At 45.4% G+C, this 72,089-nt stretch overlaps 6 protein-coding genes and 1 pseudogene across 6 annotated transcripts; 1 reads left to right on the forward strand and 6 right to left on the reverse strand.

Annotated features, from left to right (window-relative positions):
* Nucleotides 1-6,877: 6,877 nt before the first annotated feature.
* LOC142698043 (uncharacterized) lies at nt 6,878-35,942 on the reverse strand (annotated as a pseudogene).
* A 7,515-nt stretch (nt 35,943-43,457) lies between these two features.
* LOC142698049 (histone H4) lies at nt 43,458-43,829 on the forward strand. Its single transcript, XM_075847777.1, has one exon. It carries the CDS (start codon nt 43,458-43,460, stop codon nt 43,767-43,769), a length of 312 nt encoding a protein of 103 aa, XP_075703892.1. The 3' UTR covers nt 43,770-43,829.
* Nucleotides 43,830-45,311: 1,482 nt separating this feature from the next.
* On the reverse strand, nt 45,312-45,704 carry LOC142698047 (histone H2A type 1). Its single transcript, XM_075847775.1, has one exon. The coding sequence runs from the start codon at nt 45,702-45,704 to the stop codon at nt 45,312-45,314; it is 393 nt and encodes a 130-aa protein (XP_075703890.1).
* Nucleotides 45,705-47,304: 1,600 nt separating this feature from the next.
* LOC142698048 (histone H2B 1.1-like) lies at nt 47,305-47,685 on the reverse strand. Its single transcript, XM_075847776.1, has one exon. The coding sequence runs from the start codon at nt 47,683-47,685 to the stop codon at nt 47,305-47,307; it is 381 nt and encodes a 126-aa protein (XP_075703891.1).
* Nucleotides 47,686-66,919: 19,234 nt separating this feature from the next.
* Nucleotides 66,920-67,231, reverse strand: LOC142698050 (histone H4). Its single transcript, XM_075847778.1, has one exon. It carries the CDS (start codon nt 67,229-67,231, stop codon nt 66,920-66,922), a length of 312 nt encoding a protein of 103 aa, XP_075703893.1.
* Nucleotides 67,232-68,270: 1,039 nt separating this feature from the next.
* LOC142698046 (histone H3) lies at nt 68,271-68,681 on the reverse strand. Its single transcript, XM_075847774.1, has one exon. It carries the CDS (start codon nt 68,679-68,681, stop codon nt 68,271-68,273), a length of 411 nt encoding a protein of 136 aa, XP_075703889.1.
* Nucleotides 68,682-69,589: 908 nt separating this feature from the next.
* Nucleotides 69,590-70,327, reverse strand: LOC142698044 (histone H1.01-like). Its single transcript, XM_075847773.1, has one exon. It carries the CDS (start codon nt 70,325-70,327, stop codon nt 69,590-69,592), a length of 738 nt encoding a protein of 245 aa, XP_075703888.1.
* Nucleotides 70,328-72,089: the final 1,762 nt, after the last annotated feature.

Here is a 72,089-nt window from a genome sequence, read left to right on the forward strand (position 1 = left end):
CTGGAGAGCACAGCTCACCCCATCCCGATATACACCGATCACAAGAATCTCACCTGTCTCCAGTCGGCTCAATAGCTAAACCCCCGTCAAGCCAGGTGGTCGCTGTTCTTCACCTGTTTCCAATTTGTGTTGCACTACGTCACACTGACAAAAATGTGAGGGCCGTTGCCCTATCCATGTCGTTTGAAACGGGGGACACTGTGGCGCCATCTCAATATATCATAGACCCAGCCTGCTTTGTCACTGTCAATCCTTTGCAAGTTAGAGATATCCCTCCGGAGTTGTCCTTTCCCACTGAATTTGTTTTTATGGCTGTGCTGCTGTTTTCCTGAATGTGTGTAAAAAAAAAAAAAAGCCCCGTTAAAAGAAGTGTGTGAGACGTTTTTCATAGTTCTAAGTAGAAAAACGGCTCCAAAAACGTCCGTAAAAAACTCTTGATGCTTTAAAGACGGATGAAAACCAGGGGCTGTCTTCCCTTGAAAACAGCTTCGTATTTTACAGCCGTTTTTAGTTTGCCTTGTGAACATAGCCTTAGTCCTAAAACGATCCTCTGCTGGGTCCCCTCCCCGGACTACAAACTGTCCAAACATTGTTTAGTCACCTGGCTGGTACAAGCAGCTAAACTGCTTACTTCCCTACACTGGGGGCACATAGAAACGATATAACTAATAGAACCTCCTTACATCCAACATTGGCGGGAAAAGGTCCAAGAACTTTTTTGGGGGAATCTGGTAATAGACTAAAGATCTTCCGCACATTGGACAGGTAGATTAAGTATAAAATGTACAGGATGGGACTTCTCAAACTCCTTCTCTCGCTATCTAGACTGATTGTTTTATAACCTGTGTGCTGTCCTTCCCACCTACTCATATAGCGACATATGATGATATCTCTTTGGCCTAAAGGCTTGGGTAATCTAATTCTATGGTTATTGCTGCTACATATTTACCTTCCTGCTACTTCTAATAATCTTCCAAGACAGACAACACTTTGATTGGAGGTCACCCTCTGTCTTTTTGTTTTGTTTCCATTTCTTTCCATTATGTTTTATTAAGCGGTCTGGTCTCGTGCACATTTTGTCCTCCGTACTATATAAAATATATGTCTATAATATATGTACATAAGATTTCTTAGCTACACAGGCTTTTGAGATATCATGTGTTTTTTAAGCCGCCCTGCGGGGTCAGCAAATGACTTTGTGCTCGATTGTTTGTCTATTTATCTGTAATAAAAAAACGTTTTAATAAAAATAGAATTGAAAAAAAACAAAACTTGGTGTATGTAAACGTCTGAGCCAATGGGAATGCGATGAAAGAAATAAAGGTTGAAATAAATCATTATCTCTAGTAGTATTCTGACATTTCACATTCTTAGAATATAGTAGAGATTCTAACTGATCTAAGACAGGGACATGTGCAAACATTGCAGCGTTCCTGGCCTAAGCACTTAAACCCTAAGCCCCCCAGCCACAGCCCGCAGCCCACTTGTTCCCTGATTCGGTCTAAAGTGAGTTCTGTTGAATGTCAGGTTACTGCGCTTTTCTATGAGATGAATAATATGTTCTGGTGGAGCCACTGAGCAGCGAGCTCACAGCTTTTGTGCTCATAATTCAACTTTCCCCCTTTCCCATAGAGCACCATCTATGGGGTCATGAAATGTGACACTTGTTTCAGTGATGAGGATATTGCTGAAATCTGCAATAATGTAGTAGAAAAGTAAGATGGTTCAGCAGCATAAGTACCTTTCTTATGCAGTAACCTACTCATTATTCTGCCTCCACACAGTAAGGTATCCTTTCAGACAAGGCTACACATCAGGAATTGAACCAGGAATCTGCATAGAAGACTCTCACTGTTTAAGTACCACCCCACCAGCTCAGGTTATTCTCTAGAGCTTCTTATTGTTCCCATTAGACCAAATGTAATCATCACATCCAGCAGGAATAAGAACGTCACCTTTGGAAGAATATGTGACTGGCTCTTGACAGCAGAGGAAGCGCACTGGTAAAGTTCCCTGCCAATGAATTAGAGGAGTCAGGAGTGTATGTGTTCTATCCCCAGGATCTCTGCCTTGTGTCTCCAGCCTTAAAAGCGCTAATGAGATGTAGAGTTTCTCTTGTTGAAAGTCTGATTACCCATGATTTTTAAAGAGTTGATAAATGTGGTATTGTGTATCTGCAGTCCAGCTGGCTCACAGCTTGTGTGATCTGAGTTGAGTGCAGGGATCACTGCTAAACAATGTGGGTTCTAATCCCCATGTTGTCGTCCTGGTGGCCTTGGGGTGCTTCCCCCTTCCCAAGGTGCTGCCTATGGAGTAAGGGTTATGATACTGGTTTGAGTGATGAGTAGATTGTTGAAAATTTTCGCTAAGTACAGCCGTCTAGAAAAAGAGACTGTTGTGTCGGTAACATTCTTCATATAAGTAACTTTCTTAAGCACTGACAATCATGTTGTGCTGCATCCAGACCACTATAAACACCAACCAGTAAGGCATCTTTTTGGACAAGGCCACACACCCCAGGACTTGAACCAGAGATCACACAGAAGACACTCACTGGTTAGACACTGCTCATGCACCATGCCACCAGCTCTGATTGATCTCTGAACTTTCTTATTGTCCCCATAAGACCAAATGTAATTGTCACTTCCAGCAGGAATAAGAACATGTCATCATTGGAAGAATTTGCAGCCAGCTCTCAGCAGCAGAGGTAGCGCACTGGTAAAGTTATTTGCTGATAAATTAGAGGAGTCGGGAACATGTGGGTTCTATCCCCAGAATCTCCTCCTTGTATATCCAGCCTTGAAAGCACTTAAGCCCCAAGCCACTGTGCTGTCATGCCCCAATGTGGTCTAAAGTTTCTCTTCATGAAAGTGTAATTCCGCCTCAGGATAAGCACACTCTAAACTGACTCATCCAACTGCCTACTTTCAGACTCTTTTAAGGCAGGTTTTAGATGTTAAGGGCTGCTTTGAGCTGCAAGTACACAGGATTAAGGTGATTGGGCAGCCACCCCACTCAGGAGCCAAGATCTGCCCCATTACCTCGCTTTTTATGAGGTGACAGGGTAAAGAATTGTGACACTTGTTTGAGTGATGAGTATATAGCTGAAATCTGCAATAATATACTGTAGAAGTAAGTAACTTCCTAATGCAGGAACCTTCTCATTATACCAACTCCACGGTATTCTTTCTAACAAGGTCACACACACACATCAGGATTTGAACCAGGGCCTGCACATAAAACACTCACTGGTTAGACACTACTTAAGTACCAGACCACCAGCTCAGGTTGATTGCTGTGCTTTCTTATTGTCCCCATAAGACCAAATGTAATTGTCACTTCCAGCAGGAATAAGAACATGTCATCTTTGGAACTGTCTCTTGATATCAGAGGTAGCGCACTGGTAAAGTTTTCTGCTGATAAATTAGAGGAATCAGGCACATATGGATTCTATCCCCAGGATCTCCACCTTGTGTCCTCAGCCTTAAAAGCACTAATGAGATGTAGAGTTTTTCTTGCATGATTACCCGTTTTTTAAAGGGGTGATACATGTGTTCCGGTGCAGCTGCGGTGATCTGAGTTGAGTGCAGGGATCACTTCTGTACAGCATAGGTTCTAATCCCCACGTTGTCTCCTGGTGACATTGGGCAGCTCCCCCCTTTCCCAAAGTACCACATGTGGAGTGATGAATTATGATACCTGTTTGAGTGATGAGTATATTGCTGAAATCGGCAATAATCTACTCTATAAATACAGCTGTCTAGAAAAAAGAAGACAGCTGTATAAGTAACTTTCTTATGCTACAAAAAAAACTTGTTGCACTGCCCCCACACCACTAAGCAACTTACCTTTTTTTGGACAAGACCACACATCAGGATTTGAACCAGGGTCTGCATAGAAGACATTTGCTGTTTAGAAACTGCTTACGCACCAGACCACCAGCTCAGGGTGATCTCTGTGCTTTCTTATTGTCTCCTTAAAACCAAATGTAATTGTCACTTCCAGCAGGAATAAGAACATGTCATCTTTGGAGCTGTCTCTTGGCAGCAGAGGTAGCGCACAGGTAAAGTTCTCTGCTGATAAATTAGGAACATACAAGTTCTATCCCCTGGTTCTACTCCTTGTGTCTCCAGTCTTGAAAGCACTTAAAGCTGCTGTGCTGTTGTACCCCAATGTGATCTAATGGTTCTTTTGTTGAAAATCCGATTACCCCTATTTTTAAAGAGGTGATAAATTGACTTTATGTAGCTGCGGTGCAGCTGGCGTGGTCTGAATTAAGCGCAGGGATCACTTCTATACAACATGGGTTCTAATCCCCATGTTGTTCTCCTGGTCACCTTCCCCAAAGTGTCACCTATGGATTATGATGCCTGTTTGAGTGATGAGTATATTGCTGAAATCTGCAATAATCTACTATATGAATACAGCTAGAAAAAGAAACAGCTGCACAAGTAACTTTCATCATATAAGTAACTTTCTTATGCAGCAACATATTTATTGCACTGCCTCCACACCACTATAAACACCATCCAGCAAAGTATATTTTTTGGATTAGGCCACACATCAGAAATTGAACCAGGGCCTGCATAGAAGACAATCTCTGCTTAGACACTGCTTAAACACCATACCACCACTAGCTCAGGTTGATCTCTGGGCTTTTTCATTGTCTCCCATAAAACCAAATGTAAATTTTTTACTTCGAGCAGGAATAAGAACATGTCATCTTTGGAAGAATTTGCAGACAGCTCCTGACAGCAGATGTAGCGTGCTGGTAAAGTTCTCTGCTGATAAATTAGAGGAATCAGGCACATATGGGTTCTATCCCCAGGATCTCCTTTTTGTGTCTCCAGCTTTTCACCAGCTTTTCACCAGTTTAGGTTCACAAGCCGAGGGATTCTTTTAAAGGAGAAATTCTTTGCCTGTTGAGCGTAAGCTGCTTGACAAAATTGTTGGAAAAACATTGTCACCGTTAAGCACAGGCAGCAAGCGTGTATAAGTAAGGAGAATGCCACCTACCACACAAGCTCCATGCAACAAGATATGAACCCTGGCACATGGGCTAACTCCATAACTGGTCTAGGCACTTAATCCCAAAGCCACCATGCTATCATGCACCCTATGTGATCTAAAGTTTGAAATGTTGAAAGTCCGATTACCCCTGTTTTTTAAGAAGTGAACAGACGTGTTTTTGAGAAGCTGCAGCGCAGCTTGCGTGATCTGAGCTAAGTGCAGGGATCGCTTGTGTCAACGAGGGTTCTAATCCCCACATTGACCAAAGTGCCACCCATGGAGTATGATACCTGTTTGAGTGATTTGTATATTGTTATAATCTTCTATATAAATACAGCTGTATAAGTAACATTATTCATGTAAGTGACTTTCTTATGCAGCAACATACTCACTGTGCTGCCTCCACACCACTATAAACACCACCCAGCAAGGTATCTTTTGGACAAGACCACACATCAGGATTTGAACCAGAGACCACACAGAAGACACTCACTGGCTAGACACTGATCATGCACCATGCCACCAGCTCAGGTTGATATTTGGGCTTTCTTATTGTCCCCATAAGACCAAATGTAAACATTACTTTCAGCAGGAATAAGAACATGTCATCTTTGGAATAATTTGCAGCTGGCTCTCGACAGTAGAGGTAGCGCACTGGTAAAGTTCTCTGCTAACAGAAGAGTCAGGAACATGCAGGTTCTATCCCCAGAAAACTTGTATAAGGCCTCATGCACACGACCGTAAAAACTCCCGTTATTACGGGTCGTAATTACGACCCGTAATAACGGGCTCATAGACTTCTATTGGCGACGGGTGCCTTCCCGTTTTCTCACGGGAAGGTGCCCGTGCCGTTGAAAAAGATAGAACATGTCCTATTTCAGGCCGTAATAACGGCACGGACAGTCCATAGAAGTCTATGGAGCCCCCCTGTAATGACGGGTGGCTACATGTGTGCACCCGTCATTACGGCAGCGTTGCTAGGCGACGTCAGTAAATAGTCACTGTCCAGGGAGCTGAAAGAGTTAACTGATCGGCAGTAACTCTTTCAGCACCCTGGACAGTGACTACCGATCAGCATAAACCTGTAAAAAATAAAAATAAAAGACGTTCATACTTACCGAGAACTTCCTGCTTCCTCCAGTCTGGTCTCCCGCCCGTTGCCTTGGTGACGCGTCCCTCTCGACATCCGGCCCGACGTCCTGGATGACGTTTCAGGCCATGTGACCGCTGCAGCCAATCACAGGTCAATCACAGGCTGCAGCGGTCACATGGACTGCCGCGTCATCCAGGGATGTCGGGCTGGATGTGAAGAGAGGGACGCGTCACCAAGACAACGGCCGGGTAAGTATGAATTTCTTTAACTTTTATTACAGAAAGGGCTGTCCCTTCTCTCTATCCTGCACTGATAGAGAGAAGGGGCTGCCGATTAGTGCAGTGCTATTTTGCCGCCAAAAACTTGCCCGTAAATACGGGTGGAATACGGGTGACACCGGACCCATATTTACGGGCACGGGTTCGTAAATACTGGTGCAAAACGGGTCGAATACGTGTGACACCGGACCCGTATTTACGCCAGTATTTACGGGTGGGAAAAAATACGGTCGTGTGCATGAGGCCTAAGTAAGGAGAATGCCATCTACAACACAAGCGGCACGCAGCAAGCTTCAAACCTAGGTGCATGGGCTGGCACTGTAGTGTTACTGAACTCAGCACTTAACTGCTTCTTTATAGGGTGCAGGAGTCAATATAAATCAAGTAGAAAAATAAATGAGACCATTAAATTACAAAGATGTGATATTATTTTTCTTTTTAAAGACAACTTTGACGCAGCGATTATCAAACAAGAACATTTTTATTATTTTGACATGGAAAGAAAGCCAAAAAACAGGAGGCAAGATAATAATTTTAGGCACAACTCCAAGCAGTAAAGCTCATATAAAGTGCCTATAGTTCCCCTCCCCCATCACTTATTAATTGTTCTTCTTCACACACTGTACAGTCGTTTATATTTCCTATTCTTACTAAAGATATTTCACAAATATTATCCAAGAAAATGGTGTCAGTAACATCTAGAGAAGCCGAGTAATTCATTAATGGAAAACTTCTAAACCAACTTCCTGTAACACTTGTTGGAGCCGGGTCGCTATAAATGACACAGTTTCGAGACTGACACAAATTTTGGTTTTCCCAAAGTTTGCTGCTTTAGTGTTTATCGATCGTTTAGGCCCCATGCACACAACCGTAAAAATCATCCGTACTTGCGGACAGTAATTACGGTCCGCAATTACAGACCTATTCACTTCTATTGACCACGGACAACTTCCCATATAAGTGGCTTCTTTGCTGCCCTTCTTGACACCAGGCCAATCTCCAAAATCCTTCACCTGCCTGTGCGTGCAGATGCACTGACGCCTGCCTGCTGCCATTCCTGAGCAAGCTCTGCACTGCTGTTAAAACTGATCCCATAGCTGAATCCTCTTTAGGAGACGGTCCTGGCACTTGCTGGACTTTCTTGAGTGCCCTTAAGCCTTCTTCACAGCAATCGAACCTCTCTCCTTGAAGTTCTTCTTGATCCGATAAATGGTTGATTTAGGGGCAATCTTACACGCAGCAATGTCCTTACCTGTAAAGCCCTTTTGATGCAAAGCAATGATGACTGTACGCGTTTCCATGGAGGTAACCATGGCTAACAGAAGAAGACTGATTTCAAGCACCTTTCCATTTTAAAGCAACCAGTCCACTCTTATAATTCTATCAGCTGCCTTGTCCTCATTAACACTTTCTCCTGAGCGAACGTGAAATGATGGTAGGAGGTCATTTTATGGCAGGGCTGAAATGAGGTGGAAATGTTTTTTTTGTGATTAAGATAATTTTCATGGCAAGGAATGACTATACTATTAATTGCAATTCATCTGATCACTCTTCATATCAATCTAGAGTTAATGCAAATAGCACTATGAAAACTGAAGAAGCAAACTGTGAAAACCAAAATTTGTTTCAAAACTTTTGGCCAGGACTGCACACATAGAACACAAGCCGCATACACGCCACTGAAAGCCAGGACATTATCTTACAATGTGGTGAATCGGGCCAGAGCGTGGTGCAACATATAGCATTGTTTTTCCCGTCAAATCTGACGGAAACTGCCATAGACGCAGATGAGAACAGACCTTAACTTCTCGGCAGCTACTTGGGGTGTTGGTTTACTGTAGACAGTAATGGAGTCGCACTGCTGAGCAGCTACTGTATTCCAGGTCCAGTGGCTGCTTAACCCCTTAGTGACCAGCCCATTTTAGGCCCTAATGACCAAGCTATTTTTTTCGTTTTTCTATAGTCACATTCAAAGAGCTATAACTTTTTTATTTATACCTTTTTTTCCGCTTTGGCAATTCTTAGAAACACAGTGTCCCAGATGGAGTGAGACAGGTCCCAATTGTCTCCACAGTGCCGGAATCCCAGGATACCACGCTTCTTGGTAACCTAATCAAGAGTCATCAATACATACCGGCTGGTCAAGGAGTTCAGCTCTGTTTGCAGACATTGTGGCCGGCTTAGAAACAGAATTCGATGGCAAAAAAGAACCTACAGGTCTGCCCTTTTTGTGTGTATTTTGTTATACATATATTCATCAATATCTTTTTTTGGGGGGGTTCTTGTATTTTATTTTAAATATATATATCCGTTTTTTCATTCTTAATATGTTTGACAATAGCCACACGTCTGTCATAGGCACTACATAGTTATAAAGGCATCTGAAAAAGTGTCATCTTGAACATTTATGTAGAGCACACATCCCAACGTCTATCTCTGTCCCCCCCCCCCCCCCATATATGAAAGCAGGGAGGCATAACTAGGATTCAAATATATGTACTTACAAGTCTTTAAGCTTGAGTTTCAGTTACACATAATACAGGTTATTGGGACACCAGAGACAAAACATCTCCCCACCTCATAGGGTCATCGGGACGGGACCACTATTTTTCTGATGGACCACCATGGAAGGGTCATTTGATCTCTGTGTCATCAGCTGAGGAAATGCTTGCCTACTTGTCCCCAAAGTGTGTGGTTACCAGAAAGTAAAGGTCACCCATGGGATCACCAATAAGTGGGAATTAATGGGAACTTTAAATACTCCATGACTGTTGAGCCTTCCCCAAATCTGACATTTCCTTAAAAAGAAAGAATAACAATTTTTAAAAGTCTAAATGTTTTGACATCCAAATTCTTCTGAAAAGTTCACAACAAGTTTACGACTAGTGCAAGTACTTGCAATGATCACAGTCTGGGTCACAAATTGGGATTTGGTCTATGAACCCTCTGGTGTTTAAGAAGATGTGACTTCTGTGTGAAACATTTCCCACAATCCGAACATAGAAAAGGTCTCTCTCCCGTGTGAATTCTCTGATGTTTAACAAGATCGGACTTCTGTCCAAAGGACTTCCCGCACTCGGAACATGGAAAAGGTCTCTCCCCGGTGTGGACTCTCTGATGTTTCAGCAGATCAGATTTATCCGCACTCAGAACACGGGAATGGTTTCTCTCCAGTGGGTTCGCTGATGAGTAACGAGAAATGTTTTACGAGAGAAACATCTGCCACATTCAGAACATGAAAACATCTTTTCATCTAAATGAATTGCTTGGTGGTTAATAAGTTCATACTTCTCAATAAAAGGTTTGCCGCAGTCAACGCACATGTAACACTGCTCGCCTCGGTGAGTCCTTTGATGTATCTTCAAGTCCGAGTCAAGATTAAATCGTTCTCCGCACTCGGCACAAGGAAACGGCTTAATTCGCCTGTGGAGTCTCTGATGGGAAAGGAGATTTTGATTCCGGGTGAATCGTTTCCCACACTCAAAACAGACAAATGGTTTCTCCCCCGTGTGCATTCTCAGGTGCCTAGTAAGGATTGCATTCTGTATAAAGCATTTCCCACATTCAGGGCAGGAAAAAGTTTTGCGATGTTGACTTGGATTGTGTCGAACAATATTGGACTTATCACAGGAAAGTTTCATGTGGCATAGATCTGATATACGAAGGACTGGGATTGGGGTAATGGAGTTCTCTCCAGGTGAGTCCTGGATGTAATCCTCTATGGAGTTAGCGTCCATTTCAAATTTCGGAGATAAAACAAGATGCCCATTTGACGTGTTCTGGCATTCATCTGCTAAGAAAATAAATATCTGTAAACATATAAGTTTACATTACAACAATATTAGAATAGAATACTAGGATATATCCATTTGTTTTCTTTACGGAGATAGGTGATAAACACTAGACTGACATCCTGGCTGCTCCACGGCAATAGTCATTCATGTGCTCACGTAGCAAGCAGTTAGTGGGGTAGATGTGGAGAAATGGGTCAGGAGGACCAGACGAGTAGCTGGGTTAATGTAGTTAGGGGGAGTAGAAATGATTCAGAGAAAAGGAAGATCACTCCTGTCTATGTGATTCCAAGAAAAATTTACCAGTTGGGCGATGATCCGAGGGTGTCGGTCTCAGAAATGGCAGCCCTACTGGATACTGCTCTCCCCGACAGCCCAGCTGGTAGCCGGGGGGATGGTAATGAAGTTAGGGCAAGATAAGAAGTGGTTCTAGGGGATTCAGCCATCAAGAGGCGTCAGACTATATTGGTGGGTGAAGTATTAGGTCACAGGATAATGAGATCCGTGCGTTACAAACCAACATTGAAGACACATGTGCCTAAAAATGTCAATCACATTCCTGAAACTGAACATGAAAAATTGGACGGCAACCTATAGTGTATGTTCACAAATGGCAGAAGTCTAGGAAGCAAAACTGGGGGCGCTTGAGGCCTTGGTACTGGAGGAACATATCGATATAGGTGGCTTCGCAGAAACATAGCCGGGCCCTTCACACAATTGGGCTGTCAATCTTCAGTGTTTTACACTCGTTCGGAAAGACAGGACAAATAGGAAAGGTGGGGGAGTATGTCTGCATGTTAAACGTCATACGAAGGGAAGTGTAAAAGAAGCAATACTGGAGGAAGATTGTCAGGAGGTGGAAACCTTGTGGGTGGAATTACAAAGGAACACAGACATTATTATTTTTGGGTGTAATCTAGACCCCCCCCCCCACGTCACTCAGGAGACGGATGGTCAGATATAGAAACAGATAGAGTGGGCTGCCCAGGCTGGCACTGCAGTGATAATGGGAGAATAGGAACCGTTCTGCTCCAACTGCAAAGGGAATAACATGTTTGTGGCAAATTGTGGAGAACCAAACAAAATGTGATGCTCAGTTAAAATCTGGTAATGTCTAACAATGCAGAGCTGGTTGGGAATGTCACGGTGTGTGGAAACTTTGGTAACAATGATCACAATATCATTTGATTATATAAACGGTAAAAAAATAAACACGGGCTAGGTGGTCAAAAACACAGGGTTTTTTATTTTTATTTTTAAAAAAAGGCAAATTTCTGCAGGTAAAATGGTAATTGAACTTTCAAAAAAACTTCTGGCGTGTCATAGTGAGATGTCTGAAGTTTTGATGACTGGGTGTCCGAGCACGGAGACCCCCACAGATCGCTAAAACGAAGCAGGAGAAGTGCTCAGGTGAGCGCTCAGCCGCTTAGTTTCTGATCGGCTTTTCTCGGAAAGCCGAGCATTTGGTGTACGGGCTCGTATATTATACAGAAGTTGCTGTAGGTGAGGCCGGTGCTTTAAGCCTCTTGTAGCACCAGGACGTAACTGTACCTTATGGCGCGAGGAGAGGAGCATGGAGCGGGCTCACTTACGTGGTGTTGATGGTTGTCATGGCAGTCTGGGGGCCTAATAAAAAGGACCCCAGGTCTGCCATCTTTGTGCTCCTATTAAGCCCTTTAATAGGAGGCTGTAAATAGCACAATACACAGCAATACGGAAGTCCTTAGGGGGATGGAAAAAATGTTTACAAAAAAAAAAGGGAGTAAGGCCGGGTTCTCGCGTAGCGTAAATGCTGCGGAATTTCCACAACTGAACTCTGTGCGGATATTCCACAGCATTCACAGTAGCAGCAAAGTGAATAAGAGAATCTCATGCCCGCGCTGCGGAAAACAAAACCGCAGAAAAGTCACGCGAAAGTGTTCTGCGGTGCGTTTCTCATGCTGCGTGTTGTGCAGAGATCCTGCGTGTTTGGCCCATAGACTTCAATAGGGAGCAGAAATTCTGCAACAGATTTATGTTGTTGCGGTTTTTACAGCGTTTGCGGAAACACGCAGGTGCACATATACTTTGCTATAACCAATGTTTAAAACGAAATCCGCAGGTAAAACACAGCATTACCGCAGCAAAATGAGCCGAAGAAACACGTTATTTGGTGGGGATTTCTGTCACACATTGACCAGCGTTTTTATTGAGATTCTGCTGCAGATTTTCTGTTTCAGAAAATCTGCAGCGTATCCGGTGTGTGGGAACATACCCTTAAAGTTTTTAGTAATACACCAAAAAAAAAAAAAGACCCTCATCCTCTAAAGTGATATAAAAAAAATAAAATCAACATAATTGATGGACTTGTCCGTATAAGTCTGATCTAAAATAACGTTATTTAACCTGCAGGGTAAATGCCATATTTAAAAAAGAACGAGAAAAAAACAAAACACCAGAATTGCTGGTTTTTGGGTACCTTAAATCCTTAAAAAAATGTAATAAAAAGTGATCAAAAAGTACCCAAAATGGTGCTAATAACAAACTAGGTTTTTTTCTATACAATCCTATTGTAATGTCGGGGTAGGGAGAAGACAGGTGAGCCCTAATCTACCCGCCACTCAGTCCCTGCCTACTTGCACGGTCCGTCCTAGGCGACGGGGTACAACTGGGCGACGGTCCCTACGCTCAATATGTGCACAACAGACAAACAGACAAGGGTACACAGAAGCTAAGGGAAATGGGGCAGTTGCCCACGGCAACACCGTGAGCAACAAGAGTAGTGAACGAGACGAGTCAAACCAGGAGTGTACGAGGTACCAAACGCAGAGCAGGAGAATGGTCAGTCAAGCCAGGGTCATATGAAGCAGAGGTGAATAGTTATAGCAGGAACAGTAGAGCCAGGAAACCAGAGAGAATCACAGGCAAAGACAAGCAGGAAATGAAGGTGTAAATAGACCGAGGGCGGGAGCTAGAACTGTCTGGCCAGGCTGTGATAGGTTCTCCCACTCCTCAGCCTACCAGCCTGAGTGGTAACAGATCGAGTCACTCTATCAGACCTAGGAGCAGGAGCAGACTGATTAACCACGGGCGTCGACACAGAAGCGGTGTCTGGCAGATCCTTTACAGTACCCCCCCTTTTATGAGGGGCCACTGGACCCTTCCTAGGTGGACCTGGCTTATTGGGGAACCGAAGATGGAGCCTCCTGAGCAATACCCCAGCGTGAACATCCCGGGCGGGTACCCAAGTCCTCTCCTCAGGCCTGTATGCTCTCCAATAGACCAGGTACTGGAGGGAGCCTTGGACCATCCTGCTATCCACAATCTTGGCCACCTCGAATTCTACCCCTTCAGGGGTGAGAACAGGGACCGGAGGTTTCCTCGAGGTAACCAAGGACGGGGAGCAGCGTTTCAGGAGGGAGGCATAAAACACGTTGTGTATTTGAAAAGACGGGGGTAACTCCAGCCGGAAGGAGACAGGGTTAAGGACCTCAATGACCTTGTACGGCCCTATATACCGGGGAGAAAATTTTTGGGACGGAACTTTAAGGCGCACATTTTTTGAAGACAGCCACACCAGATCCCCAACCACAAACAAAGGGTTAGCAGAACGTCTTCTATCTGCCTGAGTCTTTTGTATGCCCTGGGACGCCTCTAGGTTCTTCTGAACCTGGGCCCAGACTGTGCACAGTTCCCGATGAACGACCTCTACCTCGGGATTGTTGGAACCACCAGGTGAAAGGGAGGAGAACCGTGGATTAAACCCAAAATTACAGAAAATGGGGGAGTTCCCTGACGAGTTACTGACCCGGTTATTAAGGGAAAATTCAGCGAGGGGAATGAATGAAACCCAATCATATTGACAGTCAGAGATAAAACACCTTAAATATTGTTCTAGAGACTGATTAGTCCTCTCAGTTTGGCCATTAGTTTCAGGATGGAAGGCCGAGGAGAAGGACAGATCAATCTCCAACTTCTTACAGAAGGCTCTCCAAAACAATGAAACAAATTGTACCCCTCTGTCCGAAACAATATTGACAGGTAGAGATGAGCGAACCGGGACAGCGAATCCGAACTTCACCGGGTTCGGCCGAACCCGTTTTGACCGAACCCGGTCAAAAATAATATACAAATCGGCAGCCACTTGTCTCTATCAATCACTGATAGAGAAAAGAGGCTGCTGATTAAAAATAAAATAAAAAACATTTCATACGTACCCGGTCGTTGTCTTGGTGACGAGTCCCTCTTCTTCCTCCAGTCCGACCTTCTTTTCTGACGCGGCAGCCTGTGATTGGCTGCAGAGGCCTCTGCAGCCTGTGATTGGCTGCAACGGTCACATGGGCTGTAACGTCACCCAGGAATGTCGGGCCGGATGTCGAGAGGGACGCGTCACTAAGGCAACGGCCAGGAGACCGGACTGGAGGAAGCAGAAAGTTCTCGGTAAGTATGAACGTCTTTTTTTTTTGACAGGTTACTCTATATTGTGATCGGTCGTCACTGTCCAGGGCGCTGAAACAGTTACTGCCGATCAGTTAACTCTTTCAGCACCCTGGACAGTGACTATTTACTGACGTCGCTTAGCAACGCTGCCGTAATGACGGGTGCACACATGTAGTCACCCGTCATTACGGGGCCTCATGCACACGACCGTAAAAACACCCGTTATTACGGGTCGTAATTACGACCCGAAATAGCGGGCCAATAGATTTCTGTTAGCCACGGGTACCTTCCCGTTTTCTCACGGGAAGGTGCCCGTGCCGTTAAAAAGATAGAACATGTTCCATTTTTTTATTTTACGGGCCGTGCTCCTATACTTTATAATGGGAGCACGGCTCGGAAAAACGACCGGCTGCCCGTGCTCATCTCCTGAAATACTCTGTGCTGCCTTAAACTCTGTGGACAGGTCAGGATCGTGTTTCTTTTAAATGCTGCTGGGGAACCCGCTCGATCCACTATATAAGGCTGCGCTACAGTGCAACATTTAAAAGAAACAGGATCCTGACCTGTCCACAGAGTTTAAGGCAGCACAGAGTATTTCAGGAGATGAGCGTGCAGATTCTGTGCTGCTGAGAACTCTGTTCTTACCATTACATAGCTCTCAGTCTGTTACCTCTCCTCCACTCCTGTCCTCAATAACTCCTTCACATGATTGGCAAGTCACCACGTAATGGTAAGAGCAGAGTTCACAGCAGCACAGAGTATTTCAGGAGATGAGCGTGTGGATCTTGTGCGGGGTGGTGACTTGCCAATCATGTGAAGGTGTTATTGAGGACAGGAGTGGAGGAGAGGTAACAGACTGAGCTACGTAATGGTAAGAGCAGAGTTCACAGCAGCACAGAGTATTTCAGGAGATGAGCGTGCAGATTCAGTGCTGCTGTGAACTCTGCTCTTCCCATTACGTAGCTCTCATTTCTCTTAGGTATCAGTGAAGGCTCCGTGATGGTACTGGTCCATCCTCCAGACATGTAGGGACATCTGTTGGGGGATAGAGAGTCACCAGATGTCTTCTTCACTACTGGACAATCCTGGATATCGAGATGGAACATACAAGAGAATCAAAATGAACAGGAAGTTCTTAGTAAACATTTTGATCGTATAAGCCCACCTGCCTCCTCATGGCAACTTCTTTTAAGTGGGTCCCTAATCTATTAGGTGGCGCACCACATGGCAACCAGTGCCACCGCAACACCCCGCCTGCAGAGGGAGCAACACAGTCCCCAGGCTAAGACACCTTATGTTGTAGCCCACAGATCAGTCCATAGTAATGCATCCAAAGGATAACTGAATGCAACCACCACCAGGTAACTCAGTCCAGGTATAGAACAGGTGAATGATAGGTTATTAACCCCTTAATGAACAGCCTATTTTCGTTTTTACCTCCCACCATTCCAAAAATCATAACTTTTGTAATGCGTGTCCACCGCGGACTGTTTAGGAAGGTGGAAGCAGCATTAGGGGGGCAGTCAAAATGCTAGGGGGCGCTATCATTGTATTAAAATAAATATCTATGCACCAGAGAAGATTTGTTACAGCATTTATATTTACAAATCAATTATGATGACGTGATCTTTTGCTTTTTCTATAATATTGTCCGTAGGATAAAAAGATAAGAGAAAGGACATATACATGAGTCCCGGATTATTTTACCTCTCCGGTAAGAAGGTAGATTATCTCCAGGGTGACGTTCAGTATCTTCTCCGTTATGTGTCCCTTATCCATCACAAAGAACAATGACGTGTAGATGGTTCCGAATGAGATCTACAAATAAAGAGATGATAACTAGATGATATAATTATGAAATGTTAAAGGGACACTCCGGCCAAAACTAACCTCTCCCATGTGCTGCATTCTGGTATTCCATGTGTCGGTCTCTCACCTGTTATTTATCTCTATATATCAGACCGGGACGGTTGCTTAGCAGCAGTGTGAATCCGGCTCGGTGACTACTTTCTCTACTTGGGTCTCCGGAGATCTATGTGTCACCCATCACAGGCTTCAGCAGTTCCTGTACCGCACTAGTTATACACAGGGGGAAACAGAAACTTCTATCATCAACTGCCACTGATACTTAGACAGGTTCCTGTCACACAGGTGTAGAAGAATATAGTGCAGCCTCCCTGTCTGTATACTTATGGTTTCTCAGCTTATTTAGAAGAATATAGAGAGAATAATAATCACAGTGTCCCCCAGCATAAAGAAATTATATGGTCTTTAGCTGGTCATGTGATTGATAGCAAAGCAGAGAGGAAGAGAAAGCTGGGGAAATCTAAGAATCAAGACGGAGGCTTCTTTTAAAGCACGGACAAGGCAGGAGTTCAAAAAGTAAGTACAGTATACATAAAAGAAGTGTAGAGTGATATATACAGTCAGGTGGGGGTGCAGACATGGAAAGTTGTGCTTCCACTGGAGCTCTTCTTTAATTTTTAGTTCTGTGTCTCTTGGCAGTAAGGAGAAAATACAGCATGTGGGAGGTGAGAGACAATACTATATGGATAAAAGTACGTGAACACCCCCCCTAATTATTGAGCTTCACGCATTGAGCTGTTTCAGCTTCACGCATTGCAAACAGGTGCATAAATCAAGCCCACAGCCATGCACTCTCCAGAGAAACATTGCTAGTAGTATGGGTCGTACTGAAGAGCTCAGTGGCTTTAAACGTGGCACAGAACAAGAACTGTGTGTCAGGAGCTTCATGAAATGGATTTCCTTAGATCCCCCTGCACAATGCCAGGAGTCAGCTGGAGAGGTGTAAAGCACGTCGTTCTCTAGAGTGATGAATCACGTCTTGTTATCTGCTAGTCTGATGGGTGAATCTGGGCCTCTGAATGTTACCTACAGTAATACATAGTGTCTACTGGGGAAGGACCTTTCCTGTCCCAGCATGACTGCGCCCCTGTAAGCAAGGTCCATAAAGACATGGTTTGATGAGTTTGTTGTGTAGGGACTCGAGTGGCCTGCACAAAGGACCATCCAACACCTTTGGGATGAATTATAACACGGGTTGCAAGCAAAACCTACTCATCCAATATCAGTGCTTGTCTGTGGGAATTTGTGCCCATTCAGCCAAAAAAAGCATCTGTGAGGTCACACTCCAAAATCTTGTGGCAAGCCTTCCCAGAAGAGTAGAGACTGTTAAAGCCGCAAGAGGGCAATGATCGAGAGCGAGGGTTCATATGGCAGTAAAACTTCTACCGATCGCAAAATGATGGCATAACCCAACGATAGACTTTGTGTGATGAGAATATTCCGTTACTTCTTCAGTGGAGATCCGCACAGTAACAGCCAATATCCTATGCAGTGGCGTAACTACCGCCGTAGCAGCAGTAGCGGCTGCTACGTGGCCCGCGGCATGAGGGGGCCCGTGTCGCCCGCCGGCACGGGCCTCCACCATGGCCGGAGGCTCCGCTAGCAGCCGCTATGGCTGCTATAGCGCGACGCCACTGAACAGTACGGCAGAGCAGGGAGGTATCTCCCTGCTCTGCCATTAAACAAAAGACATGAATCCCCTCTCCACAGGACATGTATCCCCTCTCCACAGGATATCCACAGGACAGGGGATACATGTGTGATCGCTGGCAGCGATAGGGAGAACGGGGGACTGAAAGTCCCCTGAAGTTCTCCATGACTAACCTCGGACTTCCGGCGTCTGTGTCGGCAGCTCTGTAGAAATGAATGGAGCGCCGGTCGTGCTTGTGCGCATGCGTGACCAGCGCTCCTTTCATTTTTAGTGAGCTGTGCAGATGCCGGAAGTCAGAGGTTAGTCATGGAGAACTTGGGGGACTTTCAGTCCCCCGTTCTCCCTATCGCTGCCAGCGATCACACATGTCTCCCCTATCCTGTGGATAGGGGATACATGTCTTTTATTAGGACACACTGTAGGTCGCATTTTTTTGGGAGGGGGGACGCTGTATGGTGTTCCCTACAGGGGGGGGGGCTGTATGGCGTTCCCTACAGGGGGGATGACGCTGTATGGCGTTCCCTACAGGGGGGACGACGCTGTATGACGTTCCCTACATGGGGGATGACGCTGTATGGCGTTCCCTACAGGGGACGACGCTGTATGGCGTTCCCTACAGGGGGGGCTGTATGGCGTTATCAAAAGGGGGGGTTTGTAAAAAAGGCACTATCTACAAGGGGGGGGGGGTTGTGTGACTCCCAGGGGAGGGGGGGCCACAGTCAAAAGTTTGCTATGGGGCCCAGTCTTTCCTAGTTACGCCGCAGATCCTATGGCCTTCCTCTATCTATCAGAAGTTTAGTCCAGATGGGCCTGAACTGTCTATACGTGTCTGCAGGAACATGATCAAAAGATGGTCTCTTGGTTATGGCCATGTCAACTTCCAGCAGACGGTGAGTAATGGTCATTACATTGTGATATGTACCCGGTAATGTAATTTTATTACCAATGCTGTGGCCGGGTTGTTTCCTTCAAGAAGGACCCCCTGACGCCACTGTCCATATATGGACATTGACGTCAGGGATCTCCTCCTGGAGCGGAATCCCTGGCCAGAGTTGGCAAGGGGATTCCACTCAAGGAGTAGACACTGACGTCACTGTCCATATATGGATAGTGGCGTCAGGGGGCCCTTCTTGAGGCAATCCCCGGCCACAGCATTGGTAACGCTGCGGCCGGGGATTCCGTTTAGGGAGTAACCCCTGACGCCACTGTCCATATATGCTAGAGGGAGCTTGAGTGGCGCTATCTACAGGAGAAGGGGGGTAGCGCTATATGTATCCGGTGCTATCTACAGGGGGCGCTGTGTGGCACAATCTACAGTGGGCGCTGTGTGGCGTTATCTTCAGGGGGGTGTGGCATTATATACAGAGGGCACTGTGGCATTATCTACAGGGGGTGTGTGGCATTTTCAGACCCTAGACAACCTTTTTGGTGGACCATTGTGGTAAAAACTGATGTTAAAAACGGATGACAACTAACGACAACTGATGGTTTTGTAGTAAAAATTGTGAAAAATTCTGATGCAACTGATAAATTTTTGAATCGGTTTTTGCATCAGTTGTAATCACTTGAGACAAAAAAACTGATGATGATGCAATTGATATATTCAAACAATGTAACAGTGGCTATCAGCTGTTAATCAACTGTTATGGGGGACTTTGACTGTTGCTGTTATGTGGGCACTGTGACTGTCACTGTTATGGGAGCACTATGGCTGTCACTTTCCTGGGGGAGAGTCGGTTGTCCCTGTTATGGAGGACTTTGACAGTTACAGTGCCCACATAACAGCAACAGTCAAAGTCCTCCATAACAGGGACAACCAACTCTCCCCAGAACAGTGACAGCCATAGTGCTCCCATAACAGTAACAGTCACAGTGCCCACATAACAGCAACAGTCAATGTTATGGGAGCACTTTGGCTGTCACTGTTCTGGTAGAAAGGTGGTTGTCCTTGGTATGGGGGCCCTTGACTGTTGCTGTCATGTGGGCACTGTGACCGTCACTGTAAGGGTATGTGCACACGACCTATTTTCAGACGTAATGGAGGCGTTTTATGCCTCGAATTACGGCTGAAAAGACGGCTCCAATACGTCAGCAAACATCTGCCCATTGCCTGCAATGGGTTATACGATGTTCTGTTCCCACGAGGTGTCATTTTACACGTTTTTTTACGTGGTAAAAATAGGCCGTGAAAAAGAGGTGCAGGTCACTTCTTGGGACGTTTTTGGAGCCGTTTTTCATTGACTCTAGCGAAAAAAGCTCCAAAAACGGCCGTAAAAAACGCAGCGAAAATCGCGAGCGGCTTCAAGAACGTCGGAAAATCAGGAGCTGTTTTCAAGGGGAAACAGCTCCTGATTTTCAGACGTTTTTTGAGCCACTCGTATTTTTCGCGGTGTTTTTGCTGTGTTTTTGCTACCGTTCTTGGAGCTGTTTTCAATAGAGTCAATGAAAAGCGGCTCCAAAAACGTCCCAAGAAGTGACCTGCACTTCTTTTGACGAGCCGTCATTTTACGCGCCGTATTTTGACAGCGACGCGTAAAATTACACCTTGTCTGAACAGAACATCGTAAAACCTATTGCAAGCAACGGGCAGATGTTTGTAGGCGTAATGGAGACGGTTTTTCAGGCGTAAGAGTTTTTTGCAGGCAGAATTTCTGCTTCTAAATTCCGTTTGGAAGTTTGAGGCAGATTTTCCTCTCCCTGCACGCCGCGGGCATAAAACGCTGCAAAATATGCTTTCTCTGCCTCCCATTGAAGTCAATGGGAGGTCAGAGGCGTAAACGCCCGAAAATAGGGCATGTCGCTTCTTTTTCCCGCGAGGCGGTTTTACAGCTGGCGGGAAAAAGACGCCTCCGCCTCCCATTGAAATCAATTGGAGGCACTTTCGAACTGTTTTTGATGAGGTTTTTGGCGCGGTTTCCGCGTCTAAAAACTCGGAAAAAAAACTCTGTGTGAACATAGCCTAAAAATTACACCTGTGACTTACGTCTGAAAATAGGTCGTGTGAACATACCCTTATGGCTACACTGGTGTTACCACGGTTACATAGGAGAGGGGGGTGTCATATCTGTTTTATATCTCCAAAAAGTGTGAGGTTTGATTCTGGAACATGTAAATGGTAATAATATAATAATGTTATGTCATAGCGCCACCTGGTGGCCATAGTACAGATTGCGTTCATCATCCGCCTGATAAGCATTTTAGTAAAAATCTCACATACAAAGAAGCTGACTATGTTTATACTACGCGCATCATGCGTCACACACTGACACGTAATTAATGGACAGGAAAGATTCTGACTGTAAATACCTGAATGATTGCCTCGCTTCACCCAGAAGTCATAAACGTCACTTCCTGTTTGTCTGTTCCAGTCATTTTTCTTCCGGGTACTCAGATGGCCTACCAAGACAGTTGCCACAGTGACCACACGAGGCCGCTGTTGCTACTGCACATCTTTTGTGCTGTCTGCATCATATAAAACTCGGTCTATAAATTCCCTGCAGTATTGCTATATTATTCATTAAAATATACAATATCGGAATAATTTGAAAGTAAAAAGTTCCCTGCGGTGACCACACGATGGCGCGCTGCTGCTCCTTGTATTACTAGGCTTCCTGCATTACATTGAATTTAGTGAGCATTTCCCAGCATTAACCACACGATGGCGCTGCTGCTCAGCGTATCACTAGGCTGCCTGCACTACATTGAATTTAGTGAGCATTTCTCAGCATTGACCACACGATGGCGCTGCTACTCAGCGTATCCCTAAGGCTGCATGAATTACATTGAATATAGTGTGCATTTCCCAGCATTGACCACAAGATGACGATGCTGCACAGTGTATCACTAGGCTGCCTGTATTACATTCAATTTAGTGAGATTTCTCAGCATTGACCACACGATGGCGCTGCTGCTTAGCGTATGACTAAGGCTGTCTGAATTACATTGAATTTAGTGAGCTTTTCCCAGCATTGACCCCACGATGGCGCTGCTGCAGAGCGCATCACCAGGCTACCTGCATTACAATGAATTTAGTGAGCATTTCCCAGCATTGACCACACGATGGCGCTATTGCGACGTATAGCCAATGCAGCCTTCCATAAGTAATAAGGTCGTAACATATAGTCAGTATTTTCCCAGCGATGACCACATAATGGCGCTATTACTTCATCCATGAAAGTAAACAGTTCCCCGCGGTGACCACACCGTGGCGCTCTACATTATACTTTGTAAGTTTTTTCCTGCAGCGCATCATCTATAGAGGCTGTTCCCCTTGCATTATATAACTAGACGAGACACTAGTCTGCTCAGGGGCGTAACTAGGAAAGACTGGGCCCCATAGCAAACTCTTGGCCACCCCCCCCCCCTCGGGTGCCACAAGCAGCCCCCCCTTATAAATAGTGCCCCCTGTAGAATGTGCCATACAGCCCCCCTGTAGACAGTGCTATATAGCCCCTCCTATAGACAGTGTCACCCCATTTGTAGATAGCACCCCCACCTTCCCCTTGTAGAATGCCATAAACCCCCCACTGTACATAGTGCCACAGAGCCCCCCTTAGTAGAAAGTGCAGCACACCACCCCCCTTAGCAGATGGTGCCAAACACAGACACCTGTAGATTGTGCCACAGCCCTCCCCTTGTAAATAGTGCCACACAGCCCCCCTTGTGTATAGTGCCACACAGCCCCCTTTGTGTATAGTGCCACACAGCCCCCTTTGTGTATAGTGCCACAGAGCCCCCTTTGTGTATAGTGCCACACACAGACACCTGTAGATTGTGCCACAGCCCTCCCCTTGTAAATAGTGCCACACAGCCTCCCTTGTGTATAGTGCCACACAGCCCCCTTTGTGTATAGTGCCACACAGCCCCCTTTGTGTATAGTGCCACACAGCCCCCTTTGTGTATAGTGCCACACAGCCCCCTTTGTGTATAGTGCCACACAGCCCCCTTTGTGTATAGTGCCACACAGCTCTCCCCCTTGTGTATAGGGCCACACAGCCCCCCTATGTGTATAGTGCCACACAGCCCCCCTATGTGTATAGTGCCACACAGCTCTCCCCCTTGTGTATAGTGCCACACAGCCCCCTTTGTGTATAGTGCCACACAGCTCTCCCCCTTGTGTATAGTGCCACACAGCTCTCCCCCTTGTGTATAGTGCCACACAGCCCCCTTTGTGTATAGTGCCACACAGCCCCCTTTGTGTATAGTGCCACACAGCTCTCCCCCTTGTGTATAGTGCCACACAGCTCTCCCCCTTGTGTATAGTGCCACACAGCTCCTCCCCTTGTGTATAATGCCAGAAGGCAATGGCACATCCGAGAAAGTTGTATCAGCCAGGGAGATGTCACTCAAACATGGAAAGGTGGGTTTGGAGGCAGGACTATGTGACTCGTGAGGATATCGGCACCGCCCCATGACCCTCTAATGAGTAATTAGCATATAGTGTGCGTCGTTTTAAAAGTGGATTTTAAGGATTTTGCTGCATCTGAAAAAAACATACAGCGGAATACTGTCAGATCATGTATTACCGCATGGTGACGGTTCAAGGGGTTAAAACTACCAGACAGGTTCCCATGAAATATACAATGAATTGAGAAAAGAGAAACCAGAGACTGCTCGTCCAATAACCAGGCAATTACACCCAGCACTCCACTATATACACCCAGCGCTCCACTATATACACCCAGCGCTCCACCCTATACACCCAGCGCTCCACCCTATACACCCAGCGCTCCACCCTATACACCCAGCGCTCCACCCTATACACCCAGCGCTCCACCCTATACACCCAGCGCTCCACCATATACACCCAGCGCTCCACCATATACACCCAGCGCTCCACTATATACACCCAGCGCTCCACTATATACACCCAGCGCTCCACTATATACACCCAGCGCTCCACTATATACACCCAGCGCTCCACCATATACACCCAGCGCTCCACCATATACACCCAGCGCTCCACCATATACACCCAGCGCTCCACCATATACACCCAGCGCTCCACCATATACACCCAGCGCTCCACCATATACACCCAGCGCTCCACCATATACACCCAGCGCTCCACCATATACACCCAGCGCTCCACTCTATACACCCAGCGCTCCACTCTATACACCCAGCGCTCCACTCTATACACCCAGCGCTCCACTCTATACACCCAGCGCTCCACTCTATACACCCAGCGCTCCACTCTATACACCCAGCGCTCCACTCTATACACCCAGCGCTCCACTCTATACACCCAGCGCTCCACTCTATACACCCAGCGCTCCACTATATACACCCAGCGCTCCACTCTATACACCCAGCGCTCCACTCTATACACCCAGCGCTCCACTCTATACACCCAGCGCTCCACTCTATACACCCAGCGCTCCACTCTATACACCCAGCGCTCCACTCTATACACCCAGCGCTCCACTCTATACACCCAGCGCTCCACTCTATACACCCAGCACTCCACTCTATACACCCAGCACTCCACTCTATACACCCAGCACTCCACTCTATACACCCAGCACTCCACTCTATACACCCAGCACTCCACTCTATACACCCAGCACTCCACTCTATACACCCAGCACTCCACTCTATACACCCAGCACTCCACTATATACACCCAGCGCTCCACTATATACACCCAGCGCTCCACTATATACACCCAGCGCTCCACCATATACACCCAGCGCTCCACCATATACACCCAGCGCTCCACTATATACACCCAGCGCTCCACTATATACACCCAGCGCTCCACTATATACACCCAGCGCTCCACCATATACACCCAGCGCTCCACCATATACACCCAGCTCTCCACCATATACACCCAGCGCTCCACCATATACACCCAGCGCTCCACCATATACACCCAGCGCTCCACCCTATACACCCAGCGCTCCACCCTATACACCCAGCGCTCCACCCTATACACCCAGCGCTCCACCATATACACCCAGCGCTCCACCATATACACCCAGCACTCCACCATATACACCCAGCACTCCACCATATACACCCAGCACTCCACCATATACACCCAGCACTCCACCATATACACCCAGCACTCCACTATATACACCCAGCACTCCACTATATACACCCAGCACTCCACTATATACACCCAGCACTCCACTATATACACCCAGCACTCCACTATATACACCCAGCACTCCACTATATACACCCAGCACTCCACCATATACACCCAGCACTACACCATATACACCCAGCACTACACTATATACACCCAGCACTCCACTATATATACCCAGCACCTCCACCATATACACCCAGCACTCCACCATATACACCCAGCTCTCCACTATATACACACAGCAATACACTATATACACCCAGCACTCCACTATATACACCCAGCACTCCACTATATACACCCAGCACTCCACTATATACACACCCAGCACTCCACTATATACACACCCAGCACTCCACTATATACACACCCAGCACTCCACTATATACACCCAACACTCCACTATATACACCCAGCACTCCACTATATACACCCAGCACTCCACTATATACACCCAGCACTCCACTATATACACCCAGCACTCCACTATATACACCCAGCACTCCACTATATACACCCAGCACTCCACTATATACACCCAGCACTCCACCATATACACCCGGCACTACACCATATACACCCGGCACTCCACTATATACACCCAGCACTCCACTATATACACCCAGCACTCCACTATATACACCCAGCACTCCACCATATACACCCAGCACTCCACCATATACACCCAGCACTCCACCATATACACCCAGCACTCCACCATATACACCCAGCACTCCACCATATACACCCAGCACTCCACTATATACACCCAGCACTACACTATATACACCCAGCACTCCACTATATACACCCAGCAATATACCATATACACCCAGCACTCCACTATATACAACCAGCGCTCCACTATATACACCCATCAATATACCATATACACCCAGCACTCCACTATATACATCCAGAAATATACTATATACACCCAGCACTCCACTATATACACCCAGCACTCCACTATATACACCCATCACTCCACTATATACACCCATCACTCCACTATATACACCCAGCACTCCACTATATACACCCAGCAATACACTATATACACCCTGCAATACACTATATACACCCAGCAATACACTATATACACCCAGCAATACACTATATACACCCAGCAATACACTATATACACCCAGCAATACACTATATACACCCAGCAATACACTATATACACCCAGCAATACACTATATACACCCAGCAATACACTATATACACCCAGCTCTACACTATATACACACCCAGCAATACACTATATACACACCCAGCAATACACTATATACACACCCAGCAATACACTATATACACCCAGCGCTCCACTATATACACCCAGCGCTCCACTATATACACCCAGCGCTCCACTATATACACCCAGCGCTCCACTATATACACCCAGCGCTCCACTATATACACCCAGCGCTCCACTATATACACCCAGCACTCCACCATATACACCCAGCACTCCACCATATACACCCAGCGCTCCACCATATACACCCAGCGCTCCACCATATACACCCAGCGCTCCACCATATACACCCAGCGCTCCACTATATACACCCAGCGCTCCACTATATACACCCAGCGCTCCACTATATACACCCAGCGCGCCACTATATACACCCAGCGCTCCACTATATACACCCAGCGCTCCACTATATACACCCAGCGCTCCACTATATACACCCAGCGCTCCACTATATACACCCAGCGCTCCACTATATACACCCAGCGCTCCACTATATACACCCAGCGCTCCACTATATACACCCAGCAATACACTATATACACCCAGCACTCCACTATATACACCCAGCACTCCACTATATACACCCAGCAATCCACTATATACAGCCAGCAATATACCATATACACCCAGCACTCCACTATATACACCCAGCACTCCACTATATACACCCAGCACTCCACTATATACACCCAGCACTCCACTATATACACCCAGCACTCCACTATATACACCCAGCACTCCACTATATACACCCAGCACTCCACTATATACACCCAGCACTCCACTATATACACCCAGCACTCCACTATATACACCCAGCACTCCACTATATACACCCAGCACTCCACTATATACACCCAGCACTCCACTATATACACCCAGCACTCCACCATATACACCCAGCACTACACCATATACACCCAGCACTACACTATATACACCCAGCACTCCACTATATATACCCAGCACCTCCACCATATACACCCAGCACTCCACCATATACACCCAGCTCTCCACTATATACACACAGCAATACACTATATACACACCCAGCACTCCACTATATACACCCAGCACTCCACTATATACACCCAGCACTCCACTATATACACACCCAGCACTCCACTATATACACACCCAGCACTCCACTATATACACACCCAGCACTCCACTATATACACCCAACACTCCACTATATACACCCAGCACTCCACTATATACACCCAGCACTCCACTATATACACCCAGCACTCCACTATATACACCCAGCACTCCACTATATACACCCAGCACTCCACTATATACACCCAGCACTCCACTATATACACCCAGCACTCCACCATATACACCCAGCACTACACTATATACACCCAGCACTACACTATATACACCCAGCACTCCACCATATACACCCAGCACTCCACCATATACACCCAGCTCTCCACTATATACACCCAGCACTCCACTATATACCCCCAGCACTCCACTATATACACCCAGCAATACACTATATACACCCAGCTCTCCACTATATACACCCAGAACTACACTATATACACCCAGCGCTCCACTATATACACCCAGCGCTACACTATATACACCCAGCGCTACACTATATACACCCAGCGCTCCACTATATACACCCAGCTCTCCACTATATACACCCAGCAATACACCATATACACCCAGCAATATACCATATACACCCAGCAATACACTATATACACCCAGCAATATACTATATGCACCCGGCACTCCACTATATACACCCAGCACTCCACTATATACACCCAGCACTCCACCATATACACCCAGCACTCCACCATATACACCCAGCACTCCACCATATACACCCAGCACTACACTATATACACCCAGCACTCCACTATATACACCCAGCAATATACCATATACACCCAGCACTCCACTATATACAACCAGCGCTCCACTATATACACCCATCAATATACCATATACCATATACACCCAGCACTCCACTATATACATCCAGAAATATACTATATACACCCAGCACTCCACTATATACACCCAGCACTCCACTATATACACCCATCACTCCACTATATACACCCATCACTCCACTATATACACCCATCACTCCACTATATACACCCAGCACTCCACTATATACACCCAGCAATACACTATATACACCCTGCAATACACTATATACACCCAGCAATACACTATATACACCCAGCAATACACTATATACACCCAGCAATACACTATATACACCCAGCAATACACTATATACACCCAGCAATACACTATATACACCCAGCAATACACTATATACACCCAGCAATACACTATATACACCCAGCTCTACACTATATACACACCCAGCAATACACTATATACACACCCAGCAATACACTATATACACACCCAGCAATACACTATATACACACCCAGCAATACACTATATACACCCAGCGCTCCACTATATACACCCAGCGCTCCACTATATACACCCAGCGCTCCACTATATACACCCAGCGCTCCACTATATACACCCAGCGCTCCACTATATACACCCAGCGCTCCACTATATACACCCAGCACTCCACTATATACACCCAGCACTCCACTATATACACCCAGCACTCCACTATATACACCCAGCAATACACTATATACAGCCAGCAATATACCATATACACCCAGCACTCCACTATATACACCCAGCACTCCACTATATACACCCAGCACTCCACTATATACACCCAGCACTCCACTATATACACCCAGCACTCCACTATATACACCCAGCACTCCACCATATACACCCAGCACTACACCATATACACCCAGCACTACACTATATACACCCAGCACTCCACTATATATACCCAGCACCTCCACCATATACACCCAGCACTCCACCATATACACCCAGCTCTCCACTATATACACACAGCAATACACTATATACACCCAGCACTCCACTATATACACCCAGCACTCCACTATATACACCCAGCACTCCACTATATACACCCAGCACTCCACTATATACACCCAGCTCTCCACTATATACACCCAGCTCTCCACTATATACACCCAGCACTCCACTATATACACCCAGCACTCCACTATATACACCCAGCACTCCACTATATACACCCAGCACTCCACCATATACACCCAGCACTACACTATATACACCCAGCACTCAACCATATACACCCAGCTCTCCACTATATACACCCAGCACTCCACTATATACCCCCAGCACTCCACTATATACACCCAGCAATACACTATATACACCCAGCTCTCCACTATATACACCCAGAACTACACTATATACATCCAGCACTCCACTATATACACCCAGCGCTCCACTATATACACCCAGCACTACACTATATACACACACCCAGCGCTCCACTATATACACCCAGCGCTCCACTATATACACCCAGCTCTCCACTATATACACCCAGCAATACACCATATACACCCAGCAATATACCATATACACCCAGCAATACACTATATACACCCAGCAATATACTATATGCACCCGGCACTCCACTATATACACCCAGAACTCCACTATATACACCCAGCACTCCACTATATACACCCAGCACTCCACTATATACACCCAGCACTCCACTATATACACCCAGCACTCGACTATATACACCCAGGACTCCACTATATACACCCAGCACTCCACTATATACACCCAGCACTCCACTATATACACCCAGCACTCCACTATATACACCCAGCACTCCACTATATACACCCAGCACTCCACCATATACACCCAGCACTCCACCATATACACCCAGCACTCCACTATATACACCCAGCACTCCACTATATACACCCAGCACTCCACTATATACACCCAGCAATATACCATATACACCCAGCACTCCACTATATACAACCAGCGCTCCACTATATACACCCATCAATATACCATATACCATATACACCCAGCACTCCACTATATACATCCAGAAATATACTATATACAACCAGCACTCCACTATATACACCCAGCACTCCACTATATACACCCAGCACTCCACTATATACATCCAGAAATATACCATATACAACCAGCACTCCACTATATACATCCAGCAATTATGTCCCTGTTCCTTCATATTACCGGCTTTATGTTCCTGTTTCATCATATTACCGGCTTTATGTCCCTGTTCCCTCATATTACCAGCATTATATCCCTGTCCTCTCATATTACCGGCATAATGTCCCTGTTCCCTCATATTACCGGCATAATGTCCCTGTTCCCTCATATTACCGGCATAATGTCCCTGTTCCCTCATATTACCGGCATTATGTCCCTGTTCTCTCATATTACTGGCATTATGTCCCTGTTCCTTCATATTATCGGCATAATGTCCCTGTTCCCTCATAATCCCAGCATAATGTCCCGTGTAGGAGGGCACGTTGTCACGTTTGGTGCTCGCTAATTTAAACTGTGGAGTTTAAGGAATCTCCCTCTTCCTCACCTTTAACCCCAGCAAGGAGGTATTGATTTTCCCGTTCGGATTCCTAGGTTGCAGTCCTGAGAGTAATGACAAATTGGCAGCGGAGCGTTGCATAGGGATGTTAGTGGCAAGATCAGAGGCGCAGTCCGGAACAGAGCTAAGGGTCATCACTAAGAGAGCAATAAGGATATATGACAAGACGAGGACGTAGTCACAGTACAGACCAGGGCTCAAAACCCGGAGTAGTGAAAGCCCGGAGTAGTGACAACCCGGAGTAGTGAAAGCCCGGAGTAGTGAAAGCCCGGAGTAGTGAAAGCCCGGAGTAGTGAAAACCCGGAGTAGTGAAAAGCCGGAGTAGTGACAACCCGTAGTAGTGAAAGCCCGGAGTAGTGAAAGCCCGGAGTAGTGAAAACCCGGAGTAGTGAAAGCCCGGAGTAGTGAAAGGCCGGAGTAGTGAAAACCCGGAGTAGTGAAAGCCCGGAGTAGTGACAACCCGGAGTAGTGACAGCCCGGAGTAGTGACAGCCCGGAGTAGTGAAAGGCCGGAGTAGAGCTACATGTACCAGACAAGAAATCAAAAGGAGCGAGAGAGGGGCAGAATACAGCAACAAGCGGATGATTGAAGTCCAGAACAACCAGTGAAACACAAGGAAGTGCCTTCATTTGCAGGTAAGGGATGGCAGGTTGGATCCCTCTTTAAATGGGCCGCTGGGCTTGTTTCAATGGAAACTTAATGTGGCTGGAAGCAGGGCCGCCATCAGGAATTTCTGGGCCCCATACAGCCATGATGTCTGGGCCCCCCCCATCATTACCGGGGGTGGGCAACAGAATGTGTGGCGCTCACGTTTGTACGTTATTCGCATTAAATGATTTTGGTGCTGATGTCAATTACAGTGAAGGAAACCATGGAGTCGGCAGTGACCGGTTCATGCTCCGGATTTTGATCTATTTAGCTAAAACGTATCCGACTGTATGGCATACAGTGGGAAACGTCGCCTGGGAAATGGCCCTTGGGAAACTACTGAAGTCACTGTTCATGAACAGGGCTGGAGCCTTCTACTAGCGCTCTGCCCAGGGACTATGGCGCTGCTCCTGATGTCCATATACATAAAGTGACGTCAGAAGCTGCACAAAGCCTGAGTACACGGCCGGAGCGTCGGCAACATTCTGGCCAGGGATTCCGGCCCTGGAGAATCCCCTGATGTCACTTTACATATATGGACAGTGATGTCAGGAGCTCCCAGGGACAAAGTCCACGGGTAGAGCACTTGTGATGCTGCCTGGGGACTCCTAGAGCACTTGTGATGCTGCCTGGGGACTCCGGAATAACAAAGTCTACTACGCCATTTGATCCTTCAAAAAGAAGGTAAACCGACGTCCACCAGCCCGACGGAGGCTAAAAGGACATAATGGAGCCCTGTGAATTATCGTTTACGTTGTTTATACTGTAAGGTAGGAGATTTCCTGACTACACGATAAACTTAGGGCAACAATACGATGTGAAGGGGCCTTAAAGAGGCTCTGTCACCAGATTTTCAAACCCCTATCTCTTATTGTAGCAGATCGGCGCTGCAATGTAGATAACAGTAACGTTTTTGTTTTTTTTCAAAAACGAGCATTTTTGGCCAAGTTATGAGCATTTTTATATTTATGCAAATGAGCCTTTCTTATGTACAACTGGGCGTGTTTAAAGTTATGTCCAAGTGGGTGTGTATTGTGTATGTACATCTGGGCGTGTATTGTGGGTGTACATCTGGGCGTGTATTGTGGGTGTACATCTGGGCATGTATTGTGTATGTACATCGGGGCGTTTTTCCTTCTTTTACTAGCTGGGCGTTGTGAATAGAAGTGTATGATGCTGACGAATCAGCATCATCCACTTCTCTTCGTTACCACCCAGCTTCTGGCAGTGCACAGACACACAGCGTGTCCTCGCTTATCCGACGCGATGAAGTTCCTGTGGGAGGAAGTGAGTGACGTCACAGCGTGATCTCGCGAGGACACGCTGTGCGTCTGTGCACTGCCAGAAGCTGGGTGGTAACGAAGAGAAGTGGATGAGCAAACACGAGTTTGCTTAAAAAAACTTCTGAAAATCAGGAGCTGTTTTCCCTTGAATATCTCTGTATTTTCAGACTGATTTTGATAATTGTGTGATCATACCCTAAGGCCTTATTCACACGATAGTGTCCCGCCGTTTTTCCCGGCCGGTTTGCATTAGTTTTGCATCCGTTCCGGGCCGGGCATATCTGGACAGTGACATCAGGGGCAACTCCTGAAGGGGAATCCCCATGTGACCGCTGATTCCACTTCAGGAAAAGCCCCTGTTGTCTGTGTCCATTTATGGACACTGAACGTTACTGGCTTCTCCTGGTGGGGAATCCCCGGTCACAGAGTGTTCGGGGATTCCGCTTCAGGAGTTTCCCCTGGTGTCACTGCCCAGATATGGACAGAGACATCAAGCGCTCTGTCCAGGAGCGGAATCCCTGAACACACAGGGATTCCGCTCCTTCAGGGAGCTAAAGTGGGGCTAGCACATAGCAGAGGAGGGACGAAGCTACAGCAGTAGCAGCCGCAGCAGCTGCTAGCGGCGCCATCGGCCATGGTAGGTGTCGCCGCTAGCAGCTGCTATGGCTGCTATAGCGGTAGCGATGTCTGAAGAAGCGCCAGGGCGGAAAGGAGGCTGATTCGCAGGGCCAGGGCGATTTGGGAAGGGAGCCAGCGCAGCGCCCCCTTCCACCTGCTGTACACCCCAGCCCTGCCACACAGTACAGCAGTACCCCCGCAGTGTTACCTCCAGCATAGAGCGCTTCTTCTGAATGAGATACACTCCTCCTCCTCACATGCACTCTGCGCTGTGAGGAGGAGAGAGCGAGCGACGGTAGACACGGCCATCACTCGGGAAACATTCCGGTGATGGCCTTGTATTACCCGGCCCCATAGACTTCTATGGGAGCCGGGCGGCCGGGTAAACGGACGAAAATAGGGCATGTCCCATTTTTGGACGGACGGTTTTCCCGGCCCGTCAAAAAATCAGTCGTGTGAATAGCCCTTTAGGGGTCTATTGTTCCTACTGCAGCCGGGTGCCGGCCGATTTATGAACGGCCGTCACCCGGCCGGGAAACCCTGTCGTGTGAATAAGGGCTAATAGGCATGCAGCTTATTTAACCCCTTCCCTCCTCAGCCATTTTTTGGATTTTAACTTTTGTTTTTTCCTCTCCACCTTCCAAAAGCTATAATTTTTTTTACTTGAGGGCTTGTTTTTTGCGGTGCAAGTTGTAGTTTTTCATGGCACCATTTATTGTGCCGCATAATGTACTGGGAAGCTGAAAAATAATTATTTGTGGGGTGAAATGCTGCACGTGCGTGAGGTTCTGACAAACCCCATTCACATGAGTTGGGGCTTATTCAGACTAAGGTGTTAATCGTCCGTGTGAAGGACGTTTTTTTAATGGCCGTCACACGGCTGCAGGTATTTCTATGGGGCTATTCACACGGTTGTTGTTCTAACAGATCGTGTGAATGGCCTGTAAAAAAATAGGACATGTCCTATTTTTGTGCGTTTTCACGGATCCCTCAATAGACTCAAGTCTATGAGGGATGTGTGAAAACGGGTCCCGCACGGCTGCAATTCGGCCACAAAAAACGGCCGTTCTTCACACACGTTGGTCTGAATATCGCCTTAGGCTTTATTCACATGAACGTGTCCGTTTTGCACGCGCAAAAAACGCTGCATTTTACCCGAGCAAAAGTTCAGTGTGGCGTCAGCATATGGTGCGCGGCTGCGTGATTTTCGCGCAGCCGGCATCATTATGACACTCTGTTGTGATGTTACAACACAGTAAAGAAGGGGGGGCTTTTATGTTTCCCTTCTCTTCTTTACCAGCTGTAGCGCGAATCACGCGCGTCACCCGGAAGTGCTTCCGTGTGCCGTGCACGATTTGCACGCACCCAATGACTTCAATGTGTGCGTGCTGCGCGAAACACGGGCAAGTATATGACATGTCGTGAGTTTTACACAGCGCAGACACGCTGCGTGAAATTCACTGACAGTCTGAACGGCCCCATTCACTAACATAAGTCCGTGCGACGCCAGTGAAAATCACGCTAGTAGCACGGACGTATAACACGTTCGTGTGAATAAGGCCTTATATTGTAATTTGTAGTGAATTTTCAGTGCGCAATCCGCACCAAAAATAGGAGGCAAGTAAGTGGCTTATTCAGATGTCCATGTTCGGTCTGTGATATAAGGACCGTGTATCGGCCATATTTCCCGGACCGACCACAGTTCAGGGAGCCGGGTTTCTAGCATCACAGTTATCTATGCTCATAGTCCCTCCCTTCCCGTGGGAATACTGTCCCCGGTCCCGTACTGAAAGCATCATTACAGTATGGGACAGTATTCCCGCAGAGAGGCAGGGACTCCTAGCAACACTGATAACTATGATGCTAGGAGTCCGGCTCCATGAATTGTGGTCAGCCTGTGAGATACAGCCGATACACGCTCCGTATGTCACAGACCGAATGCGGCCGTCTGAATAAGGCCTTAGTCTAGTTACACAGTGCGGTGAAATCCCATTTTTTTGCCACAATTTTTGCAAAAACGTGACTTGACCGCACTGTGAGAATATAGCCTAACAGCACTTTTCATGTTTTGTATCTTTTTTTTATGCAATTTTCGTAATTGCGGCACAAATCACGCGGTTTTGCCACGATTTTTATATAATCGCGGCAAAACTGCGCCATTTTTGCCGCGATTACGAAAATCGCGGCAAAAAAACGCTAGGAAAACGAAAAAATACCAAAAAACTTTTTAACCAACTTTATACAATCTACAAATGGGGTCAGGGGGATGGGAATCAGGATGGATAGGGGAACATACTCACCAGCCTGCAGGTCCGGTCGGCAGTGTAGAGGAGCTGGGGGGCGGGATCTCCACACGCAGCTTCAGCACATGCTGCATCTTCCCCTCCAGTGAAGCAACAACAGGTATGCAGGGGCTGCCGCGAGTGTTGCTAGGGGAGTGTCGCTAGGGGAGTGTTGCTAGGGGAGTGTCGCTAGGGGGGTGTCGCTAGGGGGGGTCGCTAGGGGGGTGCCGCGGTCGTTGCGAGGGGGGGGCCGTGAGCGTTGCGAGTGGGGGGGCAACAGTCCGAGGGAGGGGGGGCAACAGTCCGAGGGAGGGGGGCGACGGCAGCCCGGCGGGCCCCTTTTCTTCATCCATGTGGCCGGGCCCCTGACGGGAGTACCAGTAATACCCCCCCTGATGGCGGCCCTGGCTGGAAGCACGGAACTGTGGCCCCTAGCAGGAAGACATTGCTAGTGTGAGTTGGGTTGCTTGGCAACCTGCTGTAACTACAAATAGAAATCCAACACGAATCGGGACACATGAGTAACAGTCCCGACCCTCTGAGGTCCCCTCTAGGAAAGAGTTCTGGGAGACCTGACAGGATGCTTTGAGTAAGTTGTGGAGCCTGAACTTTCTTCAGATTCCAAGTTTTCTGATGAAATAAAGTAAGTTGTGGGTCAGAGCTAGCCGCGCTGTGTGATGGTCGCCTGATTCCAGAGCTCTTCACCAACATGCCGCAATCCTCCAGCTAAACGGGTAAAACCCGGCCACGAAGGGTGGAATCGGGGACAAACGGAGAACTACTGGGCCGCACAAAACCCAACCTAAAAATGGATACGTTCCTCAGAAGGGAAAACATTTTTTTCTCACCGGACGAATCCCATTCTCCATCAGCAGACGACTCCGAGTGTACAGGAGCTGTCATTTCCAGACACAGTCCTGTCACATGTCAATCTCTAGAGCATTCTTTCATAGTATGACATGAAGCAGATAGACCAGAGGGTGATGGGACTGGAGGACATAATGCCTGTTATAGGAAGGAACAGGGACATAATGATTGTAAGATGAAGGAACAGGGACATAATGATTGTAAGATGAAGGAACAGGGACATAATGATTGTAAGATGAAGGAACAGGGACATAATGCCGGTAATATGAAGGAACAGGGACATAATGCCTGTAATAAGAAGGAACAGGGACATAATGATTGTAAGATGAAGGAACAGGGACATAATGCCTGCAAGATGAAGGAACAGGGACATAATCCCAGTAATATGAAGGAATAGGGACGTAATGCCGGTAAGATGAGGGAGCAGGGACATAATGCCGGTAATATGAAGGAACAGGGACATAATGATTGTAAAATGAAGGAGCAGGGACATAATGCCTGTAATATGAAGGAACAGGGACATAATGCCGGTAATAAGAAGGAACAGGGACATAATGCCGGTAATATGAAGGAATAGGGACATAATGATTGTAAGATGAAGGAGCAGGGACATAATGCCTGTAATATGAAGGAACAGGGACATAATGCCGGTAATAAGAAGGAACAGGGACATAATGCCGGTAATATGAAGGAATAGGGACATAATGATTGTAAGATGAAGGAGCAGGGACATAATGCCTGTAATATGAAGGAACAGGGACATAATGATTGTAATATAAAGGAACAGGGACATAATGCCTGTAAGATGAAGGAACAGGGACATAATGCCTGTAATAAGAAGGAACAGGGACATAATGCCGGTAATATAAAGGAACAGGGACGTAATGCCGGTAATATGAAGGAACAGGGACATAATGCCGGTAATAAGAAGGAACAGGTACAAAATGCCTGTAATATAAAGGAACGGGGACATAATGCCTGTAAGATGAAGGAACAGGGACAAAATGCCGATAATATGAAGGAACAGGGAAATAATGCCGGTAAGATGAGGGAACAGGGACATAATGCCGGTAATATGAAGGAACAGGGACATAATGCCGGTAATATGAAGGAACAGGGACATAATGCAGATAATATGAAGGAACAGGGACAAAATGCCGGTAATATGAAGGAACAGGGACATAATGCAGATAATATGAAGGAACAGGGAAATAATGCCGATAATATGAAGGAACAGGGACGTAATGCCGATAATATGAAGGAACAGGCACATAATGCCTGTAATAAGAAGGAACAGGGACATAATTCCGGTAATATGAAGGAACAGGGAAATAATGCCTGTAATATGAAGGAACAGGCAGATAATGCCGGTTCAAATGAGGGTACAGGGACATAATGCCGGTAAGATGAGGGAACAGGGACATAATGCCGGTAAGATGAGGGAACAGGGACTAAATGTGGGTAAGATGAAGGAACAGGGACAAAATGCCGGTAAGATGAGGGAACAGGGACGTAATGCCGATAATATGAAGGAGCAGGGACATAATGCCGATAATATGAAGGAACAGGGACGTAATGCCGATAATATGAAGGAACAGGGACGTAATGCCGATAATATGAAGGAGCAGGGACATAATGCCGATAATATGAAGGAACAGGGACGTAATGCCGATAATATGAAGGAACAGGGACGTAATGCCGATAATATGAAGGAACAGCGACGTAATGCCGATAATATGAAGGAACAGGGACGTAATGCCGATAATATGAAGGAGCAGGGACATAATTCCGATTATATGAAGGAACAGGGACATAATGCCGGTAATATGAAAGAACAAGGACATAATGCCTGTAATATGAAGGAACAGGGACAAAATGCCTATAATATGAAGGAACAGGACATAATGCTGGTAATATGAAGGAACAGGGACATAATGCCGGTAATATGAAAGAACAAGGACATAATGCCTGTAATATGAAAGAACAGGGACATAATGCCGATAATATGAAGGAACAGGGACATAATGCTGGTAATATGAAGGAACAGGGACAGAATGCCTGTAATATGAAGGAACAGGACAAGTTGCCGGTAATATGAAGGAATAGGGACATGATGCCGGTAATATGAAGGAAAAGGGAGATAATGCCTGTAATATGAAGAAACAGGGACATAATGCCTCAAAGATGAGGAAACAGGGATATATTACCGGCATTATGTCCCTGTGCCCTCCTACACGGGACATAATGCCAGTAATATGAGGGGACAGGGACATTATGCCGGTAATATGAAGGAACAGGGACATGAAGCCTGTAATATGAAGGATCAGGGACATATTGCGTGTAATATGAGGGGACAGGGACATTATGCCGGTAATATGAAGGAACAGGGACATAATGCCGATAATATGAAGGAACAGGGAAATAATGTCGGTAAGATGAGGGAACAGGGACATTATGTCTGTAATATGAAAGAGCAGGGACGTAATGCCGATAATATGAAGGAACAGGGAAGTAATGCCGATAATATGAAGGAACAGGGAAATAATGCCTGTAATATGAAGGAACAGGGACATAATGGCAGTAAGATGAGAGAACAGGGACATAATGCCGGTAAGATGAGGGAACAGGGACAAAATGCCGGTAAGATGAGGGAACAGGGACATAATGCCGGTAAATGAGGGAACAGGGACAAAATGCCGGTAAAATGAGGGAAGAGGAACGTAATGCAGATAATATGAAGGAACAAGGACGTAATGCCGATAATATGAAGGAGCAGGGACATAATGCCGATAATATGAAGGAACAGAGACGCAATGCCGATAATAGGAAGGAACAGGGACGTAATGCCGATAATATGAAGGAGCAGGGACGTAATGCCGATAATATGAAGGAGCAGGGACGTAATGCCGATAATATGAAGGAACAGGCACATAATGCCGGTTCAAATGAGGGAACAGGGACATAATGCCGGTAAGATGAGGGAACAGGGACATAATGCCGGTAAGATGAGGGAACAGGGACTTAATGCCGGTTATATGAAGGAACAGGGACATAATGCCGGTAATATGAAAGAACAAGGACATAATGCTGGTAATATGAAGGAACAGGGACAAAATGCCTGTAATATGAAGGAATAGGGACGCAATTCTGGTAATATGAAGGAACAGGGACGTAATGCTGGTAATATGAAGTAACAGGGACTTAATGCCGATAATATGAAGGATCAGGGACGTAATGCCGGTAATATGAGGGAACAGGGACATAATGCCGATAATATGAGGGAATAGGGACGTAATGCTGGTAATATGAGGAAACAGGGACATAATACCTGTAATATGAAGGAACAGGGACATAATGCCTGTAATATGAAGGAACAGGGACGTAATGCCGGTAATATGAAGGAATAGGGACGTAATTCCGGTAATATGGAGGAACAGGAACGTAATGCCGGTAAGATGAAGGAACAGGGACAAAATGGCGGTAAGATGAGGGAACAGGGACATAATCTCGGTATATAGAAAGGGAGAGAGACATAATCTCGGTAGTATGAAGGAACAGGGACGTAATGCGGGTAATATGAAGGAACAGTGACGTAATGCCGGTAAGATGAAGGAACAGGCACATAATGCCGTTTCAGATGAGGGAACAGTGAAATAATGCCGGTAAGATGAGGGAACAGGGACACAATGCCGGTAAGATGAGGGAACAGGGACAAAATGCCGGTAAGATGAGGGAACAGGGACATAATGCCGGTAAGATGAATGAACAGGGACATAATGCCGGTAAAATGAGGGAAAAGGAACGTAATGCAGATAATATGAAGGAACAAGGACATAATGCCGATAATATGAAGGAACAGAGACGTAATGCCGATAATATGAAGGAACAGGGACGTAATGCCGATAATATGAAGGAGCAGGGACGTAATGCCGATAATATGAAGGAACAGGGACGTAATGCCGATAATATAAAGGAACAGGGACGTAATGCCGATAATATAAAGGAACAGGGACGTAATTCCGATAATATGAAGGAACAGGGACATAATGCCGGTTCAAATGAGGGAACAGGGACATAATGCTGGTAAGATGAGGGAACAGGGACATAATGCTGGTAAGATGAGGGAACAGGGACTTAATGCCGGTTATATGAAGGAACAGGGACATAATGCCGGTAATATGAAGGAATAGGGACACAATTCTGGTAATATGAAGGAACAGGGACGTAATGCTGGTAATATGAAGAAACAGGGACTTAATGCCGATAATATGTATGAGCAGGGACGTAATGCCGGTAATATGAGGGAACAGGGACATAATGCCGATAATATGAGGGAACGGTGACGTAATGCTGGTAATATGAAGAAACAGGGACTTAATGCCGATAATATGAGGGAACAGGGACATAATGCCGATAATATGAGGGAACGGTGACGTAATGCTGGTAATATGAAGAAACAGGGACATAATGCCTGTAATATGAAGGAACAGGGACGTAATGCCGGTAATATGAAGGAATAGGGACGTAATTCCTGTAATATGGAGGAACAGGAATGTAATGCCGATAAGATGAAGGAACAGGGACAAAATGCCGGTAAGATGAGGGAAGAGGGACATAATCTCGGTAGTATGAAGGAACAGGGACGTAATGCCGGTAATATGAAGGAACATGGAAATAATGCCGGTAATATGAAGGAACAGGTACATAATTCCGTTTCAGATGAGGGAACAGTGAAATAATGCCGGTAAGATGAGGGAACAGGGACTTAATGCCGGTTATATGAAGGAACAGGGACATAATGCCTGTAATATGAAGGAACAAGGACATTATGCCGGTAATATGAAAGAACAAGGACATAATGCCTGTAATATGAAGGAACAGGGACATAATGCCGGTAATATGGAGGAACAGGGACAAAATGCCTGTAATATGAAGGAACAGGGACATAATGCTGGTAATATGAAGGAACAGGGACATAATGCCGTTAATATGAAGGAATAGGGACGCAATTTCGGTAATATGAAGTAACAGTGACGTAATGCTGGTAATATGAAGAAACAGGGACTTATTGCCGATAATATGAAGGAGCAGGGACGTAATGCCGGTAATATGAGGGAACAGGGACATAATGTCTGTAATATTAAGGAACAGGGACATAATGCGTGTAAGATGAGGGAACAGGGACATATTACCGGCATTATGTCCCTGTACCCTCCTACAGTGAACATAATGCCGGTTATATGAAGGAACAGGAAAATAATGCCGGTAAGATGAAGTAACAGGGAAATTATGCCGGTAATTTGAAGGAACAGGGACATTATGTGTGTAATATGAAGGAACAGGGACGTATTGCCGGTAATATGAAGTAACAGGGACGTAATGCCGGTAATATGAAGAAATAGGGACGTAATTGCGGTAATATAGAGGAACAGGCAGATAATGCCGGTTCAAATGAGGGAACAGAGACATAATGCCGGTAAGGTGAGGGAACAGGGACATAATGCCGGTAATATGAGGGAACATGGACTTAATGCCGGTTATATGAAGGAACAGGGACATAATGCCTGTAATATGAAGGAACAGGGACAAAATGCCTGTAATATGAAGGAACAGGGACATAATGCTGGTAATATGAAGGAACAGGGACCTAATGCCGGTAATATGAAGGAATAGGGACGCAATTCTGGTAATATGAAGGAAATGGGACGTAATGCTGGTAATATGAAGAAACAGGGACGTAATGCCTATAATATGAAGGAGCAGGGACGTAATGCCGGTAATATGAGGGAACAGGGACATAATGTCTGAAAGATGAGGGAACAGGGACATATTACCGGCATTATATCCCTGTACCCTCCTACAGTGGACCTAGTGGCAGTAATATGAAGTAACAGGAAAATAATGCCGGTAATATGAAGGAACAGGGTTGTAATGCCGATAATATTAAGAAACAGGGACCTAATGCCGGTAATGTGAAGGAACAGGGACGTAATGCCGGTAACATGAAGGAACAGGGATGTAATGCCGGTAATATGAAGGAACAGCGACATAATGCCGGTAAGATGAGGGAACAGGGACACAATTCCGGTAAGATGAGGGAACAGGGACATAATGTCTGTAATATGAGAGAACAGGGACATAAAGCCGATAATATGAAGGAACAGGGACGTAATTCCACTAATATGGAGGAACAGTGACGTAATGCCGGTAAGATGAAGGAACAAGGACAAAATGCCGGTAAGATGAGGGAACAGGGACATAATGCCAAAAATATGAAGGAACAGGGACGTAATGCCGGTAATATGAAGGAACAGGGTCGTAATGCCGGTAAGATGACGGAACAGGCACATAATGCCGGTTCAGATGAGGGAATATGGACATAATTTCGGTAATATGAAGGAACAGGGACGTAATGCTGGTAATATGAAGAAACAGGGACATAATGCCGGTAATATGAAGGAACCGTGAGGTAATGCCGGTAAGATAAGGGAACAGGGACATAATGCCGGTAATATGAAGGAAAGTACAAGTAGAAGCGGGAAAAGAGCTGCCGGTATTGTAAAATGAGCTTGCAATTCAAAATCTGAGTTAAGCCAATCAACGGGAGGGGGAGGGATTGGTAATGTAAATTAGCTGAGAGGAACGCCCCGGAAATGACATGTCTTACAGTTCTCTCTCTGGTCCACCCAAGGTCTATATAAAGACGCGCCCCGCGGCTCTCGGTACAATATTTCTCTTTAGCTCCAGCTTACAGGATGTCTGGTCGCGGTAAAGGAGGAAAAGGACTCGGAAAGGGCGGTGCTAAGCGGCATAGGAAGGTGCTCCGTGATAACATCCAGGGCATCACCAAGCCTGCAATCCGCCGTCTAGCTCGCAGGGGAGGCGTCAAACGCATCTCCGGTCTCATCTATGAAGAGACTCGCGGCGTGCTGAAGGTTTTCCTGGAGAACGTCATCCGTGACGCCGTCACCTACACCGAGCACGCCAAGAGGAAGACCGTCACCGCTATGGACGTGGTGTACGCGCTCAAGCGCCAGGGCCGCACTCTCTACGGCTTCGGAGGTTAATTCTGCTCCTGCTCAGCTCCATCTTACACAACACAAAAAAGGCTCTTCTCAGAGCCGCCACATCCTCTATAGATCAGCTATGATGTCTGCTGGTGACCGCTCGTGTATCTGAGCAGTGACCTTCTACTTCTATATACACAGTATCACGTCGGTCTTCCAATGAGGAGCCGGATATGTGGACTGCAGTGTGTCCCCTAATAGCGTCCTAGAAGCAGCTGACTGAATTGGGTCTTAGACCAGGGAATGTTAATCTGAAGGGAAAGAGGATCACTCGCCAGCAAGTATAGCAGTAAGGTACTCAGGCAGGAAAACACCTCCTCGTAGCGGCGCTGCCGGACGCCGTTTGTGCCGATGCCTGCACGTACAGGAGTGGCAGAAACACCGCTGAATATCCGCTCAGTTGCTCATAGCGCTGTATAAGCGCACGAGCAGTGGATCAAACAGCGGACTTGCTGTGTTGCTTCTTCGGCGTCCAGCTTGCTGCTGGGCAACGTGCTTTCCGCAATCCTTGGAGAGAGGGCCAGTGTTTTCTTAGCTGCTGTCACTGTTACTAATGTTACCAGATTCTTACAACAAACAATAAATCTGTTACTGGGACCAACTTTGACACAAGTATCGGCTCGGCCCGTATCTCATTCTGCCGGACGGCTGGGATTAATAAGGCTGCTGGCAATAAATCTGATAACCTCTAGTACTAATAATGAATCTGTCTGCGGTCCCGATATAGGACTCACTTTATTACAGTAACGCGTGCAGTTTCTTGCAGAGCAACATTTAGTGAGACGAATTCAATGATTGAAAAAGGAGAAACTGATGCAGCTGATACGGCATTTTTCAAGATCAAAACCCAATGTTGGAGGGGCCGTGTTTTCCAAGCTGCTCTCATTGCTACAAATGTTACGAGATTTTCAAAACAAACTACCAATTTGTAGCACCAAGTTCCACATAAGTATCGACTTGCATTGTCTTGTATGTCACTTTGCCAGACTGCTGGTATAATCGAGCTGCTGGCAATACAATGACAGGAAACAGAATGCACCTATTTCTACTTCGTACTAACACTGTGCGTTGTCTATACTTAGGACTCCCCTCATCCCACTAACGGATGAAGTTGCTGCAGAGTAACATTTACTGAGACGCATTCGAAGAATCCAGTGAGACTGGAAGATAGAATTTAAGATACTATGTAGTCGGGGGCGGGTTGTAGATCGTGAACATGAATCACTGGAGTAGTTGTACTATTAATGTGTCCTGTACAGTATAGTTAGTGCACCAATGAGGACAGCGCCACCATCTGCACGAGGCAGTAGTGAATGTATAGGTCATGAGTAACGCAGTTCTACACCCACCCACCCTACGGCTTCCTCTTCAATGTTTATCCCCGCGGTATATGAATTCATATGGGTAGATCTCTGTACAAGCAGAGCCACTTATCTGGCGCAGAACGTTTACATATCGGAGATCAGCGGTGAGCTCTGTTCTAAGGACCATGTGGGCGGCTCTTAAAAGAGCCTTTGTGGTTAAATGTGGGATAAGCGGCGCTCACTTGCTCTTGGCGCTTTTGCTGCTCTCGGTCTTCTTGGGCAGCAGAACGGCCTGGATGTTGGGCAGGACGCCTCCCTGAGCGATGGTCACACCACCCAGCAGCTTGTTGAGCTCCTCGTCATTGCGCACGGCCAGCTGCAGGTGACGGGGGATGATTCGGGTCTTCTTGTTGTCCCGGGCGGCATTTCCGGCCAGTTCCAGGATCTCAGCGGTCAGATATTCCAGCACAGCGGCCAGGTAGACCGGAGCGCCGGCGCCGACCCTCTCAGCGTAGTTACCCTTGCGGAGAAGTCTGTGCACACGACCGACAGGGAACTGAAGTCCTGCCCGGGATGAGCGGGTCTTGGCTTTAGCCCGCACTTTGCCTCCTTGCTTTCCTCTTCCAGACATGTCTATTATCTGATCAGATCTAACGGCTGCGCTCCCACCGTCACTTCTTATACCCGGATGGAGCAGAGAGCTTCTTCTCTGATTGGCCGCATCTAAAACTGATATTCAACGCCAGACACTGTAGCCAATGAGGAAGTAGAATATTTCTATAGACTCGCAGATAACACCACGCCCCCTCCTCCGTCTCTACCAATAGGAACATCTCCCGCCTGAACTCGAATGGAGCAGGAATAAAGCAGCAGCGGCGGCTTCTTCTCATTAGGCGCCAAGTAATGTGCCCCGTCCCCGCAGGAAGGACCCAAAGGCTCTTCTAAGAGCCCCCCACCAAGTCTACAACAGAGTAGCGCAGAGCTGCTGCTGCTGCATTAGGGTCTTGTTATCTGCGGGCTGCACGGGCTGATTCTTCTCCATCCAACGATACCGTGAAATGCACAATTCCAAAGTACCAATCTCCAGTATAAAGGGGGTGACGTACAAACATGTAACACGTCTTTATTACATCCGTATCGTTCCCGAATTACCGGCATTATGTCCCTGTCCTCTCATGTGACCGGCATGTCCTATGTAGGAGGGTACAGGGACACAATGCCGGTAACATGTCCCTGTTCCCTCATCTTCCAGACATTATGTCCTTGTTTCTTATTATTACCGGCATTACGTCCCTGTTCCTACTTATTACCGGCATTATGTCCCTGTTCCTTCATATTACCGCATTATGTCCCTATTCTATTACAACGTGTAGAAGAAACCAGAGACTGCTCCAATAACCAGGCATAGACACCAGAGTCTGCTCCACCTGTATTAAAAGAAGCCCTCACAGACAAGAAATAGAGGCTGTTCCACTTGTATTACAATACCCGGCACAGAGGATACACCAGAGTCTGCTCCACTTGTATTACAATACCCGGCACAGAGGAGACACCAGAGTCTGCTCCACTTGTATTACAACACCCGGCACAGACGAGACACCAGAGTCTGCTCCACCTGTATTACAATACACGGCACAGAGGAGACACCAGAGTCTGCTCCGCCTGTATTACAATACCCGGCACAGACGAGACACCAGAGTCTGCTCCTCCTGTATTACAATACACGGCACAGAGGAGACACCAGAGTCTGCTCCGCCTGTATTACAATACCCGGCACAGAGGATACACCAGAGTCTGCTCCGCCTGTATTACAATAACCACCCTTTATCCAGTCCTCACCAGTGTGATTACTTGTTCTCTATCGTCGACAAGCAGTTTCCCTGGCATCTGTTATAAATCGGACTACTACCCTCATCATTGTTATTTACAGATGTCCCATGCTTCCTTCCGTCTCCTAATGTACAATGTTCCGTTTCTTCTGGACAGTGTGATATTATGACGGGTCATCTGCCCGCAGGATCCGTGTCCCGGCTTCATCACACACGGCAATGTCCCTCCCTGTCCGGCAGCCACATAATGTATGAAGCAGCATCTGCACCGACATGAGAGCGGCCGCACATAGAACAGGGGGACTAGCGGGAGGCCAGACAATAGCAGGCACAGCTCTGTTGTAGACAAGGTGGGTGGCTCTTAGAAGAGCCTTTGTGTTCTTACTGCAGGGACGGGGCACATTACTTGGCGCTGGTGTACTTGGTGACGGCCTTGGTGCCCTCGGACACGGCGTGCTTGGCCAGCTCTCCAGGCAGCAGCAGGCGCACGGCAGTCTGGATCTCCCGGGAGGTGATGGTGGAGCGCTTGTTGTAGTGAGCCAGGCGGGAGGCTTCCCCTGCGATGCGCTCGAAGATGTCATTGACGAAGGAGTTCATGATGCCCATAGCCTTGGACGAGATGCCGGTGTCAGGGTGGACCTGCTTGAGCACCTTGTACACGTAAATGGCGTAGCTCTCCTTCCTGCTCTTTCTCCGCTTCTTACCGTCCTTCTTCTGTGTCTTGGTCACGGCTTTCTTGCAGCCCTTCTTGGGCGCCGGGGCAGACTTGGCGGGCTCAGGCATGATAACACACTGCGATCTACTCACAACTGAGATAATGGAATGCTTTACCCTCCCACCGCTGCTGTATTTATACACGGGCTATGCAAATGAGCAACGCTGGCTGACCGCTGTTCTACTGGAAGAGCAAGTCATGTGACCTATGGAATCGTCATAAGCCACTCCCAGTGCAGCTAATTGGTGGTTTCCACGAGTCTGTTCTCTGTTGGTGGATTTAAAGGGGTTGTCCCAAGTTGAGTCAAATTTTTTTTTTATACATTCTAAGCAGGAAATTAATTTTAAAACATTTGGTGTTAAAAAAAATTTAAAATTAATTTCCTAAGTGCCTTTTTTTTACACTTGATAACTCAGCAAGTGCTGGTTATCTTTTCTAAGAAGGGGCGTGAGCGGCTCGATGTCAATCAAGCCGCTCCGCTCTGCAGTGTGCGCGCTCCCGATGTTGCTAGATACTGTAGTTCTAGCAACATCTGGAGAATGTTCGTCTCAAGCGGGCATGGTAAGCCCGATTGAGACGAACTTACCGTGTAGTGTAGTGTATTGTAGATACACTACACTACACTACACTACATTCACCCCGTTTCGGCAAACAACTTCTCCCCCCCCCCAACCCTGTCACTACATGTAATGTTTGTACCCGCCGCATCAGTGCTGCATCAGCACCCGGCGAACAACTAAAAATATATAAAAAAAATAAACTCACCTAAGACGTTCAAACGGCGCTCTGAACGGTCCCGTCACTTGCCATCTTCCTTCTTCTTGGCGCCGCTCGCATTCATAGTAACAATGCGTTGTGGCGCTGATGATGTAATCATATCAGGCCCATGTGATTACGTTATCTGCGCCCACCGCTCTGTTATTGTGAATGGGAGAAGAAAAGTGACGGGACCGTTCAGCTCTTCGTGGGAACGTCTTAGGTGAGTTTATTTTTGTATTTATGTTGTCATGTATGTGTATATGTGCATGTATGCATGTATGTATGTATGTATGTTTGCATGTATGTATGTATGTATGTTTTCTTGTATGTATGTTGACATGTTTGTATGTGTATATGTGCATGTATGTGTATATGTGCATGTATGTTTGCATGTATGTATGTTTGCATGTATGCATGTATGTTTGCTTGTATGTATGTATGTATGTATGTATGTTTGCATGTATGTATGTATGTTTTCTTGTATGTATGTTGACATGTTTGTATGTGTATATGTGCATGTATGTGTATATGTGCATGTATGTTTGCATGTATGTATGTTTGCATGTATGCATGTATGTTTGCTTGTATGTATGTTTGCTTGTATGTATGTTTGCTTGTATGTATGTATGTATGTTTGCTTGTATGTATGTTGTCATGTTTGTATGTGCATGTATGTATGTATGTATGTTTGCATGTATGTATGTTTTCATGTATGTATGTTTGCATGTATGTATGTATGTTTGCTTGTATGTATGTATGTTTGTTTGCATGTATGTTTGCATGTATGTATGTTTGCATGTATGTATGTTTGCATGTATGTTTGTATGTATGTATGTTTGCTTGTATGTATGTTTTCATGTATGTATGGTGTCATGTTTGTATGTGTATATGTGCATGTATGTTTGCATGTATTTATGTTTTCATGTATGTATGTTTTCATGTATGTATGTTTGCTTGTATGTATGTTTGTATGTATGTTTTCTTGTATGTATGTTGTCATGTTTGTATGTGTATATGTGCATGTGTGTATATGTGCATGTATGTTTGCATGTATGTATGTATGTTTGCTTGTATGTATGTATGTATGTTTGCTTGTATGTATGTTTGCTTGTATGTATGTTGTCATGTTTGTATGTGTATGTATGTGTATATGTGCATGTATGTTTGCATGTATGTATGTTTTCATGTATGTATGCATGTTTGCATTTATGTATGCTTGCATGTATGTTTGCATGTATGTATGTTTGCTTGTATGTATGTTTTCTGTATGTATGTATGTTGTCATGTTTGTATGTGTATATGTGCATGTATGTTTGCATGTATGTATGTTTGCATGTATGTATGTTTTCATGTATGTATGTTTGCATGTATGTATGTTTGCATGTATGTATGTTTGCATGTATGTATGTATGTATGTATGTATTTATTTTTGCTTGTATGTATGTTTGCTTGTATGTATGTTTGCATGTATGTATGTTTGCATGTATGTATGTTTGCATGTATGTATGTTTGCTTGTATGTATGTTTTCTTGTATGTATGTATGTTGTCATGTTTGTATGTGTATATGTTTATGTATGTTTGCATGTATGTATGTTTTCATGTATGTATGCAAGTATGTTTTCATGTATGTATGTTTGCATGTATGTATGCATGTATGTTTGCATGTATGTATGTTTGCATGTATGTATGTTTGCTTGTATGTATGTTTGCTTGTATGTATGTTTGCTTGTATGTATGTTTGCATGTATGTATGTTTGCTTGTATGTATGTATGTTTGCTTGTATGTATGTTTGCTTGTATGTATGTTTGCATGTATGTATGTTTGCTTGTATGTATGTATGTTTGCTTGTATGTATGTTTGCATGTATGTATGTTTTCATGTATGTATGCATGTTTGCATTTATGTATGTTTGCATGTATGTTTGCATGTATGTTTGCTTGTATGTATGTTTTCATGTATGTATGTTGTCATGTTTGTATGTGTATATGTGCATGTATGTTTGCATGTATGTATGTTTGCATGTATGTATGTTTGCATGTATGTATGTTTGCATGTATGTATGTTTGCATGTATTTATGTTTGCATGTATGTATGTTTGCATGTATGTATGTATGTTTGCTTGTATGTATGTTTGCATGTATGTATGTTTGCTTGTATGTATGTTTTCTTGTATGTATGTTTGTTGTCATGTTTGTATGTGTATATGTTTATGTATGTTTGCATGTATGTATGTTTTCATGTATGTATGCAAGTATGTTTTCATGTATGTATGTTTGCATGTATGTATGTTTGCTTGTATGTATGTTTGCTTGTATGTATGTTTGCATGTATGTATGTTTGCATGTATGTATGTTTGCATGTATGTATGTTTGCTTGTATGTATGTATGTATGTATGTATGTTTGCTTGTATGTATGTTTGCATGTATGTATGTTTGCATGTATGTATGTTTGCATGTATGTATGTATGTTTGCTTGTATGTATGTTTGCATGTATGTATGTTTGCTTGTATGTATGTTTTCTTGTATGTATGTTTGTTGTCATGTTTGTATGTGTATATGTTTATGTATGTTTGCATGTATGTATGTTTGCATGTATGTATGCATGTATGTTTGCATGTATGTATGTTTGCATGTATGTATGTTTGCTTGTATGTATGTTTGCTTGTATGTATGTTTGCATGTATGTATGTTTGCATGTATGTATGTTTGCATGTATGTATGTTTGCTTGTATGTATGTATGTATGTTTGCTTGTATGTATGTTTGCATGTATGTATGTTTGCATGTATGTATGTTTGCATGTATGTATGTTTGCATGTATGTATGTATGTTTGCTTGTATGTATGTATGTTTGCTTGTATGTATGTTTGCATGTTTGTATGTTTGCATGTATGTATGTATGTTTGCATGTATGTATGTTTGCATGTATGTATGTTTGCATGTATGTATGTTTGCATGTATGTATGTTTGCATGTATGTTTGCTTGTATGTATGTATGTTGTCATGTTTGTATGTGTATATGTGCATGTATGTATGTATGTATGTATGTTTGTTTGTATAAATGTCTGTATGGCCATGTATGATACTGTCTGCTGGCGCCCTGTATCTAAGCCAACTTTGCCGCAGGCTTCTATACATGGTATAACAGTCAGTATCACACATGAAAGTGAAACTAAGCCTACGACATGTTTTATTTCATTTTTTTTTATATATTTTTGATTTTTTACAGGTTTGGTGTTTGGACTACGTCGGTTTCGAGGACTACTTAGATGACGCTTTTTTTTTCATCAATAAAATGGTTAATGAGGGTTGTGTTGGGGTTGCTTTATTTCAATTAAATATTTTATCTATATCTTTGTGTTTTATTTTCAAGTTTATTACTATCACTTTAGTAATGGCCGCTGTCTGAGTGACAAGGTCCATTACTAAGGGGAGGCTTAGTGTTAGCCGGTACAGAGGCTAACACTAACCACCATTATTACCCCGGTACCCACCACCACCAGGGGAGCCGGGAAGAGCTGGGTACGATCCAGTACCCGACCATCTGTTGTGATGGTCGGGCTCTGGGGCGGCCGCAGGCTGGTATTATGAGGCTGGGAAGGGCCAAAAACAGTGGACCTTCCCACCCTTGTAATGCTAGGCTGCTGCTGATGTGTTGTATCTGGCTGGTTATAAAAATGGGGGGGGGACCCCACGTCATTTTTTTTTATTATTTATTTATTATTTTTATTAAAAAGACATGGGGTTCCACCCAATTTATCATAAACAGCCACAAACAACACAGTGTTATTAGCCTGGGAATGTACTAAACCAGTGGCCCCTCCCACCCGTGTAATGCCAGGCTGCTGCGGCCTTGTATATGGCTGGTTATTAAACATGTGGGGGACCCAACGTCTATTGTTAAATTTTAAAAAAAAACGACGTGGGGGTCCCCCACATTTTTATAACCAGCCCGATACAACACAGCAGCAGCAGCCTAGCATTACAAGGGTGGGAAGGTCCACTGTTTTTGGCCCTTCCCAGCCTCATAATACCAGACTACGGCCGCCCCAGTACCCGACCATCACAACAGATGGTCGGGTACTGGATCGTACCAAGCTCTTCCCGGCACCCCTGGTGGTGGTGGGTACCGGGGTAATAATGGGTGGTTAGTGCTAGCCTCTGCAACGGCTAACACTAAGTACCGCCTTAATAATGGACGCTGTCAATCAGCCAACTGCCATTATCTAGGCACTAATAAAGTTTGAAAAAAAAACACAAAGACAATTTTTTTTTATTGAAATAAGAAATCCCCAACAAAACCCTCGTTAACCATTTTATTAAAATTTTCAAAAAACGTTGATCTACGCAGTAGTCCAACGAATCGAAGACGTAGTCCAATTGGTACATCAAAATCTGCAACAACATTAAAAAAAAGTTATCAATGTGAACAATACCGATACTTATACTCTCCTACACACACACAAACAACCACACACAAACATATACACAAACACATATAAACACACACCCATATATTACACAAACACACACATACACATACACACAAACATATACACAAACACACACACACACACACACACACACACACACACACACACACACACACACACACACACACACATGTACACAAACAACCATATATACACAAACACACAAACATACACACAAACATATACACAAACACACATATACACAAACACACACACACACACACATACACAAACATGCACACATATACACAAACACATATACACAAACACACACACACATATACACAAACATGCACACATATACACAAACACATATACACAAACACACACATATACACAAACACCCATATATACACAAACACACACATATACAAAAACACACAAACATATACACATGCACAAACACACCCATATATACACAAACACACACACATAAACTCCAAAAAACACACATACACACACAAACCTATACACAAACACATGTACACAAACACACAAATATACATATACAAAAATACACAAACATATACACACAAACATATACACATATGCACAAACACACCCATATATACACACACACACACACACACACACACACACACACACACATAAACACAAACACATATACACAAACACACGTACACAAACACACCCAAATATACACAAACACACATACACAAACACACACACACAAACATATACACAAACACACCCATATATACACAAACACGGCCATATATACACAAACACGTCCATATATACACAAACACACACATATATACACAAACACACACACACAAACATATACACAAACACACCCATATATACACAAACACGGCCATATATACACAAACACGTCCATATATACACAAACACACACATATATACACAAACACACACACATATACACAAACACACGTATACAAAAACACACACAAACATACACACAAACCTATACACATATGCACAAACACACCCATATATACACAAACACACACATATACACACAAACATATACACATATACACACAAACATATTGTTATGGAATAAATATATGTATAATGTATCTGGGACCTCAATGAGTGCAATGCTGAAGAGAAGAACATGTATTAGAATATATGTTGGGTATGTGATGGTATAGAACAACCTATAATCAATTATATAAGTGTAATGTATGTACTACTTCAAGGTAGAAGGATAAACGAGTCTATATTTTGGGTATTATTGAAAGGTTATGGAATGTAATAATCTGCAGATGTTCTGCAGAAACTGGAAATTGCGAATTCATTATGTTATGAGGGTACTACCAGGAACTAGGGGGTTTGTTTGCAGGATGGTTTGTTTCTGGGCGTACAGCCAAGATAGATATGGGTAGAACACCGGATTAAAAACTAGATGTAAGGAATAAGAATAATGTACGTAGAGATAAGAATAATGAGGAAAGAAACTACAAGAATGTATACGTGTCTGCACGTAATTATATGATATTTTTACTATATAAACTCTGTGTCTCTGCAAATAAAGTCAGAAGTATTTTTGCCTTGAGAAACGTCTCAGTGTGTCTTTGCTTCTCCGAGCTCGCACCCCCCCCACCTGATTTGAACCTGCATGGAGATCAAGGCGTAACGTGACCTCATTGCGATCACAGAAATTGGCGCCCGAACAGGGACTTGACCAGAAGGACGGCACCCCACCTAGGGGATCTCCCGGGACTAGAGTGGCGACTCTCCAGACTAAGGAACGGGCAGACCACAGCTGCAGCAAGGTAAGAAGACTTAATTCTTACAAACTCTGCTCTGCACCTTCCTGTCTGGTAGGTCACCTTCCCGGTAGTACTCCTGAGGAATAGAGGGGCCACATGAGGGTATTTTTAGTGTAAAAATCTGGTCAAGTCTATATGTAATCCTACCCTCAGGATAAAGTGCCTGATCTCCATGGCAGTATTTGTATGAATGTTGTAGAAACCCAGTTTTGTGTCACAAATGCATTTTAGAATAAGGAAATTGTTTTTGGAAAAAACTTCCGATAATCCGGCAAATTACCAGAAACATGTGTACATGCTTCAGGTGACTACGGGGATTATGATAGGCTAAATTTAAGCCCGGAAATCGAAAATTTTGTGCAATCTGATAATCCGGAAAAATGCCGAAAATGTGTGTACAGCATTGAGGTACTTGCGGGGATTATCATGCACTGATTTTCAGCTCAAAATTCCAGAATTTTCTGCAATCCGATAATCCGGCATGTCAAATGAACAGCTTGATTTTACGTTTGCCTTATTATTTGGATCAGGAATATTTGTCATATTACTGTTATGGTGTGGAGGATATCTCCTTGAGTGGTGTTTAAAGTGAATAAGAAGAAAGTAAGCTAGTTATAAAAGGAATTTAATTCTCTGGCCAGAGTAGAAGAAGGTTTAAAAGGGTTTTGAGGGGATAAGTAACTGTATAAAATAGGTGAGAAAGGTAGTGTGGGACTTTCCCTAACAGCCAATAGCCATAGTGTTTGTTAGTGAAGATAAAAACTGAGAGAGAAGGGTAAGAGTCCCCTCCATCATAGCAGGGCTATGGGAAACAGTCACGGCAAACGAGAGTTTGAGGTATGGCATATGGGTGAGCAAGCACCTGTTAAAAGGGTGTAAGCTTACTAGGGGATCGTAAATCCAGAAATTCACCTATCAGGAAAACTACCCCCTACATAACTTAGGGTCTGCCTATAGGCGACCACTTATAACTAGACAATGGGGAACTGGTGTCCCTATTAAGTACGGAAATTAGAAACTGTCTAAAACAGATGAGAATGGAATTCGTCTGTCAGCTAAAATCTGTAACAAGAGTAAGTACGGAAGCTAGAAACTGTCTAAAATAGATGAGAATGGAATTCGTCTGTCAGTAGCTAGAATCTGTAACAAGAGTATGAGATGAGCACCCCAAAGGACAAACCGCCAAACAGGTAGTAGCAGAAAGAGAAGGTAAAAAGGCAACGCAGGGAACGAAGAAAAAATAAATAAAAAAAAATAAATAATGAAAGCATGTGGTCTAGAATCCCATGGACGGTTAGACGCAGAAAAATGGAATGAATGTTGTGACACAAAACGTGGATGGTTGAAAGATAAAAAGTTACAGGGGAAAGCAGAAGCATGGAGAAAAGTGTCAGAAGTAGTAGTTGTTTTAATGTTGCAAATGACCTTATAGTAAATTCCCATATGGTATAATTTAGAATCAACTAGTGTGAGAAGAGAAGGGGGAGGTGAAGAACAGCTGCTAGTGAGATAAGAAATGTAATCTTGTTCTTGAAATGAATGGACACAACATTAAATGCTGATATAGATATTTTGTATGACTTTGTGTCATTTTGTAGATTGAATCAGGAAAAGTGATAAATGTAATAATGTATAAGCAGTCCTTCACAGCCAAACCACCAGACACCTCTGTCTTATATTATGAGACCCTTGATCCTGTCATACATTCTGCACAGAGTGCAGAGTTGCTTGCCCTGATCAAGGCATGAAAACTGGCAGAGGGAAAAAGAGGAGGGCGGCTCCAAGCCGCAGATTGGGCAAAAGGTATTCTGGAGAACAAAGGGAAGTTGGAAGGTAGAAAGTTGATGAAAAGTGCTTTAGAGGGATTTGCAGAAGAGGAAGTTAGGAATAAGAAATGTATTGTATGTATTAGAAAACAGGACCAGCCGACGCCCGGTAATGGCGTCCGTACCTCATGTTGAGTGTGTCCTCATTGTTGGTGGGAAACCCCCTGCGCACTGTTTCCAAGGGGAGAGGCTGCCCCCCCCTGCCCCTGATGTGGCCACGCCCGGCCCAACCAAATCAGTATGAAATAATCACCTTGTTAATTTTGTCATTTGTAGTGTCTTTTCTATTTACAGAAGTTCCAGTTTTAGTTCACTGATGAAACAACACGTCATCATAATATAGAGATGGTGGCCGTCAGATTGTACTGTTAAACATTAACGTAGATAATTCTTATACAATGGTGTGATGAATGATTGCAGATACGTATGTTGTTTTGCCGGCATTGAAAGTGTTAAGATTGTGAGAAGTTGTGAGAAATGAGTTTGTGACCCCCCTCCCTCCCCCCTAAAGTGTGCTGTGTTTGGGAGGAGGAGGAGGGGGGCTGACTGGGTGCAGTCTGCAGGGCTGATGAGACCAAGGGATTTCAATATGCACTGCTGAGATATATATATATCAGTAATGTCTACAAACTGAAATACATTTCTTCTCTTTTGCGCAAGCGCTGTTGGTTATAAAAGTTACGATATTTATGTGTTATGATGTGATCAGATTTCATGTGTTTTGATGTTAATTCAGATGTATTAAACTACAGATACGGTGAGACACGGGGGTTTGAAAATGTATGTGCCCCCACCGTTATACTGTTTATTGGTTTGCAGTAATTAATGTTATCAGAGATAATATTTTCTGTTTTATTGAATAACTAACTACAATTGTTTTATTTTTGATTTCACACATGAGTTATGTTATTGTAAAGATTAAATGTTTGTCAGGAAAAAGTTATTTTTGTTTCAGGCTGTTGTACATTACAGGGGGTTAAATTAGTGTTATGTTGAGATGTAGTTTTGAACTCTGCTACATCACTCTCGCAGAGTCCACAAAGGGGGGAAGGGTGAAGGAACTGATCAGGTACAATTTTGGTTTATGTGTAAGAGACCATCCCCCTCCAGCAAAGTTACACAGGAGGCGATGTGACGTCACTCACACGAGTTTTTATGGATTTAGATGAGGGAGAAGGCAAAACAAAACTTGTCTGGACATTGTTAATTTGATGTAAAGTTTTTGGGAATGTTTTATTTTTATTTGTTTTTGTATTAATCAAGTATTTGCAGAACCTGATAAAAGTGAGATTCTCAAAGTATTCTGGATTATCAGCTGAATGAGGAGGAGTTGTGTTTGGTAGCGGCTTGTGACACCAATCCATGGAGTACCTCTACGCAAGCATATACTTTGTACTGTACTGAACAAAATGGACATGACACTGCGGTTCTCACACAAAGTCATGGACCACAGCAGCGCCCGGTAGCATATTATTCAGCTAGACTAGACCCTGTGGCCCGAGGTTCCCCATCATGTGTGAGAGCTATCATTGCTGTAAATTCAATGTTAAACAAGGCCTCAGATTTGGTCCTGGCATTTCCACCACATGATATTACTGCTATTCTAACTCAAGTACAACCTAAGCATTTGTCCACTGCAAGACATTTGAGATTAACCTGTGCTCTTCTTCTTCCTGAGCAGGTTACTTTACACCGCTGTACTACATTGAACCCAGCTACCTTACTGCCTTTGGAGCAAGGGGGAGAAGACGTAGGTAAAGTATGGTCACAATTTTTGCCTGAAACTGATGAACATGATTGTATGGCCCTTATGGCCCAGGAAACAGTGGGCTTTGCACATATGAAAGATACCCCACTCCAAAACCCAGACCTAAGACTCTTTGTGGATGGTTCAAGGTATTGTGTAGAAGGATCTTTTCTTACAGGATATGCAGTAACCACCGAAGATGTAGTCCTAGAAGCAGCCTCCTTACCAGCGTCCCGCTCAGCACAAGAAGTGGAGCTTAAGGCCCTGGCAGCAGCATGCCAACATGCAGAAGGAACAGACAGCAAATATATACACTGACTCTCGATATGCATTTGGGATTGCACACGATTATGGCCCCATATGGAGGGCAAGACAATTTTTGACCTCTGCAGGTACACCTGTAAAGAATGCAGACTTTGTAAAATATTTGATGGCGACCCTGATGTTACCCACAGAAGTAGCAGTAGTAAACATTAAAAGCTCACACTAAGGTGAGTTCACCAGAGACAAAAGGAAATGCTTTGGCAGACCAAGCCGCAAAAGCAAGCAGCACAGAAGCTACCCGTGTTAGCAGCCGTATATCAGATAAAAGATCCAGAGGAAACAAGACCAGCTGTAAGCCCGGAACTACTGCAAAAACTTCAAGGACAAGCAACAAAAGAAGAAAAAGACAAGTGGACGACCCAAGGAGCAACGCTACGAAAAGATGGCCTCTGGCAGTGCCAGAATAAACTGTGCCTGCCTAAGACAATGTTCCCAATGATGGCCCAAATAACACATGGAGAGACACACCAGTCAAAAACGGCAATGATGGACTTGGTAAACAAGGTGTGGTATGCCCCAGGGTTTAGTGTGATGGCCAGCAGTTTTACACAAGGATGCATGATCTGTGCAACACATAATATTGGAAGAACTGTAAAAGTACCACAGAAGCACACACCCAGACCTATATATCCGTTCCAGAGACTACAGATAGACTATATTCAATTACCAAAAGTCGGTACCTATGAGTATGTGCTTGTTTGTATTGATCTCTTTTCAGGATGGCCAGAAGCTTTTCCAGTCACCAAAGCTACAGCCGTAGCCACAGCAAAGAAACTGATCAACGAGGTGGTGTGCAGATATGGAGTTCCAGAGATGATCGAGAGCGACAGAGGAACTCATTTTACGGGTGAAATCATGAACCATGTGTTGTCAGCTCTAGGCATAAGTCAAGCCCTACATACACCATACCATCCACAAAGTAGTGGGAAGGTTGAGAGACTAAATGGGACTCTCAAATTGAAAATCCAAAAAGCAATGGTAGAAACCGGGAAACCATGGACCGAGTGTCTACCATTAGCCTTGTTCTCAGTAAGATACACGCCCACAAAAAGAACAGGTCTCAGCCCATATGAGATCTTATTTGGGTCGGCTCCCAGATTAGGATGTTATTTTCCACAGGTGCTCCAAATGCAGTATGGTAGACTAACAGATTATGTATCAACGTTGAACAAACAATTGACCAAGGTGCATGCACAAGTTTTTGCTTCCATTCCAGATCCTGATTCAGTTGAAAGGACGCATAAGCTAGAACCAGGAGATTGGGTCGTTGTCAAAAGACACGTGAGGAAAAGTCTAGACCCAAGATTTGACGGACCGTTTCAAGTCCTTTTCAAGTTTTACTCGTTACAAGCACCTCAGTGAAGCTCGAAGGAAAGGCAAGCTGGATTCACGCCAGTCATTGTAAAAAGGTTCTTCAGCCAGAAGAATGAAGATCTTTGCGGTTGTTGCGGCGGTTGTTGTGTGTGCTCTTATACAAAAAGGCAGAACTGCTACTCCTGTACACGTAATCAGTACAGAATCACTGGAACAGTTCAGGACAGGGTGGGCGAATGCCACAGTGGATAGAAAGCAGGGTAACTACACCTGTAAGGCCAATGCCCCGTGTTATACTACAAATGTGACTACAACCGAAGGGACTTGGAAAAAAGGACCACATGGAGGGACTGTGTACCTTCACATAGACAAAACAGCCAACATTAGCATACAAGAAGAGACGGCTGTTGTTTTGTTGTTATGAACCAGATTTACAGTATCTACAGAAATATACAACCAGTAAAAATAGAAACGAAATGATAAATAAGATTTATGAAAGATGCAACAAGGAGAGGCTCAACTCTACGATTGTAATAAAAGAAACTGATGGCATGATATTATGTATGAATAATAGCGAAATAAGAAATAGAATATATTTTGTATTCTTGATAACAATTTTAAGAGATAGTTTTAAGCCACATATAAGAGTCATGTTAGGTAATGGACAGACATTCTGCCCATAGGAGAGAGAAATGATACGTGGTTATTGTTACAGCCTGAGTATACTGAGTGTACACCTAGATGGTGTGCAGGAAGACTAATAGCATTTAATGTGAAAAATCCTACTCTATTATGCAAATTTATTGTTATGCCAATGGTAATGATTGATCCGGTGACATTATTAGGACAATATTGGATGCCAGAAATGAAGAGAACACACATAGATTCTCAAAATAAGACGAGGAATATAGATTTGTGCCAATTAACAGAGCATGGATATGTATGTAATCGACAGTCAGGGATATATGAACCTTGTCTAATGCAGCACCAGGATAATGTATGCGCACTCACTATAATCCCAGAAGCTAACCTACAGGTTTATATTGAAGTAGGTCCACAGCATGTATGTTTAATAACTAACGACAAGCAGACCCTTAGCCAGTTTAATCTCACAGGACCATTTTCAGGATGTCTATACAATGTGACGCATTTGACTTGGGGGAACCAAACTATAGTGTTCCTGCCTATTTTAGAAGAAATAATGTCCACTGTATGGGTACCTGAACCTTTGCCCTATGGAAATTTTAGTTTGCCACTGGAAGAGTTAAAACAAGTGTTACAAAAGTCTAAAGACGTAAAGAAATTGATAGCAGCCCATAATGTAACTCTAAGTAAAGTGAAAATATTGGCTACAATAGCAGCTAAGGAAGTAATAAATTTATCGTCAGCAATAAAAGATGCCAGTGCCCATCATTGGTATGACATATTTACAGGATTTTCCCCCATTGCCACTAAGATACTGCATGTGTTATTCCAACCCTTGATATGTTTCATAATATTGTTTATATTGCTTACATGTTTCAATTGTTATACATTTTGCAAAATAAGGGAAGCATTCAATCAGAGGCCTATACATTATGATGAAAGAGTGTTGTGAGATTACCCCACCTACATACCTGTGTGAATCAAGTGAAGAAATGGATCGAAGCCTTGCTATCAGGAGATAGAAGTAGCATTGGAATTTAGGTGTTGGTAAAATCACAAAAGGAGGGATTGTTATGGAATAAATATATGTATAATGTATCTGGGACCTCAATGAGTGCAATGCTGAAGAGAAGAACATGTATTAGAATATATGTTGGGTATGTGATGGTATAGAACAACCTATAATCAATTATATAAGTGTAATGTATGTACTACTTCAAGGTAGAAGGATAAACGAGTCTATATTTTGGGTATTATTGAAAGGTTATGGAATGTAATAATCTGCAGATGTTCTGCAGAAACTGGAAATTGCGAATTCATTATGTTATGAGGGTACTACCAGGAACTAGGGGGTTTGTTTGCAGGATGGTTTGTTTCTGGGCGTACAGCCAAGATAGATATGGGTAGAACACCGGATTAAAAACTAGATGTAAGGAATAAGAATAATGTACGTAGAGATAAGAATAATGAGGAAAGAAACTACAAGAATGTATACGTGTCTGCACGTAATTATATGATATTTTTACTATATAAACTCTGTGTCTCTGCAAATAAAGTCAGAAGTATTTTTGCCTTGAGAAACGTCTCAGTGTGTCTTTGCTTCTCCGAGCTCGCACCCCCCCCACCTGATTTGAACCTGCATGGAGATCAAGGCGTAACGTGACCTCATTGCGATCACACATATGTACACAAACACACCCATATATACACAAACACAAACCCACACATATACAAAAACACACACACACAAACATACACACAAACATATACACACAGACACACATATACACACACACATACACACACACACGCACACATATACACAAACACATGTACACAAACACACCCAAATATACAAACACACATACACAAACACACACACACAAACACATACACAAACACACCCATATATACACAAACACGCCCATATATACACAAACACACCCATATATACACAAACACACCCATATATACACAAACACATATACACAAACACACACGTATACAAAAACACACAAACATACACACAAACCTATACACATATGCACAAACACACCCATATATACACAAACACACACAAACATATACACATATACACACAAACATATGTACACAAGCACACCCATATAAACACAAACCCACACATACAAAAACACACACACACACGCACACAAACATATACACACAAACATATACACAAACACACCCATATATATATACACACACACACACACACACACAAACACACATATACACAAAAATATACACAAACACACCCATATATACACTCACACATAAACACACACACACACAAACACATATACACAAACACACCCATATATACACTCACACATAAACACACACACACACACACATATACACACTTACCTTTAGCGGAGCGCAGACTTCTCCTTGCGACGGGTGCCTTCCACTGCATCTTCTGCGCATGCGCCGAGATGCGCGTTCACGAGCAAATGACATCCTCTGCTCAGGGCGCAGAGGATGTCTTTAGGCATGCGCGGCCACCGCTAAAGGTAAATAGCGGTGGCCGGGAACCTAGGCAACGAGCAGGATACAAAGAGGGACCGACCGCAACTTCAATCAACGATATCATGAAAACGACATCGCTGGACGACGGACAGGTAATTAGAATTCTTCTTATTTTTACATGGGGGAGCTTTATAGCTCCATTTATCAACTTGGGACAACCCCTTTAAATCTATCCGATCACAGGAGCTGGTGAGCGGTGCAGTAGTTAACTACTGCCTCGTGCAGATGGTGGCGCTGTCCTCATTGATGCACTAACTATACTGTACAGAACACATTAATAGTACAACTACTCCAGTGATTCATGTTCATGATCTACAACTCGCCCCCGACTACATAGTGTCTTAAATTATATCTTCCAGTCTCAAGAGCTTTGTCACAATTCGGTCCCCCTGAAGTATAACCACCATCATCCCAGGTGTTTAGGCTAAGATTCCATCCCCGCGTCATGTACGGATAAGAGCAGTTCCTAAACTACAAAGGAGAAGTCCTACGAGGGGTCTGCGGCAATGCTTTATATATACAGGAGACGCTATTAGGGTAACAAACCATTCCTCTCAAGGACTCTTATTGCTTCTAATTCTGCCCTGGTGTACACCACCAACTAAATGTGAACAAATGAGAAAGGGAGGGGAAGAGAAGGGCAAGAAGCGCACGGATCAAAGGATCTCTTGAATTAGGGTATGTTCACACGGCCTATTTACGGACGTAATTCGGGCGTTTTTGCCCCGAATTACGTCTGAAAATAGCGCCTCAATAGCGCTGACAAACATCTGCCCATTGAAAGCAATGGGCAGACGTTTGTCTGTTCACACGAGGCGTATATTTACGCGCCGCTGTCAAATGACGGCGCGTAAATAGACGCCCGCGTAGAAGAAGTGACCTGTCACTTCTTTGGCCGTAATTGGAGCCGCTATTCATTGACTCCAATGAATAGCAGCGCTAATTACGGCCGTAATTGACGCGGCGTTCAAGCGCCTGCACATGCCGGTACGGCTGAAATTACGGGGATGTTTTCAGGCTGAAACATCCCCGTAATTTCAGCCGTTACGGACCCCCGCCGTGTGAACATACCCTTAAGAAAAAATATCGATCAATAAAACAACGAGCTTAGAGGTATATTCTACCTAAGGGTATGTTCACACGGCCTATTTACGGACGTAAATCGGGCGTTTTTGCCCCGAATTACGCCCGAAAATAGCGCCTCAATAGCGCTGACAAACATCTGCCCATTGAAAGCAATGGGCAGACGTTTGTCTGTTCACACGAGGCGTATATTTACGCGCCGCTGTCAAATGACGGCGCGTAAATTGACGCCCGCGTCAAAGAAGTGACCTGTCACTTCTTTGGCCGTAATTAGAGCCGTTATTCATTGACTCCAATGAATAGCAGCGCTAATTACGGCCGTAATTGACGCGGCGTTCAAGCGCCTGCACATGCCGGTACGGCTGAAATTACGGGGATGTTTTCAGGCTGAAACATCCCCGTAATTTCAGCCGTTACGGACCCCCGCCGTGTGAACATACCCTAACAGGGAAGAGGTGAACGGTCCCTGTGTAGAGAACACCCCATTTAATGAACAAAGCCCATTCAGCATTGTGACTTATCGTAGATGAAGGGGAATAAAAGGGAAAGGTACATAAATCAAATATCAAAAGTGGGGGCATAAAGGGGACAAACTGGGCTGTAATGTTCGTCTCCCTCAAGTACCGCACTATTGGAGCTCTGATATTAGATGTTACTTCTGAATAGAGCTGCATCAATTTGTCCTTTTCATTCTCTGAATGCGTCTCAGTAAATGTTACTCTGCAGCAACTTCATGCGTTAGTGGGATGAGGTGAGTCCTAAGTATAGATAACGCACAGTGTTAGTACGAAGTAGAAATAGGTGCTTTCTGTTTCCTGTCATTGTATTGCCAGCAGCTCGATTATACCAGCAGTCTGGCAAAGTGACATACAAGACAATGCAAGTCCATACTTATGTGGAACTTGGTGCTACAAATTGGTAGTTTGTTTTGAAAATCTCGTAACATTTGTAGCAATGAGAGCAGCTTGGAAAACACGGCCCCTCCAACATTGGGTTTTGATCTTGTAAAATGCCGTATCAGCTGCATCAGTTTTGTCCTTTTTCATTCATTGAATGCGTCTCACTAAATGTTGCTCTGCAAGGGCGGGTTCACACATGGCGGAATTTCACTTAAATTCCGCTGCGGACACTCCGCAGCGTTAATCCGCAGCGGAGCCGTTTCTCCATTGACTTTCACTTTAATTTAGCAGTGTTCGTTTACACGATGCGTACAATTCCGCTGCGGAGCATAGGCTGCGGAGCGGAATTTGGTGTCCGCAGCATGCTCTGTCTGTTGCGGAGCAGTGGCGGACTGGTTGCGGACTCATGGCGGAATTTCTACATTGACTTCAATGGAGAGTCAAAATTCCGCAATGAAGTCCGCAGATCTTATGTGTGCTGCGGAGCGTATTGTTTTTACTACCATGACATTTCTTCATTCTGGCTGGACCTATGTATTTCTAGGTCTACAGCCAGACTGAGGAAGTCAATGGGGCTCCCGTAATGACGGGAGCGTTGCTAGGAGACGTCTGTAAATAGTCACTGTCCAGGGTGCTGAAAGAGTTACGCGATCGGCAGTAACTGTTTCTGCACCCGGGACAGTGACTACCGATCTCAATATACATGTATCTGTAAAAAAAAAATATAAGTTCATACTTACCGAGAACTCCCTGCGTCTGTCTCCAGTCCGGCCTCCCAGGATGACGTTTCAGTGTAAGTGACGGCTGCAGCCAATCACAGGCCAAGCACAGGCTGCAGCGGTCACATGGACTGGAGCGTCATCCAGGGAGGTCGGGCCGGATGCCGAAAGAGGGACGCGTCACCAAGACAACGGGCGGTAAGTATGAATTTCTTTGACTTTCACTAGGGAAAGTGCTGTCCCTTCTCTCTATCCTGCACTGAATAGGGAGAAGAGAAGCACTTTTCCTGCAGTCCGCAGCGGCCAGTCCGCATCAATTTTCTGCACATTTTGTGCAGATCCGCTGCAGAATCTGCAACGCAGATTCTGTGCGGCATTGATGCGGACAGTTGCGGAGGAATTCCGCCATGTGTGGTCATGCCCCAAGAAACTGCACGCGTTACTGTAATAAAGTGAGTCCTATATAGGGACAGCAGACAGATTCATTATTAGTACTAGAGGTTAACAGATTTATTGCCAGCAGCCTTATTAATCCCAGCCGTCCGGCAGAATGAGACACGGGCCGAGCCGATACTTGTGTCAAAGTTGGTCCCAGTAACAGATTTATTGTTTGTTGTAAGAATCTGGTAACATTAGTAGCAGTGACAGCAGCTAAGAAAACACTGGCCCTCTCTCCAAGGATTGCGGAAAGCACGTTGCCCAGCAGCAAGCTGGACGCCGAAGAAGCAACACCGCAAGTCCGCTGTTTGATCCACTGCTCGGGCGCTTATACAGCGGATATTCAGCGGTGAGTTTCTGCCACTCCTGTACGTGCAGGCATCGGCACAAACGGCGTCCGGCAGCGCCGCTACGAGGATGTGTTTTCCTGCCGGAGGATCACTCGGCAGCAAGTATAGCACTAAGGTACTCTTTCCCTTCACATTAACATTCCCGGGTCTAAGACCCAATTCAGTCAGCTGCTTCTAGGACGCTATTAGGGGACACACTGCAGTCCACATACCCGGCTCCTCACTGGAAGACAAAGGTGGAAGCCCCTACCCCCGTGTATATAGAAGTAGAAGGTCACTGCTCAGATACACGAGCGGTCACCATCAGACATCATAGCTGATCTATAGATGATGTGGCGGCTCTGAGAAGAGCCTTTGTGTTGTGTAAGATGGAGCAGAACAGGAGCGGAATTAACCTCCGAAGCCGTAGAGAGTGCGGCCCTGGCGTTTGAGCGCGTACACCACGTCCATAGCGGTGACGGTCTTCCTCTTAGCGTGCTCGGTGTAGGTGACGGCGTCACGGATGACGTTCTCCAGGAAAACCTTCAGGACGCCGCGAGTCTCTTCATAGATGAGACCGGAGATGCGTTTGACGCCTCCCCTGCGAGCTAGACGGCGGATTGCAGGCTTGGTGATGCCCTGGATGTTATCACGGAGCACCTTCCTATGCCGCTTAGCACCGCCCTTTCCGAGACCTTTTCCTCCTTTACCACGACCAGACATCCTGTAAGCTGGAGCTAAAGAGAAATATTGTACCGAGAACGGCGGGGCGCGTCTTTATATAGACCTTGGGTGGACCAGAGAGAAAACTGTTATTTATGTCACTTCCGGGGCGTTTCTTTCAGTAAATTCACATTACCAATCCCTCACCCTCCCTTTGATTGGCTTAACTCAGATTTTGAATTTCACGTTCATTTTACAATACCGGCCGCTCTTTTCCCGTTTATAGCGCGACTGCTGTGTATTCTCTATCTGCCCCAAATCTAAAGAGTAATGTTAAGGGAAACAAGGAACAAGCGTGACGTCTTGGATTAGTATGGCGGCTGCTCGTTATCTGCCGTCTGGTTCAGGATTTGTGTGCACGCAGATCACCCCTCAGGCCACCAGCACCACAACGGCTTTATAGAATGAATAGGGAGAAGACTCGGGCAGTGTTAATGGGTTTAGATCTCTGATTTACAACGGTGACCAGGACTACACCCGATGATCATGACCTCACAGAATAAGAGTAGAATTCCCCTGCGCTTGTGTTCACACCGGGCGGAGGATACCTGCTCCCCCACCCTACACGCTGCGCCTGGTTTGCCTTTACAAGGAGTAGGGAACAAGGACTCCGCACACACTGGTCAGCGGAGGATCATTAGCCGCACATAACGGCGTCATTCCTCGCAGCAGCAGCGGAGGTTATTATAGGAAGAGCGATGTGCAGTCATCAGTGAGGAGTGGGGCGGGTTATCACTGCGATACAGCCGGAGAGGGAGGTGATGAATACAGAGCAGACAGCCGGCATAACACATGACAGGACTGCTGAAAGGGCCGGATAACGTGAGTGCTAGAGACGGGGACTGGTTATAGTGTAAATGGCGCTAACTAAGCACTGAAAGGGTTAACATGGCACCTCCACATATTAATAGCAGAGCACCGAGAAGCCAGCGGGAGAGTCGCGGTAGAATTAACTGAGGAAAAGGATTCAGCTCGTTTGAGGGAGAATTTGGTGGCTCTGAAAAGAGCCTTTGTGTTGTAGTCTGTGCCGGGTTCAGACCTAAGCCCTCTCCCCACGAATCCTGCGGGCCAGTTGAATGTCTTTGGGCATGATGGTGACCCTCTTGGCGTGGATGGCGCACAGGTTGGTATCCTCAAACAGTCCGACCAGATAAGCCTCGCTGGCCTCCTGCAGAGCCATGACTGCTGAGCTCTGGAAGCGCAGATCGGTCTTGAAGTCCTGAGCGATCTCTCGCACCAGGCGCTGGAAGGGCAGCTTACGGATAAGAAGCTCGGTGGACTTCTGGTAGCGGCGGATTTCACGGAGAGCGACTGTGCCCGGGCGGTAACGATGAGGCTTCTTCACTCCGCCGGTAGCGGGAGCGCTCTTCCGTGCAGCTTTAGTAGCCAGCTGCTTGCGGGGCGCTTTCCCGCCGGTGGATTTACGCGCAGTCTGCTTTGTTCTGGCCATAGCTCTCCAACAACGTGCACACTAGTAGACTGATACGAGGAGAGGAAAGAGCAGAGAATTTATATACTTGTGGGTGTCCTCATTGGTCCATGAAAGGCACACCCCTACATTCTATTGGCTTGTTCATAAAAAATATGCGCCCGACAAAGCAAATGTGATATTCGCGACCAATCACCGTTCCGAAGAGGCGGACACCGGTTTACATGATGTCCAGACGCAGCTTGTACAGCAGGGGGCGTTAATAAGATCATTTCTCCAGCTCTCTGCGAATTAGTTATCATCAGTAACAGCTCACTGTATTTCCATGTCCGCAGATCACGTACACAGCGTTATATAAGAGACTACTTCCCCATCATCCGCCGCTGCAGTGGTTTTATAGATCACACAAAAGGAAAATCCCCTACCCCATCCTTACACAGGACACTGTGCCCCGCATCCAGAGGCAGCATATAAGGGTCACCATCCACCACGTGCAATGAGGAGCAGGGGACATTGTGCTCTATTTACACCGGAGAGAGTGTAAACCATCGGCCTCCTTCACGTGGATCCTGTGCTGTAAGCTACAAGTCTATTGCTGCCCCGGTCCTTATTCACACATTACACCTGGTGGACTGTGACCTGATAAACTCTGCCTGGATGTTACACCATAGTGACGGGACGGACACTGTGGAGGTCTGGATACAGCAGCTATGGCGTTCAGCGCAGATGACCAGAAATGACACTTGTCATAGAGTAACAGGGACATGAAGCTCCTCCGTGCACACGCGATGATAGCGCCTCCTTTATCTCAGGATCGCGCTGCTGTCTGTACCGGAGGAAACAGCGGCCAGTGATCATACAGCTCTGCCGGGGAGAAGGTGGTGGCTCTGAAAAGAGCCTTTGTGGGACAAGTAGCGGGCGGCTCTCGGTTATTTCTTCGTCACGGTCTTCCTGGACTTAGACGCCTTCTTAGCCGGAATCTTGGCAGCTTTCTTAGCCGGACTCTTGGCAGCTTTCTTAGCCGGACTCTTGGCAGCTTTCTTAGCCGGACTCTTGGCAGCTTTCTTAGCCGGACTCTTGGCAGCTTTCTTAGCCGGACTCTTGGCAGCTTTCTTAGCCGGACTCTTGGCAGCTTTGGGCTTTGCCGCCTTCTTTGCTGGGCTCTTTGTTATTTTCTTGGGGGCAGGTTTTGGCTTCTTGGGGCTCTTCGCCACCTTCTTGGCAGCGGCAGGCCTCTTGGCCTTTGTCAGGCTCTTGGCCGGAGTCTTCTTCGGGGATTTGGCAGCAGCCGCCGGCTTCTTCTTGACCGCTTTGTCCTTAGTCTCCAGTTGCTTCTTGTTCAGCTTGAAGGAGCCGGAGGCGCCGCTGCCTTTCACCTGGAGAAGGGTTTCCTTGGTCACCAGAGTCTTGAGCGCCATCTTCAGGCGGCTGTTGTTCTTGTCTACATCGTATCCTCCAGCAGCCAGAGCCTTCTTCAGGGCGGCCAGAGACACCCCACTGCGCTCTTTGGAGGCGGACACGGCTTTCATGATGAGCTCGGACACGCTGGGACCGGAGGGTTTTTTGGTTTTCTTGGCGCCCCCTGCTGCAGGTTTTTTCGGCTGATTCTTGGATTTGGCGGCCGGCTCGGTGAGAGGAACAGCGGCGGCTGGTGCGGTCTCTGCCATCGTATAACACGGGAATCCACTAAAACAATTATTCTGCGAGGGAAAAACTCTGAGAACAGAGATGGGGGCGCCTCTTATATGTACAGCAGCTGCTCGGTGATTGGCTGCGATTGTCCTGAGCGTCTATTGGCTGACACTGATCACATGTCCTCCCTTTCCTCATCTGACAGGAGTGAAGCTCCGCTCTCCCCTTGTGCTTCCCTGCCCGGGATAAGAGCCCTTTCCGACTAGAAGCGGCCGGGCGAGCGGGCTCTCTACGTGACTTCCCCCTCCCTGACATTTCTCCTACTCATTTCTAGCCTTCACTGGCAGAGATGCTGGGAAGGAGCCGGGAGGAGGCCCCGGGATCTCTGCCATAGTTCTGCCGATCTGCACGTCGCTGTGATCGGACAAGATAAATGTGTTTGCGGGAGCTCGTTCCCTCTATTCCCGACACTTGTCACTATCACAGGGTTCTTTACCACAATGTCTAACGTGCGGGAAGCTGATTGTCCGATGCGGGGGCGACCTGGAGCTGCAGAGAGCCCAGAAGGGTAACCCGGCACAGACGCGATGTCGGAGTGTCTTCCGCCTGTCTTACTGTAACTTGGCACAGAGGAGACACCAGAAACTGCTCCACCTGTGTTACAATAACCCAGCACAGAGGAAACACCAGAGTTTGCTCTACCTATGTTACAATAAGTCGTCAGAGGCAAGACACCAGCGTCTGCTCCACCTGTATTACAACTTCCCAGCACATAAAAGGCACAAGTCTGCTCCTCCTTTACTAAAATAACCTGACACAGGCCAGACCCCAAAACCTGCTCCTCCAGCAGTACATTACCCGGACACAGACAGGACACTAGAGACTTCTCCACCTGTATAACTATAACCTAGCACAGAGGAGGGAACAGACACTGTGTGTTCCTCTCGTACTACATTAAGCCGGCAAAAGACAAGACACCGTAGTATTGTCCCTGTCCCCTAATATTACGGCCATTATGTCTCCTGCAGGAGGGTACAGGGACACAATGCCGGTAATATGTCCCTGTTCCCTCATCTTCGAGGCATTATGTCCCTGTTCCTTCATATTACCGGCTTTATGTCCCTGTTCCCTCATCTACCAGGCATTATGCCCCTGTTCCCTCATATTACAGGCATTATGTCCCTGTTCCTTCATATTACAGGCATTATGTCCCTGTTCCTTCACATTACAGGCTTTATGTCCCTGTTCCCTCATCTACCAGGCATTATGCCCCTGTTCCCTAATATTACAGGCATTATGTCCCTGTTCCTTCATATTACAGGCATTATGTCCCTGATCCTTCATATTACAGGCTTCATGTCCCTGTTCCTTCATATTACAGGCTTTATGTCCCTGTTCCCTTATATTACAGGCATGATGTCCCTGATCCTTCATATTACAGGCTTCATGTCCCTGTTCCTTCATATTACCGGCATTATGTCCCTGTTCCCTCATCTTACAGGCATGATGTCCCTGTTCCTTCATAATACCGGCATTATGTCCCTGTTCCTTCATATTAGAGGCTTTATGTCCCTGTTCCCTTATATTACAGGCATTATGTCCCTTATCCTTCATATTACAGGCTTCATGTCCCTGTTCCTTCATATTACTGGCATTATGTCCCTGTTCCCTCATCTTACAGGCATGATGTCCCTGTTCCTTCATAATACCGGCATTATGTCCCTGTTCCCTCATATTACTGGCATTATGTCCCCTGAAGGAGGGTACAGGGACAAAATGCCGGTAATATGTCCCTGT

The sequence above is a fragment of the Rhinoderma darwinii genome (genome assembly GCF_050947455.1).
Source record: "Rhinoderma darwinii isolate aRhiDar2 chromosome 11 unlocalized genomic scaffold, aRhiDar2.hap1 SUPER_11_unloc_3, whole genome shotgun sequence".
In the NCBI taxonomy this organism is placed as follows: domain Eukaryota; kingdom Metazoa; phylum Chordata; class Amphibia; order Anura; family Rhinodermatidae; genus Rhinoderma; species Rhinoderma darwinii.

Coding starts and splice junctions, on each gene's coding strand:
- LOC142698049 (XM_075847777.1), top strand. CDS start 43,458: ATGTCTGGTCGCGGTAAAGGAGGAAAAGGACTCGGAAAGGGCGGTGCT.
- LOC142698047 (XM_075847775.1), bottom strand. CDS start 45,704: ATGTCTGGAAGAGGAAAGCAAGGAGGCAAAGTGCGGGCTAAAGCCAAG.
- LOC142698048 (XM_075847776.1), bottom strand. CDS start 47,685: ATGCCTGAGCCCGCCAAGTCTGCCCCGGCGCCCAAGAAGGGCTGCAAG.
- LOC142698050 (XM_075847778.1), bottom strand. CDS start 67,231: ATGTCTGGTCGTGGTAAAGGAGGAAAAGGTCTCGGAAAGGGCGGTGCT.
- LOC142698046 (XM_075847774.1), bottom strand. CDS start 68,681: ATGGCCAGAACAAAGCAGACTGCGCGTAAATCCACCGGCGGGAAAGCG.
- LOC142698044 (XM_075847773.1), bottom strand. CDS start 70,327: ATGGCAGAGACCGCACCAGCCGCCGCTGTTCCTCTCACCGAGCCGGCC.